This window comes from Dama dama, chromosome 11 (assembly GCF_033118175.1).
Source record: "Dama dama isolate Ldn47 chromosome 11, ASM3311817v1, whole genome shotgun sequence".
In the NCBI taxonomy this organism is placed as follows: Eukaryota; Metazoa; Chordata; class Mammalia; order Artiodactyla; family Cervidae; genus Dama; species Dama dama.
Window position 1 is genome coordinate 95225097 of NC_083691.1, and position 65811 is coordinate 95290907.

Consider the following 65811-nt stretch of genomic DNA (forward strand, 5'->3'; position numbering starts at 1 on the left):
AGCTCCTGTGCCGCAACTACTGAGCCCACGCTCTTCAGCTGCTGCAGCCTGCACGCCTAGAGCCTGTGGTCTTCAACAGGGGAAGCCACTGCAATGGGACGTTCGGGAACTGCAGGTAGAGCGCAGCCCCCACTCGCCACAACGGGAGAAAGCCCAGGTGCAGCAGTGAAGACCCAGCACAGGCAAAATTAAAATAATTATTTTTTTAAGTCTTAAAGGAAAAAAAAAATAAGCATCTCCAAAGAACCATAGTTCTGTGTCTGAAATTCTTCACCACTCTTTTTTTCGAGCTTCCCCAGTGGCTCAGATGGTAAAGAATCCACCTGCAATGCAGGAGACCTGGGTTCGATGCCTGGGTCTGGAAGATTCCTTGGAGAAGGAAATGGCAACCCACTCAAGTATTCTTGCCTTGGAAATCCCATGGACAGAGAAGCCTGGTGGGCTACAGTCCATAGGGTCACAACCCATCAGACACAGTTGAGCGACTAACACTTTCACTTTTTAAAGAATATTCATTTATTTGGCTGCACGGAGTCTTAGTTGCAGCATGGTTGGGATCTAGTTCCTCCACCAGGGATGCCTCTGTATCGGGAGCATGGAGCCTTAGCCACTGGACCACCAGGGAAGTGCCTTTATCACTCTCCTTTTAACATGACTGTATGGAAGATGTATGCAGATGAGCTCCTGTTTAGAAAAGGTTAGTCAGTTGGTTGAAACTGAGAATGCACTCTTCCTGAGCTCCAGCGTTGTAAACAATGGCTTCCACCCCGGGGTGGCTCACGAAAGCCTCCTCGTCAGAGCTGGGATCATGCACTTCTCTACCTCTCTACACAGAATGCTCTAAACCTCAGGGCTTCAAGACCAGTCATTCACACACCACCAGGGCTTAATGCCAGCGATCCAGCACTTTCAAACTTCGAATCCTGGGTCTGTAGGATAAAAAAGGTCATTTATATGAATGGATGTCAAGAGTTTGTTGTTTATGATGTCTGAGGATAATGGCATTAAAAATAATCAGTAAAGTTTCAGACATATGAAATTAGCAACAGTAATAAGACACCTGTACGACTATAACAATGAATGGGGGACAGATTGAAAATCAAATTCTCTGCAGAAGACAGAAACCCTCAGGTGTGTGTGCTCAGTCGTGTCTGACTCTTGGCAACTCCATGGGCTGTAGCCCACCAGGCTCCTCTGTCCGTGAGATTTCCCAGGCAAGAACACTGGAGGGGGTTGCCACGCCCTCCTCCAGCCATGGGAGCAGCATCGAGCTTCTCTCCCACAAATACTAGTGAAAACATGTAACCTGGATTGGACTTGAACCCACAATCTTTAACTGAGAGCACATACCCAATATCTCAGGACTTAATGAAGCTCAGGGTCTTGATGTCTCATCACAGAAAGAACTCAGTGAGAGACAAAGTCAAAGGTAAGAAGCAGATTTATTTAGAGAGAAACACACTCCACAGACAGTGTGGACCAGCTCGGAAGGTGAGAGCAGCCCCAGGGTGTGGGGTTCTCAGTTTTCATAGGGGCAGTTATCTCATAGGCTTGTGAGTGGGACAAGTATTCTAACTGCTTTTGGGAAAGGATGGGGATTTCCGGGAACTGGGCCACCGCCCATTTTATGAACTTTATATAGTTGGCTTTGGAACTTTCCTGGTGGCTCGATGGTAAAGAATCGGCCTGCAATGTTGGGAGACCTGGGTTTGATCCCTGGGTAGAGAAGATCCCTTGGGGAAGGGAATGGCAATCCACTCCAGTATTCTTGCCTGGAGAATCCCTTGGACAGAGGAGCCTGGTGGGGTACAGTCCATGGGGTTGCAAGGAGTCGGACACAACTGAGTGACTAACACTAACTGACCGACCTGGAACTGTCATGGCATCTGTGGGTGTGTCATTTAGCTTGCAGATGTGTTACAATGAGCTAAACTGAGGCTCAGGGTCTAGTGGAAGTCGACTTGTCTGCCATATTGGACATATTTGGTTCTAATCAATTTGTGTCATGTCCTTGGGCTGTGTCACCCTTTTAAAGGTTATGCCCTGTCCGTTTCACTAGCAGTTTTACCGGTTTTTTCCACTAGGGGTAGCTTTCTATCACGAGTGACCTGAGAGGTTATCACCCTTTGATCATTCACAGGGCGGGGACTGGATTTCTCCTTTCTGATTAACAGCTGCACAGAGTGGTGTCTCCTAACCAAGTCACATTCCAAAATATCTTTATTTCTCTAACCCTAAAACCACAGGTCACTGCTACCCAGTGTACGTATCAGCCAAATCTTTTGGAAGTTGCTTGTCTTTCTTGACCATTCTGTGAATACACTGTATGATAATGAAGGTGAGGCTTTACCCTGCTCCTCTAATGCTCAGCACTCCACCACATACTTCCAAATCTTGTCTGGAGGCTTCTCAGGCTGGGGGAAAACGGTTTCTTTTCAACAAACAAGCTTCCAAGATCCCATGATGCACAAAACCCTTCAGTTTGAAAAGAGAAGAGGAGAGGAAAGCCAAATAAAATGGGCTCAGGCTGGAAATCCTTGAAGCTGGGGGATTCTTTGAAATCATTTACAGATGCTGGATGTACCCTTAACAGGTCACTTCATCCCATTTAGCACTTTTTATCTTTGAGTTCCAAAGCTCTTAAGCAAATGGAGAAGGTAGGAAAGCTAACATTTCTGATGATACAGTTTATCAGACTGACAACCAAACTGAAGTTCCCCTGTGGTGCAAGTAAGACATGGTTCCAAAAAGAAATAATGCAAAAGAAAGGAAAAAGGGGATCATAGAGATCACACCTTCACATTTAATTTCAGAGAAGAAGACCTGAAGTTGATGTCTGTTTAGATCAGTTGTGCCCCAGTTGGAACATGGGTGCCCAAACCTACAGTGCAGTAACATGAGCTTTGCTTTAAATAGCTGCCAGTAGCCATGTGGTGGCTGGCAGCAGGCTAGGATTGCGAGGAGACCAATCTAGTTCAAAGTCAAGTCACATAACAAGGGGGCAAGTAAGGCTGATGTGCAGGAGAGCCATTTTTCATTAGCATTCTGTTTTCCTTTATGTATATATATGTATATAAAAGGGCGCTAATTCAATTTGTATATATATGTGTGTGTGTGTATATATATATATATATATTTTTTTTTTTCTACTTTGGTTAGCCAACCAGATATGGAAATCCACCCCAGGAACTTCTGAGATAACTTCTCTTCTTTGGCAGTCCTATTTTCTGTGTTGCTGTTGTTTAGTCACTAAGCTGTGTCCGAATCTTTTGCAACCCCATAGATAGTAGCCCACCAGGCTCTTCTGTCCATGGAATTCTCCAGGTAAGAGTACTGGAGTGGGTTGCCACTTTCTACTCCAGGGGACCTTCCTGATCCAGGGATCAAACCTGTATCTCTTGTGTCTCCTGCATTGGCAGGCTGATTCTTAACCAGCTGAGCCACCGGGGAAGCCCCGCCATGAGCAATGGCCTCTAAAGATAAGGCAAGAAAGACACTTCTGCAAGGCGGCCTCTGCTTTCTCATCCTGGGCTTTCTAGTTTGCACTCAGGGCAGCATAAGCCACTCCAGTGGCTTCAGACTCCTACAGCCTCACACAGATTTTAGGTCACCATGTCATTGAGCGTGCCCTGGGACCCTTGACCTCTGAACCAGCCCTCTGCAGCAGAGGGGCTGGTCAGGGGAGGATTTCAAAGTAGCTCACTTCGTGCTTCTTCATTCATGCAACAGATCCAACATGCAACCCTAATCACTCACAGAAATCTTTCTGTTTTCATTCAGATATGTCCAAAATATTTTCCTTCCATTATTAGGGAGAAGCCAAGAGGTGTCATAGAAAGAGCACGCAGTTCAAACACCTAGAGAATCATCTCCAATCCTTCCTCACAGAGTGGCCTTGGCTGACTTCCACACCTTCTCAATTTCAGTCCCTCAGCTCCGCAAGGGAGTGACACCACCAAATGGCGTAGGAATGGGTAGTGGCACCCAGGAAGTGCTCAAGAATCGGAGTCAGCCTGTTGTTAATCTTGTCTGGACTTTCATCCGATGGAAGTCTAGAAAGTATTCTTTATTAATACTATTTGCAACTGTCCACAATTATTTAACTCAATAACCTAGGGTATGTGCTCAGTCGCCCAGCTGTGTCCAACTCTCTGCAACTCCATGGACTGTAGCCCACCAGGTTCCTCTGTCCACGGGACTTTCCCTGCAAGAATACTGGAGTGAGTCATTTCCTCCTCCAGGGGATCTTCCTGACCCAGGGATCAAACCCACCTCTTGCATCTCCTACACTGGCAGGCGGATGACCCTCTAAGTCATCTAATGTCCCCAGGTGGCCTATTGGTAAAGAACCCACTTGCAAATGGAGGAGGCAGAAGAGAGGTGGGTGGGTTTGATCCCTGGGTGGGGAATATACCCTGGAGGAGGGCATGGCAACTCAATCCAGTATTCTTGCCTGGAGAATCCCTTGGACAGAGGAGCCTGGCAGGCTACAGTCCATGGGGTCACAAAGAGTTGGACATGACTGAGTGACTGAGAACTTTAAGTTACCTACTAGAACTATTTATGTACTGCTTGACTCTAGTGGTGGAATTATGGATGAAATTTCTTTCTTTCTACTCATTTATACTTTCTGAATGGTTTAATGAATATGTATAACTTTTGCAAAGAAAAACAATTTGGAGAAGTAAACAAATTTTAATGTCTTTTTTTTCTGTCTTATTGTGTCTGTGAATAGGAAATAACAGACCTTAGAAATCGTATTTTTCTGGAGGTTGGGTAGGTGGTAAAATGGTAGGCTTTAGGGTTCACCATTTTATGACTTAAGACAACAATATTATGAAGCAACTGCATTAATTAGAAATGTCATGCTATCATGTGGACAGGTAAAAGTATTAGAACTCATAAACTGTACTGATAATGCTATCGATCAATCAATCAAAAACTAAGTATCTATAAGCATATGATGTGGCCCCTATTCACAGCAGCCTTGAGATGGTCTGCCAATTGTGCTAGTAGTCAGGTCAAGTGGAGAGAAAGTAGTAAAAAAAAGAAAAAATCCACAAAAACAAACTTATAAACGTAACACACACACACACACCCAAGTTGATAATCAATAATTACCAAGCATTGACACCTCTTCCATCATATAAATATACTCTTATAAGTGGATTTAATCTTCAAATTCAGTAAATACATTTCACAGATTAGTCATAAAAGCAGTCAGTGTCCACTAACAGTACACTTAACCGTATTAGCTAACAGCATACCTTCAACCCCAAATTAAACATCTTCATTCAGCATCTTTGTAGGGTTTTTCCAGCAGTTTCCTATGTTCCCTGTCGCAGAACTGAACTAAACTGCTTGGGCAAAGAGGAGAAGGAGAGAACACAGTCTCCACCAGAGTCCAAGGTCACACCTCACTTTCCTCTTACCTCACTCTTTCTACAAGTGTCACCAAAAAGCTATCTTACTTACTGAACTGAAATTTCAAGATGCAAAGTCAATCCTCTTAAAAAGATTTGTAACACTTTGAAAGATTTGGAAATAAATTAATACACTAAATAGAGAAATAAAACAAAGCATACTATCCCAAATCAGATGTAAGACTGTTACAAGAATATATCTCAGTTATTTTTAAGTGTATTTTACTTGCTGACATGATAAGTACAACTCACCTTTCCTCCATGGATTGTTGCTGAAATAGATCAGGCAATATGCTTGAATTAATGTGATCAATGCATTACAACTATTACTTCCAAAGTGTGGATCTGTGTAAAAGTGTCACGTACATCAGATATTCAGCCAGTTACCTTAAGATAAATATATGGTAGTCACACAAATATTAGAAAGTAAGACTAACCATCTGAAAACTACAAATATTCAAACCTTTACTAAAAAAAAAAAAAACAACAAAACAGCTTGCACATGAAATTCGAATGACGTATAATACACTAGAAAAAGGCTCCATTCCAAAGTTCTACCAAAAGGAATTGTTTTTACAGATGCCATGAGTTAATCAAATACATCTAGCATCATCTGGAAAATTTAATAGCATGCCACAGCTTAATATCACAGTCAACACGCATAACAGAACCCATAATTATTTTTGTAATAATCAGGCCAAAAGCAAAGAAATAAATGAAGCAATATAAAAAATGAAACAGAAGAACACAAAGGAAAGTACCAGGAAAACGTTTATGACAAAATTGAAACCGTCTGAGAAACCAGTTAAGGCCCTGAAGTCTTTTCTTTCTTTTTCTTTTTTAACAGGAAAGTCCGGTTGGTAGATAACCCCTAAAACGCCCCGTGATCTGCACACACCTCAGACCTTCATTTTTTTTCCCCAGAGCACCCTCCCAGTAAACCAGGTTTAAAGGAAAAGCCCAAGGTGCGCACAGAAGAGACAATCTTGGGACTGGGGATGAGGCACCTGGGGACCAGCGCCTCTGCCCCCAACAGGCTCGGCTTCTAAGCGGCCACCCTTTCATCCGCCTCCGGCTCAAGCCCTTGGTGTCCGCAGCCACTGCGGAGAGAAACGCTGTGTCTGGAACACGTCAGTCCGCACACCACGCAGGGCGGCCTTCACTAGGCGAGTCCTCTGTCAGGGGGTTTCCAGAATGCAGATTGGACCTAGGCTTCTCAGATGGATGTGATTTGCATCAAAACTAGTGCCAAACAAACATCTTTGATATGCAAAATGTCTACTCTAGTGAATATAATCATTCCTACATGCCCCCCGCCCCGCCCCCGCCCAGCCAAGTTTTCCTCCAAGAGGTTAAAGCAAATAGCAGATCTGTAAATGCTAATGTATTTGCTGTAAAGCTGAAGACAGGGAAGGTCAACAGTGAAGGGCATCAAATGATGAGAAGAGCTACAACCCATAAGATCTTGGGGAAAGTTAAAATTTCATAGTCTTTAATAAAGCAAGACTATTATCACCCTCATCTGGAAGCATTTTGGACATTTATAGTGAGTGCATATTAAAAACACATGTCATCAGTAAATCTTCACATGCTGGACAGATTAGCAATATAATTTTTAGCTGGAAATTTTAAAATATCAAATAGAATTATGTACAAAGCACAGGCGCTTAGTTTTTACATACTTTCAACCATATTCCATATACAATTAAGCCACTTTCAGTTCACAAAAATCCAATCTGCATTATCTGTGATTTGGTATAGAGATTTGCTTCTTTTAAATATAGCTTAAGATTTATATAAGCATGCACAATTAAGTGAATAACTTAACATAACCAAACTTAATTTTGCTTAAGAAAGCAGAATTAAATACAGGTTGGTTTTGTGGGGGCCCATTCTAACTGATGAGTTTGTGTGGCTCCTGCTAAGGGAGCAACTTTGATCTATTTTTAAGTGGTGAATAATCTGCTCACAGAAGCTGGTACCTGTGTATGTGGATATTTACGTACAGAGAGAAGTAATTACTCTCCCAATAATTTTTCTTAAGAGCAGCAGAAGTGAATGTGAAGGAGACTTAAATCAAATCATGATTTGCCCCTGGTGATGGTATTTTGCACTTTCAGGCCTTTGTTACCTGCAAACTCCAACAAGTATGGTGAAAGGGATGAGGCCCATGTTACCTGCAAACTAGGTTCCTGAGGGCACTTAGACAGGACTGAAGCACGTGGAGAGATTCTAAGACCCTCCTATGAGAGAAAATCACAATGGCTAATTCAAATAGCAAGTAACAAGTTACATCACCTCACTCTATGCCAGGATCATGGAGACAAAATGGAAAAGAAAAAAAAAAAAAAAAAAAGCTCTGTTTTAAAATCATTCAAGGAGACACTGAAGGCAGCAGTCTGACTAGTGATGTATCTGAATGTGCCGTCCAACAAGCAGAAACAGTAATCCAGCCAGCAGGGAGAAAAAAATCCCCGCCGGGGCCAGGAAAAAGGACCAGCCGTACAGCACAGAGGGGCTGAAGTCTGAGCAGTATCTCATTTTCACGTGTCTGTAGCTTTCCATGTCAGCCACCGCCTGGACCCAGATGACATACAGCATCATCACCAGGGAAAACAGGACGCCTGAGGGGACAGAACAAGACACCTTTAGCCTTTTGAAGATGTCTGCCCGAGAGTGCTAGCAGACCAGTCACATACCTGATGATAACGCTGTCCGAATCCAATTCTAGCTAAATCGCCTACTTTGTGTCAGACCTGCTATTGCATGCTTCCTAGGTACATCACTTATCTTCAACGTTCAGGGCATTGAGGGCAAGAGCTGCAGAAGGAGGAGGACAGTGGCTGACCTGTACTGACTGAGCGCTTGCTGTGTGCCAGGGGCTATATCAGGTGCTTGTGAACCTAAGAGTCAAAGATCCCTTGTGCTATTGTGAAAGTCGTGTCCGACTCTGGGACCCCGTGGACTGGAGCCCGCCAGGCAAGAATCCCTCTGTCCATGGGATTCTCCAGGCAAGAAAACTGGAGTGGGTTGCCATTCCCTTCTCCAGGGAATCTTCCAGGGATTGAACCCAGGTCTCCTGAAATGCTGGCAGATTCTTTACCGTCTGAGCCACCAGGGAAGCCCTGCCTAGCAGAATTTACTTTCCAACATTTATCCATCTTTATTGTATGTCTCGTTTGTGATGAGCATTGTTATATGTTATTTATTTCAACATGTACAACATACTCATGAAACAGGTACTCTGAACCCCCAGTTTCAAGTTTATGCAAACTCAGCTGGTAGCTTTCCTAGCTGATTTTTAGTTCAAAGTCTTTAGACTATTGGTATAACAATATAACAGTTATAACTACAGCTAACTGGTGCTGTAGTTAAATGTGACAGTGAAAACAGAAGCCAAGTAAGTACCAGAAAAAAACAGAGATGGGAGCACTGAACTAATATAAAAGAACATACGTGACTCTTTGACAAACTTTCTGTGGATTCGCGATCAAGAGCCTTATTAAATAAAAGAGAGGAAGAAAGAAAGAAAGGAGGGAGGGAGGGAAACTACTAAACAGAAGGCCACATAATTTACCAACCATTTCAATATAAAACTGCAATCCACCTACTCAAAAATACTGTTGGGATTACAAGGGCAGAGAAGTAGCATAGTGTTGGACTCTTGACTTTATCAAATAATGTGGCAGTTGAGCTTTATGAATGCGGAAATCTGAGACTACTACTAAGCACATGCTTTTCCACCTGGCTGTGACCGTGAGAGCAGAAGGAGGTGGTACCGCTGCACTTAGCTACAGTCTGGAGAGTCTGCTAAGTTGCTTTACCATTGAATGAGTGACAGGCCCCCATATATGAATTTGTCCCAAAGCAAAATATACTTCCAGTAGTCATGTATGGATATTGAGAGCTGGGCCATAAAGAAGGCTGTGTGCTAAGAATTGATGCTTTCGAATCATGGTGCTGGAAAAGACCCTCGAGAGTCCCTTGGACTGCAACGAGATCAAATCAGTCCATCCTAAAGGAAATCAGTCCTGAATATTCACTGGAAGGGCTGATGCTGAAGCTGAAGCTCCAATCCTTTGCCCACATGATGTGAAGAGCCGGCTCACTGTAAAAGACCCTCATGCTGGGAAAGATTAAGGGCAAGAGGAGAAGCGGGTGGCAGAGGATGAGATGGTTGGATGGCATCACTGACTCAAAGGACATGAGTTTGAGCAAGCTCTGGGAGACGGTGAAGGACAGGGAATCATGACATGCTGCAGCTCATGGGACTGCAAAGAGTCAGACACAACTTAGCGACTGAACAACATCAAAAATATAACTGAGGTCACTTGTTATTTGTCCAGAAGTTTAATCCAAACTTGTTAAGGATCTACTGTACTCTTTGAATGAATGAACTGAAGCATTGGGTATAAAAGCTCCACAATCTAATTGCTAGTCTGTCTGGAAGATAGGCACCACCCTGGATTAGGAGCAGAGGCTGAAAAACATGGAGAGAAGAGAGCATTTAACGTGGGTTACAAGCCTAGCCATCCATCGCTCTTGTGGAGTTAACCATGTTCCTAAAGCATTTAGGTGTCCTCGCCCTCCTGGGTCATCAATTTCATAAAGAATCTTGAGAAGAAGGGACCACACGTTATGTCAAAGTATGTCATCAGAGTCGAAACTTTACCCTGATTATGATACAAGCTACAGAGTTGTGAAGAGTCAACACAATGGCTTCACTAACAAGAACCATCCTTCACTCTGCCTTCTGAATGTGAGTGTACATGTCGCAGCGCAGAACAGAGCCGTCTAATCACTGCACGACAACTGGATCACAAAGAAACAGTGAAGCCGGACCCAGCCAGCAAGCTTCTCGCAGAACCATGCCTCAGATTGTGACAACAATATGGTGAGGCCATGTGCTGTCTAGCAACTCTGAGCATCTCAATGCATTTTTTTCAGCAAATACACTGACAATGTGCTCTGCTAATGTAAAGGTTTGGCTTGGTCATCTGCATACCCTTTGCAAACACATTGCAAACATTTTTTATTATTTGTTAATATATATACATTTTTTAATCTTCCTTGCATCATGTGAATCTTTTTTGCTTTCAGGTATTTTTATTTTTAAAAATTTCCTTGGTGAAAAACTAATTGCTTTATACATCTTTTCTTCAAGAATTGTAAAACTCTTACTGAATTTAGACTATATTTTTTAAAGCATTGTAGGGGCCTCCCAGGTGGCTCAGTGGTAAAGAACCCACCTGCCAGTGCAGGGGACATGGGTTCAATCCTGGTCCAGGCAGTTTCCACATGCTGCGGAGGAACACAGCCTGTGCGCCACAGCTATTGAGCCTGTGCTTCAGAGCCTGGGAGCTGCAACTACTGAAGCCCGTGTGCCCTAGAGCCCGTGCTCTGCAACCAGAAAAGACACTAGCAATGAGAAGCTCTCGCACGTTACTAGAGAGTAGCTCCCACTTGCCGCAACTAGAGAAAAAGTCCAGGCAGCAGTGAAGACCCAGCACAGCCAAGAATAATAAATAAACAAATAAATAAAATTATTAAAATGTATTGTAGAACATCATGCAGATGATCCACAATAAGGAAGAACTAAGTTACATTTAATTATTGCTGTTCTTTGAAGAGCAATTACATCCTGAAAGCAACAAATAATAGTGGTTTCTATCAATACAGTCTTGTTCACTGGTTGGAGACATAGCCCATTTACTTCATAACAGATCAGCTTATGATTATACCCCTGGGGTAAAACAGTGCTTTCCTACTCTTCATAACCCATTACATCGCCAGTGTCTTATGTGTGTGTGTGTGTGTGTGTGTGTGTGTGTGTGCAGACAAACAGAAGGAAAATGAACTAACAAACATGGGGAAACTATCAATATTTACACCAAAGGCCAACAGATTAGCTAATATGGCAGCAAAAATTTATGATGGGGGCTGCATGAAGTAAGTAGCCAAAAGAAGAGTCAGGAGACTATGCTTACAGTGGGACTGATCATACACATATATATATTGAGGCAAACTGGAGTCAAGTTCTTCACTCCTGAAAAGGGAGTCACAGATTTGAAAAGGGGGAAAGCTAGAATGAACTCTATGGTGCTTTTTTAGAATTGAATGTGTTGGTGTGAGTTTATGGTTTTAGATAGGTGGATAAATGAATGAATACGAAGGCAAATGTGTGCACACACCTTTGTGCGTGTATGTACCTAAATACACTTCCTGGCTGTTCCCTGTGAAAGTCTGGGAGCAACCCCACCCCAGTTCCATGGAGCACACCAGGCATCCAGATCTTGGCTTCTAAACACGAGATTCAGGGCATCTCTGAGAAACAGTTGAGTCCAGGCTGGGACAGAAAGTACAAGACGAATCTCGAACATCATGTTATACCAAAAAAAGTACAAGTGTGCTCAGAGAATAGTGTGGACATTCAGAAAACACATCTTGGGGCTTCTCCTAGCCAGTTCTAAGAACATTTGACTATTAAACAAATAATGATAGAAGCCCTTTACATCTCATCAAACAAAAGAGGGATCCAAGAACCCACAGAGATATAAATAAGCAAGTGGATAAATAAGTAGGGAGAAGGGAATGCCTTTCATTCAGAATGCTGACTTACAAATACAGAAGGAAGAGCTGAATCAGAAATCACTGCTAGGCGATCATTTAAGTCAGAATTAATTCAGGCAAGAAACAAAAATGGATACTAAAACTAGTGGATGAAATTTAGATGGGAAATAAATATTTACACCAGCTCAGAGTCTCTTCCCACAAAACACGTATTAGTCGTAAAGAAAAAACAGCAACTTTACACTGAAGAAACCTGGCAAATCCCACTTTACTCAAGGGATCAAGGCTGGTAAAACCAGGGACAGGACAGACTGACGTTACTTACCACCTCAAGAGATTTCAGTGAGAACACAACGCAGCGGCTGTGATACTGCAGTGGAAAGGGAAGAACCCAAACCCAGTACTGAGGAAGCGTCAGACAAACCAACTCAGGAATGTCCCAGAAAACCACAGGCCTGTACTCTTCGAAAGAGCCCAGCTCATGAAGGTCAAAGCAGGATTTATTCTGGTTTGATGGATACTCAACTGAAACATCTAAACACAGAGCATGTTCCAGGACTTGATTCTTTTGCTTTCTTTAATAGACATTGTTTGGAAAATTAGCAAAATGTGAAGGGAGTCTCTGAGTGAAGGGGCTTACCATTTCTCTGTACGTTTGAAAATATATCAAAACAAGAAACAAAATGAATGAGCAAAAAAAAAAAAAAATGTGGTGTAAGTGTGTGGCTACCTGTGCTGGAAAGTGAATGTGGTGGGGTGGGGTGGGAGGAGAGGATGTGTGTTCACACCCAGAGAGATGCATCTCCTACCAGTGGGATATTGTGATTGCTGATGAACAGCAATATTATTGATGACTGGATCAACAATGTATGGATGTGAGAGGTGGACCATAAAGAAGACTGAGCGATGATGAATTGATGCTTTCAAACTGGTGCTGGAGAAGATTCTTGAGAGTCCCTTGGACTGAAAGGAGAGAAAACCAGTCAATCCTAAATGAAATCAACCCAGAATACTCATCGGAAGGACTGATGCAGAAGCTGAAGCTCCGATACTCTGGCCACCTGATGCAAAGAGCCAACACTTGGGAAGGACCCTGATGCTGGAAACGATTGAGGGCAGGAGAAGAAGGGGGCAACAGAGAATGAGAGAGTTGGATGGCATCACCTACTCAATGGACATGAGTTTTAGTAAACTCCGAGACATAGTGAAAAGACAGGGAAGCCTGGCGTGTGGCAGTCCATAGGGTCACAAAGAGCCAGACACGATTTAGTGATTGAACAGCAACAATTATTGATATGGTCCACCCACCAAGTGAAGAGTCTCCTGTGGGTCAGCACTAATACTATGGAAAAATCTTAACTACAAAAAGAAATTCATAAAAACATAAGTAATAGCTGTCTTGAGAGACAAGTGAATTATATTTCAAACCCACTTGCCACAGTGATTTTAGCAGGAATAGAAAGTATTGCCAATATTCAGGTAATAATTTTTTTAAATGAAGTTATATTTAAATTAGGTCATACATTTTGAAAGCACAATTTATCTCCAATTGAATTTTATAATTTCTATTTTTTGAAGTCTAACAAAAATTCATAAAATAGCTTACTGGAGGCATAATCAAAATATGCTCCCAAAGCCCATGAAGCTTTGTGATCATAATAAAACAAATAAATGGACAAATAATTATGGCATATCAACAACAAGGTGGGTTTCTTATTGGCTGTGTGCTGAGGAGTCATTCAGGCTTATGACTATGCATAGTTTCTATCACAAATGTCACAAATTCAACCTGGAGAGCATTTTTTTGTACAAAGGCCATTTTTCTGGTCTCATGTCTTTATTTAGTCAATGAAATCTATGTATTAAGTATTAGCGATCAGATTTTTCAAATACTTACTCCTTTTGTAGATTGGCATGATAATCTCCGACACTAAACATCCTTTATATTCAATACTCTGTTTTCTCTCTCTCTTTTTTTTTTTTTTTTTTTTTAACTTTTTGGCCATTCCCCTTGGTATGCAGGATCTTAGTTCTCCAACTAGGGATTGAACCCACATCTCCTGCATTGGAAGCAGAGTCTTAACCACTAGACCACCAGGGAAGTCTCAATACTCTGTACTCTCTTATGAAACAATTATCGATGATAGATAGAGAATGCTTGTGCAGGCGTATCCATATCTACTCACAAGTAGTGAGGGGTTTGATCTGAGAAGCAGTTTCATCTAAGCCCAAGGAAGGGTCTACTGCAATAACTGAGTTTCGGGAAGTACTCGGTGGTTGAAGGGCACAGGGCTGCAGTCCGTCCACCCTGGTTCAGGTTCATCGTTTAGAAAGTTTAAACTTTCCTAGCTGAGTAACACTGAGCATGTTTCTAACGCCTCTGTGTCTCCGATTCATCACTGGTAAAACAGAGATGATGCAAGTGCACACCAAAGAGAGCAATAAGGGAAATGAACAGAGGAAAGCACTCCAGGAGCAAGATGCCCCAGACAGGACGAGCACATAGCCAACACTGAGCTTTGGCATGCGCTCTTGCTGTGGCTAGAAATATCATCCTCTGAAACCTTCTGAAGCATCAGAGCTTCTCACGTGACGGGACTGTTTCAGGACGGGCCAAGAGGCACGAGAAGCAGGTTGCCGTGGATTCTCCTTTCTGAGACTTCACGGGTCTGCCCGTGCCTTGCTGGAATCGTCCGCCAGGTGGTGCCCGTCAGCTCACAGCCCCCATCTAGGGGTCATTTCAGAAAGAGCATCAGGTGAATCCAGACTGGAGCTTATTCGTATTAAGGACGTTTTCTGTTTCCACTGTCCAGTCAAGCAAGCCTCCCTCCCCTCCACTGCAGCCCCTTAGTCATAGGAAGCAGAGATTCTTCCTAGGAAAATCCAGCCCGTGTCGATCTGATCATTCAGATAAATCTATACCTCATGTGCTTCTCTTCTACATAAGAAAGTGTATGTGAAGGGGAAAAAAGGCCTCAGAAAACACATAACATAATCTAGTGAAGAAAGCAATATGCCTTGTCCACTCACTACTAGTTATTTTTCCAGCAAGTGACAGTTTGGGGCAAGGGTGTGGAATGAAACAGAATATTCGCAAACAAATTAAACCCCTCACAGTAGGGAGTAAACAATAGATGTTAATGATACACGTACTTTGGAAAAGGAAAATGAAGCAGATGGAAACACATTCTGCCCGTCCACCTTGGCAAAATTCACTCCAAACCAGAGATCCTATTTGTAGGCCAGAAAGTCTTGTCACCTGACATGTTTAAGACTCCTCAGTGTGGAGGTTAATTATTCAATGCATTCATTTGTCAGGCCTGTTACTCTAGTTCTCAGCTCAGATACATTTTTTAAAAGGGGGTGGGAAGCATTTATTTATCCATGTTTTAAATTGAAGCTTTTTTCAAAAAAGTTCCACCAAAGCTATTACTGAGCGGGCCTCTCACATCCTCGATTCACCTGGGCAGGAGTCAACCACAGTCCAGATGGTCCTCAGCAAGGATGGTGCAACCAGCCAAGGCTGGGGTGGTGGGGGCGGGGATGACTCCTCTCTCCCCCTCACACCCTCCTCCCCTCTATAGTCATCATCTGGCTCAGAGGTTAAACTGACTGTGATGCATCCTTTTTGAATTCCTCCTCTAGGGACTTGTCTCTTTGCTTTACTGTCACATACAGGCAGACCTTGTTTCACTGCCCTTCACTTTATTGTTCATCTCAGATATTGCATTTTTTAGTAAAGTGAACGTCTGTGGCAACCCTGCACTGTCTGTGGCACCCTGCAAGTCTGTCAGCGCCATTTTTCCACACACTATTTGCTCACTTTGCATTTCTGCATCACTTCATGGCCATCCTCACACTATTTCAACCGTTTTCACTATTGTTACACTTGTCAGGGTGATCTGGCATTGCTGATCTCTGCTGTTCCTCTTACAAGAAGACTATGACCTGGTCAAGTCTCAGATGATGTTTAGCAATTTGCGGCAGTAAAGTATATTTTAATTAAGGTCAGTACATTTTTTTAGACATAATGGTATTGCACACTAATGGATTATAGCAGAGAAGGGTCTGGAAGCAAACCCTCATCTCTTCGAGGTGCACCTGTGTCTACCACGTTGACTCCCATTCAAAACCAAGACAGGGCAAGTCTGATTCTAACAGTCTATGCCACATATCTCAGCTGAGAAGCCATGTGGAGAAAAAAGAAACTTTCAAAGAAGCATCTGAGAAAAAAAAGTAGTATGACTTTAAAGTACTTTTGTAAATAATAACTATTCTAAGCTCTTCCCTATTTAATACCTGCCAAGGTTGACTTACTCTGGTACTTGATATTTATGGGGAAAAAAAAAGTCAGATTGAGGATATTAAAATTCCACATGAGAATAGTATCAGAATCCAACACGATGATTTTCCTAGACAAATCCCCAAATGTGACAACTGAAGATGCAAGGCAAGTGTACAAAAACAGGTACTCTTAGAAACATAAGAGTCATCTGTACACCTGAGACTCTGGACTAAGCACAAGGAAAAGCTGAGCAGCCATTCTGCATTTCCGGAAAATCCAAGACACTAATTCTCCTTCAACAGTACATCCGTCTGACATACCAGCAATGGCTAGTTATTATTCATCACTAATTTCCTCCACCGCCCACCTCCAACAGACCAGAGCCCTGAATAAAATGCTCAAGTCCTGTACTTTGGTATATATTTGGTTCCATACTGAGAAGCTATGCTTTTGATTTTCTCTGAAAGTCCACTTCTTGCCTGCTAAGAAGACAGAAGCTTTAGCAAAGCCACCCGGCAAGCCCTTGCAGGCCCTCCAGGCCAGTTTCCCTCACAGGGAGGTCCCCTCAGTTCCCCTGGGGGGGGGGTCCCCTCAGCTCCCCTGGGGTCAGCAGCTATTTATAGTCTGAGCCTCTCACTACAGGGACTGGAGAGGGCAGGGGCGCTCAGAGAGGTGTGTGCGCCTGTAAGTGGAGGACGCTGCCTCCAGGCCATCAGCAGTTCTTCCCTGATCCCTCCTGCTCTTGATCTGTTTCCTCCATACTCTGCTCTGCTCTGACCATTTGGCTTTATCTGGAGGAAGATGTGAGAAGCTGGGCATGACCCCCGAGCCTCCTGTGAGCCATATGTTTGGTCTCAGCCAAAGGAGAGTGAATATCCAACATACGTCCCTGGGATTCTAAGAACTACTTTTTCCGGCCTTAGGGTAAAAAACGTCTCCTGCAGTATGCATCCATCACATCTGTGTTTTCTCTAGAAATGAGTGTGGTTTACCATGAACTACTACAAATTCCACTGATCTTTTAAATGAATTAAGAAAACACACCACAAATCCGATGTGCTTCTGAGTCAGTTTTACCGTCTTGAAGAAGAATGTCATGTTCCCTTCACATCCACTTACCCCCCCAACCCATGTTTTTAGGGGCTCCCATCCCGACCCTCTTATAAAGCACTGTCCTCCAGACTAGAAGGACATGCTCGGGGTGTCTCACCCCACTCACTCCACTCACGTCCCTCGTGAGCCACGGCAGCGTGTGAAACAGCTGTGTGGACAAGGAAAGGATGTGCCCTGCGGTCACTGAATGGGGCAGGAGTCAGGTCACAGCTTGGCCTCCATCACCTTCCAAAGGACTCACTGCACTGCCAAGGCGTTCCTTTGGCTAGCATACCCCGGGGCTGGAGTGCGGGCTTCGATGTTCCTCTGACCACAAGACGAGTGAGCAGTCTCACAACGTGAGATGCTAACAAGGCATTTAGCCAAGATTCAGAAGTTTCCGAGCCCTCTCGACCCAGCTGAGACTCTGTGGAGCTCTACACCCAGCAGAAAAAAATATAATCCCAAGTTGTCATTCAAGAAAAGTTGATTTCAATTATGGAAGAGAAATCTCTCTACCCTGTTGTTCAGTCGCTGAGTCGTGTCCGACTCTTTGTGAGCCCCTGGACTGCAACACAACAGGCTTCCCTGTCCTTCACCATCTCCCAGAGTTTGCTCAAACTCGTGTCCATTGAGTCGATGATGCCGTCCAACCATTTCATCCTCTGCTGCCCTCTTCTCCTCCTGCCCTCAGTCTTTCCCAGCATCGGGGTCTTATCTAAATGAGGCAGCTCTTCACATCGGGTGGCCAAGGTATTGGAGCTTGAGCTTCAGCTTCAGCATCAGTCCTTCTAATGAATATTCAGGATTGATTTCCTTTAGGATTGACTGATTTGATCTCGTTGCTTTCTAAGGGACTCTCAAGAGTCTTCTCCAGCACCACAATTAAAAACAATCAATTCTTTGGCGCTCAGCCTTCTTTATACCCTGATAAGCTGATAAAATACCATTTTTAGCTGTGATGGATTATCACACAATGTCAGTGTCCCAGAACATGCCAAACCCTGTCCTCATTATTTCTGGTACACTCAGGGATCTTACTCATCCACAGCAATTCCTGCATTGACGTCGCTTTGCCGGGCGTGAGGAACATTCAGCCACACAATGATTTTCTCCACATAATTCAAATGTTTTTTAATGCCACGCCTTCTGACATCTTTCCTATCATATCGGGTATCACAGGGTGCGGAGAAGCCCTGAGTCAGCCCTCCATAGCTGAGTCCCATGGAGTTCACATTGGAAGAAACTCAGCCACTCTTCAGGCCTTGGAGTGGTGTGGCAGAGACTCACTTAAACATACTTGGGGGCTGCCACGTCCTGACGATCACCTCGCACTTGGTCCGGAACTGAACTTCCGTGGGGAACACACGGCCCGGCTGGAGGAGGCATCTGGCCCAGAACGGGAAGTGGCAACACAGGGCCTTCAAATTCTGCCCAAGCCGCTGACAGAGCGTGAGGAAGACAGCGGACCCCACGCCCGCTCACACTGACAGCTGTGACGTCAGCACGCCACGGCCGTGCGTGCGTGGGATGTGCCCGAGCGGCCTGCGTGCTGACGCCGGAGTCCTGTGTGCACACACCAGCGAGGCCAGTTGGAATGTGGTTCCGCCCTCTCAAGGCCGTCCAAATAAAGAGAGAGTGTCTTGTTTGTGGTGTGCATAAAGTAGCTACGGCAACTGCGGGCCCGGGCGACACCTGTTCCCGACTGCCAGGCCCAGCATGGAGAGTTGGCATGGGGAGACAGCGAGGTCTGGGGTGACCAGCACGCCCTGAAAATGAGAGGTTGTGGAATACTTGCCCCCTGGAATGCGAACTCTTCGTTTTGAAAACGTGACCTCTAACTACGGAAAGCTCGATAAATTCGATCTAGTTTAACTCAGTAAATGACTACATGCACGGTTCCATGTTAAATACAGTACAGAAAAATCCTGGCTGCCCCCAAAACCTAGGGATCAGAGCATATTTTCCTAATGTCCCTATAGGATAGTCTGTAAGTTTCCATTTCCAATTGGAGAGTATTAATTGCCTATTAAGAAATCTGGGGGTGGAAATAGTAGACAACTGAAAGATTTGTAAAATTTGTCTCTCAATAATACTCAGGCTTACGGATGATTTATTAAAGCCCCATAATTGCTTTAAAAGATGTGTCTCATGGTGGAAATTGCTACTAGACAGTAAGTTTCAGGAATTCCTGAGACCATCACTTTTACTGTCCAAACTGATAAAAAAAAAAAAGTTATTTTTTTTTATTTTTTATTTTTTTTTCCAGCTTTTTCATTTATTCCCCTTTTAACAAAGTAGAAGAAATAATACAGGATTAAAACTGCAAAAGTAGTTAATTGGTAGAACACACACACAAAAAATCTGGATAGGAAGACAAACTTATATACAATGAGGAAACACATGTAAATTATGGTAGTTTGTAGACGAAACATTTTTTTTTTAAAAGTCAAACATGCTACACAGTGCCACTGTTTACAGCAATATTGAAGGGGAGAAAATAACACTAATTTAGGGACTGATATACCACAAGGTCCAGGTTTCACAGCATCAGTGCAATATTCACAAAACTATATTACAACTAGTTAATCAGTTTTAAGAATTGTTCCCAAATATATCACATTTCCATTCCTCAGAGGTCCATTCCTACAGATTTCAACTACTCCATCTATGGGGACCAAAAGCAGCCAGTGATAGTAATTTAAAAACTCTCATACAATGGAATACTTCCTTGTGTTCTTAGGAAATAAACAGCCATACACAAACAGTAAATAATTGGTCTGTGAAGGAAATTAAAAGTCAGATTTGAAGTCTTCTTATAACTGTCTAGTTGAGTGGCTTTCAGGACTGTACCGCTGGAACACATTGACTCCTCCCTTTCCCATGAAGTCCTGAGCCAAGAGGACCTCAGCCCCATACCCAATGCAGCCAGAGACCCACTGAAGAAGGAAAACCCACTGAATGGGTTTGAATCAGATGCTTCACCTTTCTTCAGAGTCCTCAGCCAAACTAATTCTTCAGATACACAATTTTCTCAAACAAATTATAAAATGGAAAAAAAAATGACCAACATTTTTTTCAAGAGCACTGCATACACACAAACACACAATCCTCTAATAAGACAAAACCCAGGACCACAGTATCTCTGAGTTTAAAACAATCATGTTGCCCATAATGTAAGTACTGGACTACTGCTAGTACATATTTCCTTTATGGAGAAAGGTTTAAAAAGATGGAAAAGCAAAGAAGAAGAAAGAAAGGTTTTAGTAGAAAGAAAGGTTTTACATTTTAGTAGAGGGAGATTATTTCTGGGAAGATCATGGGAAAGTATACACCATAACTAGACCTTTGAATGAAGTGAGAGTAGAGTGTGATATGGGTGAGAAAATATATTTGGTGAAGAAGATGCTCAGTTTTAAGGCACATAAGGGATTCCAGTTCAGTTCAGTCGCTCAGTCGGGTCTGACTCTTTGCGATCCCATGGACTGCAGCGCGCCAGGCTTCCCTGTACACCACCGACTCCCTGAGCCTGCTCAAACCCATGTCCATTGAGTCAATGATGCCATCCAACCATCTCATCCTCTGTCGACCCCTTCTCTTCCTGCCTTCAGTCTTTCCCAGCATCAGGGTCTTTTCCATTGAGTCAGTTCTTCGCATCAGATGGCCAAAGTATTGGAGTTTCAGCTTCAACATCAGTCCTTCCAATGAATATTCAGGACTGATTTCCTTTAGGATGGACTGGTTGGATCTTCTTGCAGTCCAAGGGACTCTCAAGAGTCTTCTCCAGTCAAAAAGCATCAATTCTTCAGTGCTCAGCTTTCTTTATAGTCCAACTTTCACATCCATACATGACTACTGGAAAAACCATAGCTTTGAATAGACAGACCTTTGTCGGCAAAGAAATGTCTCCACTTTTTAATATGCTGTCTAGGTTGGTCATAGCCTTTCTTCCTTTCTTCTAATCTTTTAATATCATGGCTGAAGTCACCATCTGCAGTGATTTTGGAGCCCAAGAAAATAAAGTCTCTTACTGTTTCCATTGTGTCCCCATCTATTTCCCATGAAGTAATGGGAGCAGATGCCATGATCTTGGTTTTTTGAATGTTGAGTTTTAAGCCAACTTTTTCACTCTCCTCTTTCACTTTCATCAAGAGGCTCTTTAGTTCTTCTTCACTTTCAGCCATAAGGGTGGTGTCATGTGCATATATGAGGTTATTGATATTTCTCCCAGCAATCTTGATTCCAGCTTGTGCTTCATCCACCCCAGCATTTCACATAACGTACTCTGCATATAAATTAAATAAGCAGGGTGACAATATACAGCCTTGACGTACTTCTTTCCCAATTTGCAACCAGTCTATTGTTCCATGTCTGGTTCTATCTGCTTCTTCTTGACCTGCATACAGATTTCTCAGAAGGCAGGTAAAGTGGTCTGGTATTCCCATCTCTTGAAGAATTTTCCACAGTTTGTTGTGATCCACACAGTCAAAGGCTTTGGTGTAATCAATAAAGCAGAAGTAGATGTTTTTCTGGAGTTCTCTTGCTTTTTCGATGATTCAATGGATGTTCGCAATTTGATCTCTGGTTCTTCTGCCTTTTCTAAATCCAGCTTGAACATCTGGAAGTTCATGGTTCACGCACTGTAGAAGTCTGGCTTGGAGAACTTTGAGCATTTCTTTACTAGTGTGTGAGATGAGTGCAATTGTGCAGTAGTTTGAACATTCTTTGGCATTGCCCTTCTTTGGGATTGCAATGAAAACTGACCTTTTCCAGTCCTGTAGCCACTGCTAAGTTTTCCAAATTTGCTGGCATATTGAGTGCATCACTTTCACAGCATTAGCTTTTAGGATTTGAATAAGGGATTTGGTCTAATGGAATTATGAAGTGTAGATAGATTATCAGTCATGAGATCTAAGTCAAAGAAGCCAAACACAGTGTGATTCCACAGACATGAAATGTCTAGAAGAGGAAACTCACAGGGACAGATAATGGACTGGTGGTTTCCAGAGCTAGAGGGGACAGAAGGGGAGGGGAGGATGAGGTTTCTTTGTAATACAATAAGAAAAAAAAAATATTCTGGAATCAGATAATGCTGATCTTCGTCCAGCTCTGGAAATGTACTCAAAACAATGCATGACACATTTCAAAATGGTACATTTTGTGGTATGTGAACTATATTTCAAATATTTAAAGTTATTTTTAAATTCATGAGCTCAGATGGGTAAATCTGGGTCCTTGATAATGACTCCCTGAAGACTCAGTAAAGAGAACAGTTGAAATAAGAAATGAAAAGAAAGACAGAATAGGTTAGATAGGGCCCCTGTCCCCAGGGTGGGCTTTGGTTTCATTTGCTGTTGTTGTTTTGTGGGGTTTTTAAGCTCTTTGAGCAGAAATTACTCTTCTTATTCCCTCTGCAAAATTAAGGATAATTTTTATACAAAAATAGTGCTTAAAGAAGCCATTTTGTTAACTGACCATTGGTTAAGTGATTCTGGGCAGCAACATGAGATATCTTTGCAGCAACTACAAAGGCCACTGAGCCGCCCAGCCTGTCCCATCCTTCATGGTCACTACAGTCTCAGGTGAGGCACCTGGACCTTCTCATGTGACCCTGCAACATAGCAAAGGCAGGTCCAGTTGGGTCTTGTTAGTGCTCAGTCGTGTCTGACCCTGACCCTGTGGACTGTAGTCCACCAGGCTCCTCTGTCCATGGGATTTCCCAGGCAAGAATGCTGGAGTGGGTTGCCATTTCCTCCTCCACAGTTGGGTCTTAGGCTGAAGTTTGTCTAAATTCCTAGAATTCTTATGTTTACAAAAAGATATTGTGCTTATGTTTTCAGGTTAGTGCTCTGAATTTTAATTCCTGATGAAGAGAAAAAGTCTTAAAATTCACAAAACTCACCTATTCAGTTATTTTTCTATTTGTACTATGATCATTTCAGTGGGACTTAGAAGGACTAGTTGGAAAGCTGACTAAAATAAATGCAGGTTTTACAGAGAAGGTGCTTAGATAACGCATATGAACCACAATTATGAAAATGGAATGATGATGTTATAGAAAAAATTGATTTTCACCTGAGATAAATAAATCATGAGGGTTTGTAATATCGTAATGGGCTATCTTCTTAGGCAAACACAAGAGGCTTCACATACATCCAGATGTTATAGACAGACGTGTCGTGACTCCTGTTTTACGGGTGGAAATTTAACAGGACAAGGGGGATTAAAAGGCTCTTACGGCAGAGCTTTCCTGTCTATTGTCTTCACTCACAGAACGTGGAAACAATGAGCAAATGGAAAACACAAAGTCCCTGGAAAAGTGTGTGCCACCTAGGCAGCACTCAGGAAATACTGTGTGTGCATATTAACATATTACTAACTCCTAGAAGTCTCACCTCTGAAACCAGAACTGGAAAATACAAAGACGTATTCCACAGCTAGAAATCACAGCCTTCACACTGGACGTACCTGCGGCGATGTAGGCGCCTCCCCCGGCTTTGTAGAGAAGGTGGCTGGTGAAGGGTGCTGCGCAGATGATCAGAAAGCTTGCAGTCACCACGGCGACCACCCCCAGCAGCATCAGGACCGCCCAGAAGCCACGGTAAACTGCAGGTCCCAGGAGAAAAGGAAAAGAGTAAGGCACACTTAGACTGTGAACACAGCAGGCTGGCGCACGGTAAGTTTCTCTCTTCTCCACGCTTCTAATTTCAGCCCCAGCACGCTGGGCAGCCTCCCAGGCTGTGGTCCGGAGTTATCTTTGAAACGAAGCCTCACCAGATGACTTTGGATTCAATGATGCCGAACTTCTACTAACACAAGCTTGGTATTTACACCACGCACAAGCTTAATATATTCCGGGAGCTCTTTTTCTGACCAGCTTATCCATTTAGAAATGGGAGCACTCACAGTTCTAGAAACACTCCTCTTGAGCAAGTTCCCAGATGGGTCACACACAGGAGTTTATACCAAATGGACAAAGACATAAAAAGGCATTCACATCCACAAAAACTGCCTCTTACTTCCTGCCAAGAAGATGCTTGTACCGCAGTGATCCCTGAGAAGCTGCTAACAGTTCCCCCAGTTTCCTAACAAAAAAGTGGGCTTCTATTTAGATTGTGACTCTATTGGAAAATAGTCTTAAGGTAATAAAAGTGACAAGCAAAGCCAAACAAGAAAAGGTTTGTATAGACTGAGATTTAAAATAAGATATTTTTAAGACTTACTACTTTCTATGAATACTTGTTCTTAGATTTAAAATGAAAAGTTATAGTGGTCTCTTAGTCAAGGGTCAGTAAGTCTGAATTAATGGATGCAGCTGGTGATAAATAAATAGTGGATTTGGTGACATATAGTAATCGAATAAAAAGGAATTCTAATGATCATTTTTGAGTGGGATAATTACTGATCCACTAAACAAATTCATCATTTTCCAAAGGCTAAAACACAAAAACAAATTCCTACATGTGTAAATGATGAAAAGTGTAGCACAACATACTGGGGAAATTACAATTTTTATGAAAATACAGAAACTTCATAAGAAAGTAAAGAATGATTTTTCTCGACAAGCCCACCTGGCCAATATATAGATATAGATATAGATATAGATATAGATAGATAAATCAACTGGAATCTTTAAGAGGAAAGAGGATGGGAAGATGGAATATTGAGGAGAGGAGCCACTGCAGTTAAACAGGAAAAGGAAGTTTGCATTTTGGTGTGAGTAACTGGGTTTTGAAGGCAAGAACACAAGGGCAGACTTTCACCTCACACGCCGATGTGCCTCGTGGGGCACGGCTGCTGGGCTGACAGTGTGAGGAGGCATTCTGTGGTTGGATTCCAGCTCCTCGGGGCACAGGGCAGGAAAGTACTGATCGACTTGACTGTGGGTAGTAAGAGGGAAGGCTTTGAGACACACCTTTGCCTTCCCTGTCCGACCAGAGTTACTAGATAACAGAGGAGCCTCACTGTTTACACTTGCATGCACCTCATTTACTGCACCATCATGAGGTGGTTCTGTGGCAAGCGGGGTGTAAATGTCAATAAGAGGTGGTCCGGGGAAAGTGGAGCACGACAAATTATAAAGCATAGTACCGTAGAGAAACACAGCTTTTGGAATCAGAGTGCCCTGAGTATTCACCACTTATAGTTACTTAAACTTAGGTGTTTGTCACCTCACATCCTGCCCAGTGAGCTCAGGAAGTTAGTGACCCATAGGACACGTTCTGTACACACAAAAAAAACAATAATTTGTGGACCTAGCTTGACCATGCAGAGACAAGAATACTCGCCTGCTCAACCTGGAGGAGGAATTGATGATGGAAGCATGACATCTATTCGAGAAAAGCAAAGAAGCTCTTCTCCCCCGCCCCACTTCTCCTTTGATTATGAAACTGTAGCCCAGTAAGTTCCAGGGTACTGCATTTCTAACTTGTCTGCTTATAAACCTCACAACTAACCTATTCTAAGAAATCACTTCTTATCTGTCACTTTGCCTCTTGCTGATTTCTTTTCTGCTCTGAGACTGAGAGCTCTGGGTACCGGAGCTCTTTGGAGCCCCTAAAGTGACTCCTAACAATACCAGGGGGACTGCAAGAGAGAGAAGATGGGTCACACCGGTGGGGTGACCGCTGACCCTGAGGCCTGCTGCTTCCAGCCCTGGTTTACTCTATCACAACCACTCGACTTTGGAGTCTCAGTCCCTGAGAAAATGCAGGAGCAACAGACTGGTGCTTCATGGAGGGGGTCCTGGCTGCCTGGAGAGTTGTGACCATACAGACAGAGCTTCCAAGTGAACTTCCTTACGGCAGTCACCACAGCCTTTATGTCTGCCCGTGCTTCAGTGTTCCAAAGTGCGCAACTCTCAGCCTGTTTCAGAATTTCTTGGAACTTCCTGTTTCTTAGCTAATTATATTACCTAGTTTGCATATGTGGCACACTTTGATTCCAGAATGGAAATGTTCGGTGGTAATGAAGAATCGTCTCGGAATTGGGTAGTTCCTCCACTGTCTGAAGTAAAACTGAGGCAATCAGAATTTTCAACATGAAGTGAATTACGTTGCATGTGTTTTGAGATATTACTAACTGTGTGACTCTGATAGAACACAGTTTTCTAAACCAGAAAGCACTGTCCTTCAAATAAGTTTATAGGAAGGATTGAAAACATACATGACAAGTAGTTACATGCAGTAAAGAATCAAAAATATTTGTTACTACTATTATTTTTACATGCTTTATAATAAAATGCTCTTGTCAACAATGTAGTTAATATTTAAAAGATACCTATTAATCTCATGTATCTAGGATAGGGCAAGCTTTTAGTTCTAGTACATAGACGCTAAAAAGTTTAAAGAATGTTCTTGTTTGGTTAGTGATTTATATACTGTTTAAGACTTCTAGATCTTGAATGTATCTCTGAGAATACTCAATCTGTTTGCTTGTTCTTAATATGAGCCCATAAAAACTGCAAGTTCTGTCTCTGAAAGCTTTGAACTGTGCCAAGTGAAAACATCTCTAAAAATCCATTTCTACCCCATTAAATACAATTCAAAGCTCAACTTAAATGATATTGAATTTCTATTAATTCCTTAGAACATGAAGCAAGATATACAATATGCATAGATTTACATGTAATCTACATCATCACAATTTGGATTAATTAAAGGAAAGCTTCATCTGAATCAATCTGTGAAAGGCCAGAATTAACTATTGTTTTCAAAGAAATGAAGTTCTGTTAATTCTAAATAAATTGGTGAACTAATCTAACAAAGTGGTCCTTGGTTGGGTGTTGTAATGAGGAGGAGGATGAAAAATTAACAACAGACATTGTCAAATAACTAACAACAGACATTAGAGAAATGGTTCTCCTGAAGTACTCATTATATTTTCCTAAATCGATCAAACTTTCACCCTTACAGTATTACTTTCACGGGCTTCCCTGGTGGTTCAGATGTAAAGAATCCACCTGCAAGTGCAGGAGACCCAGGTTCAACCCCTGGGTCGGAAAGATCCCTTGGAGAAGGGAATGGCAATCCACTCCAGTATTCTTGCCTGGAAAATCCCAAGGACAGAGGAACCTGGCCAGCTACAGTCCATCGGGCCGCAAAGAGTCGGACACGACTGAGCAGCTTAACACACACACACATCATTCCTGTAGATGGACAGAGAATGAACCGGCAGGAGAAAGCACAGACCAAGGAAAACAAGTGAAGCAGTCATTACAGCCTCCAGGCTGGGGCTGGGCTGGATGGGGAGAGGGGAGAGGGGCAGAGATAACTTAGTGATTTTGTTGTTAGGGGTGGTAAGAAACCAGCAGGAAAAAGGCTGTGTTCATGGCTGTCGTCTGTACACCCAAACAGGCTGTTCTGTTAAGGTATCAAGACACCTCGACAGGATTTTGTAATATTTTAATTTACACAACAAACCCTCTTTCATACAGAGCGCAGAGAGGGGAAAGTCAATCCAAATGATCACGATTCCAAATCTATAGTGTTTTGATTAATTATTCTGTTGTGTCTATAAAAATGTAAATATTGTCTTTGCAGTTTCAAGATAAACTTCAGTGGTGTTCATTTTTCAAAGCTTGCGATCTTGCCTCAGACACCTCACGAAGCTAGTTCAGAGAGCCAGTCCTGTGTTTCGACACATCCTGGAGCACAGACAGCATGAAGTGCTATAAACCGTTCCAAAATGAAGCCAAAACAAAGCCCTGCCACCCCCTCCCCTGTCCTCGTCGGCAAACGAGGGCCTGCGGCATATGCTGCCGTAGCTTCGGGCAAGCCGCTTCTGCTGCTCAGGCCAGCAAGCCGGCCCTGCATTTCCACACACCACTTGCCTTGGCGACGTCGGGCGGGTCTAAAAATACAGTGATGCCGGCACCGGAGCGGAAAGACAGGCTGCCCGGCGCGGCCGCATGAGCTCCACCGCGGAGGACGTGCCAAGTCACGTGCTCTGCCCAGGCCGTGGGTTTTCAGGACAAAGAGAACACTAAGAGGCCCGACAAAGTTTATTTACTTCCCTCTTGTAAACCTGGCTGCGAAGGAATGGCTGAGAGGCAGAAAGTGCCTGCCCCGCAGGCGGCGGCGGTGACCTTGGGAAAGGCCCCGACGCCATCGGAGGAGCGTGGCTTCTCCCACGGGGAGAGATGGGGCACACCCAGGGCCTTAGTCATTGTCTGGGCTGCCCTTCTGGCATCCTCAAGGTCGTGGTAGGGAGAAAGCCAAGGGTCTCAGAAGCCAGGTGAAGGACCTCAGAACAGGCCACCCCCACACATGCCAGCTTGGTACCAGGGTCACTGTGAGCTGGGGTCAAATGGGAACCAACGCACACAGAATCAACGCACACTTGCAGGAGTTTTCCTTGTCTGACGGAGGAAGGAGAAACTTCGGAGAAATGAGGACCTCCAGAGGAGGGGTTTTATGGCCATGAAAAAGATAGCAAGTCAGCACAGCGATGGGTCTTCAGACAAACCTACCAAAACAACCCATCTCTTCCGTTAGTTTCTCTCACATATTTCTCCTGGTCACTTTCCCCCAATTTACAACCCAGGCTCAATTTTCTTTTTCCTTTGTCTTGTCGCATCTCCATGTTCATCACTCTGCTAAAGGGTACATAAGTTCCCAGGCCTATTGGCTTCTTCAGGTCTCGCCTTTCTATGAAGGCCTCCGTATGCACACAGAAGCGTCAAGCTTTCCTCTGTCAATCTGTCTTTTCTGTCTCTCTAATGGATAATACCGGCAGCCATCCTACCACGCCCTTAAGAAGACTGAATGAGCTAATGCGGGTCAGCGTGGAGTGGGGCCTGGCCTCACATGCTGTCCGAGTTCCCGAAGCCTGCCCATGACTGGGCAGCACTCTGCACTGTCCTTCTTTACATTGCCACAATCACGTCTGGCCAGTGCCCTCCTGCAGGGCAAAGACTCAGTCTGGCCCATCTTTCCTACTCTAGGAAAAGCTTTATACCTGACATGCAGTGGATGCTCAACAAAATACGAATAAGTGGATAATTGCTAACGTATCACTCAGTCCCCACTGAAATCTCAATATATACAGTCAAGGTTGGTGAGATATTTAATGACCATGGGAAAGAACGAAGCACACCCATTCACAATGGAAACGAATTGATGGTCTTGGCCTCTGGTCACGATGACTGGAGGGGACCATTATCACTGAAATCACTACTAGGGAGAAACGGGCACAGGAAGAGAAGAGCTGAGCAGTCAAGTGGGGAGATGTGAACACCTAGATGCTAGGAGCACCAAGGGCTGCTCAGCTCTTCATACTTTTTAAACATTAAATATGAACCTGTTTACCCAAAGCTTTGGGCAGACAACTGAAAATAAGTATGGCAAATCCTTGCTTACTTGACGGTGAATATTTTCTTGTAAGTTTCTTAGGACCTCTGAGCCCATATCTTTCAGATGATTTGCCTCCAAAAAATTTGTAATACCCAAGACACACATTTCTCTGAGGAATTTTATGGTCATTTGTCACAACTGTACATCCAGGAATCTTTCTCTAAGGGAGCTGACTCAAAAGTAGTTTCTCTACTTCTTTGTCAGAAAAGTTAGTTTAGGAATTGCACAGCAGTAAAATGATTTGATATTTCTCCTCTATTTTTATCATAAAACACCAAAAAAAGAAGCAATTAACAACTGAATTGAATTCCACTTTTTCCTTTACCCATGCTCAAACAGGGACTGAGAAATCTACTGTGTACCAGGCACCGTGCTAGATAAGCACATACTGGTGATGTGCCATGAAAAATGCCCAACATGTGCTACCAAGCAGTCACTGGGAGTGAAAGCCACAGTCAGATGACTGCAGCTGTGCCAAATGCAAGGGCAGGATCCCGTGGTACGCCGCCCAGGAACAGAGGAAGGGCACGTGACCCAGTCTTGGCATACGACAGAAGGTTCCTTGGAGGAAGTGCTTCTTAAACGGGAGAGCAGGAACACAGGAAATGGAGGCAGAGAGCAGAAAGCATGAACAAAAATCAAGGAAGAAAGTGGTGTGTGCAAGGAGCTCAGTGTGAGAGCACAGAGAAGGAAAGCTTTGGTGCCGGGGAAGTGGTGAGAGAGAGAGCAGGCAGGAGGGAGGTCACAGGGGTCCTTGGAGAACACAGTTGCTCACCAGGAGAACACTTTGGCCCACATTACATGAAACTTTCCCTACAAACAATACAAAAAAATCATTGATAAACTTAAATGAAAACAGGCATTTTAACCCCATAGAGCTTTAATCTATCGATAATCACACCACTGGCAAAAGGTTAGGAGTCTGGTTTTGTGGGGGTGGGGGGTTGTTCAGGGAGAAGGAGAAACAAAGGCAGTAAAACACATACTCCCTTCTCTTTATTTTATAAATTTACATTTTCTTGATTTTTTTTAAAGGGCAAAATACTTAGAGATAAAGGCACCCCAAAAGATCTAACAATACTTCATGGAAACTAGCCCGTCTTACGAGTAAAATGTAATGGCAAGAGACCTTATCAAGGACTTGTAATAACAAAAGGGAGTTAAAAAGTTTCTAGGAAGAGAAGAAAGGAATAGAGTTGAGAGTGCCCATTGGCTGCTGCGGTGCGAGGGCCCTGCAGGCAAGCAGGGGCGGGTCCCAGGCAGCGAACACCTGGAAAGAGTAGCTGGCCAGCTTGGGACCCAGACCTGCATGGTTTGGGATGTGAACCCCAAGGCAGGAGTGCTAGGTCACGGGTGTGAAATGACTGTCTCCTGGGGACAGACAAGACAGCTTGTGTCCCTGGCAGGGCAATCCTGCCTTATTCACTCCAAAACAAACTCTCACAATTTGCTTATTCACCAACAGACTGAGAGTCACATTTGCTCCACTGGTCTTTGCTGTTCAATATCAGCATTCACCAAGGACCTAGACCCCTCTCCCCATCTCTCACTGACTAGGCCTCTGCTAGGGCTCAACCTGAAGGAACGGGGCAGAAATGCCTATCTGCACCCCAAGTCCTCACCGACTTGTCTTCTATTTGCTGCGTGCTCTTGAGAAGTGCTCACTGTCCAGCCGCCCTGGTTTTCTGTTTGTTTCCTGATAAAAAGGTAGACTAGCAGTCTCAGAAGTCACTTCCAACTTCCCTGGTTAGAGTTTCAACAAGTGAATAGTCAGTATTTCCCTTTGATAATGAACTGCATAGACTGAACTTCCAGCTCTCCGCTAGAGAAGACCAGCTTTCTAAAACTGCACATTTTAGGCAGAAAACCATTGAAAACATCAAACACAGCATTCCCATAGCTACTTTGTACATGGCATAGTGGGGGATCTGGTTTTATTTATTTATTTGCAGTGATAAGATACATCTTTGGAAGACTTCCCTCTGGAGTTACTCAACACAGCAAGTTATTAGAGCAAATGCCTGTCATATTGTGTCGCAACAGCTGTTGCTTTGGGAACAAGTTAACACTTTGCTTTCCATAAGATGTGTCACTTCCCTTAACAATACTACATCAGTGCTCTATCACGGCCACATGCGGTATTGAAGCAGTGAATCTGAGCCCTAGAAAAAGCACTTTATAAAAATCAGTCATGTTTTAAAATAACTACATTTAAAAATCACTTGAATTTTATTTCTACACTCCCAAACTTGTTTGTAAAGAGCAATAAAGAGTAAAAAAGAAAAGAAAAAAACTCATATTGAGTCACCATACCAAAACTAAATATAACAGAATTCACCAATTCTCCCCCAAATAACAAATATATTTTGTTTTAAACTATACATTGCTTGTTAGAAAAATAAGGCATAATTTCCCTTACAATGTTATCAAGAAAGCGACTGTGGAAATGGAGGCAGCTCGCTGCAGAGCTGGACTCTGAGTTGAGAAACCCAAATGCTCTCGGTTTCCTTGGCTTTGAAAAGGCAGCAAATGAATCCTTCCTGACAGCATGGTCTCAAGACCCAGGGAGGCAGTATTTGTAAAATAAAGTAGGCGGGTTCGCCCAACGACTGCACGTAATAGGAGCTTGTCACAGGAAATAGAATAAGTCATTTTGTTGTGATAATAAAGATTTTTATAAAGTAAATAATGTTTTTCTTCTTATATATTTGCCTGTAGATATTAGTAGGTTTTAATACTCAGAAACAAGAAATTTGGGTATCAGTGAACAACTTTGAAGAAATGATGATGGTGCCTTTGAGCAATTAACAGCTGCAATAATTGATAAACTCGCTGGATCTAATTAATCCCTCATGCCAGCACTGAAATTTATCAAGCAAGACTTACATGTATCATTCATATACTCTCATTTAAAGGTACAAGAAAAGAGAGATTACACAAAATGTGATGTATGTGTTAAAGGGGATATAGGGGTAGTGAGCCTGAGAAGTAAATCTAGATTGCAAAGCACGAGGCCAGGTTGTTGTGGACAGCCTGCTCAATTCAAGGGTCAGACCCCTGTCCATGCCTCACTCTCCTTCCAGGCAGCACTTGGCCAAGGGTATCACTCCTTTCTCTTAGAAAGTGCTCCCTCTCTGGTTTGCAGAACACCACACTTGCCTGGCTTTCTTCCCTCTCCCCTCGCTGCCCATCCCCAGTCTCCTCTGTGGCTCTCTCCTCTTCCTGACTTCTGAACAACAGATCATCTTAGGGCTCCAACCTCTGACCAACCTCCTTTCTCTCTATCTCACTCTCCAAATGGTCTTATTTTTCTCCATGGTTTAAGTACACCCCCCAAGCAATGTCTCCCAAATGCACACTTTCCGCCCAAAGGGCTACTTTAACTCTAAACTCTGGGACCCCAAAGCCTACATAATATCTCCACTAGGTGTCCTGAACTCAACATGTCTGAAAACTACACAAGCTTCCTCTTAGTAATCTATCTCAGCCTTCCCCATCACTAAAAATAACAGCTTCATCCCTCCAGTTGCTAAGAAAGTGTCCTCATTCACTCTGCTCTTTCCCTCACACCTCACACCAGGCCATCAGTGAATCCGGTCAGCTGTGCCTTCGGAATGTAACTAGATAAAGTAAACTTCTGCTTCCAGGAAGATGAAGCACACATACGTTCCCCTATTGCTTCTTTTAGTCACCACGAAAATCCCTGGTGATCATCTATGAAACAAATAGAAGAGGCAGAAAGATGGGAGAAGAAGAAGGCCGACCGGGAAACCTGGAGTCCAAGGAATGATGTGATGGTGAGTTCAGGTTTTCTTTTTGTTCGTTCATCTAATACTTAGAGCACAGGGAGCCAATAACTGGGAAACAGCAAGGGACACAGCAGCAGGCCAGCCCCCTGCTGCGGTCATGTCAAAGAAGGGAGGAAGGTGAGGCTTTTATCACCACCAGGTAGTAACATTCACTGCATATGGAAAAGCAAGCAACCCAGAAATGCTAACAATCACAGTGAAAAAAATTTCCAACAAAAACAGTTTGGTTTGATCCCTGGGTTGGGAAGATCCCCTGGAGAAGGAAATGGCAACCCACTCCAGTATTCTTGCCATGGGAAATCCCATGGACAGAGGAGCCTGGTGGGATACAGTCCATGGGGTCGCAAAGAGTGGGACATAACTGAGCAACTAAACCACCACCACCACCAAAGAACCAGGTAAGGGTCTGCCTATCAAAGCAAGAAACTTTTAGAAAATAACCACTTGACACAAGTCTAACACTATGGAGGACTTCCCTGATGGTTCAGTGGTTAAAAATCTTCCTGCCAATGCATGGGACACGGGTTCAATCCCTGGTCCAGGAAGATTCCACATGGCACCCGTTTACCACAACTACTGAGTCTGCACTCCAGAACCTACAAGCCACATGTGCTGACCTCATGTGCTGCAACTACTAAAGCCCACGCACCCTAGAGCCTGTGCTCTGCAACAAGAGAAGCCACGACAATGGGAAGCCTGCACACCACAACTAGAGAATAGCTGTCCACTTGAGGCAACTAGAGAAAGCCCAAGTGCAGCAATGAAGACCCAGTGCAGTCAAAAATAAAATAATTTTTTAAAAAAAAACACAGAATAAAATGTTGGCCCCAACTCCACTCTGATCAGTGGAGACCAAGAGGGGAGCCTAGTTTTTGACTTCCGACAGGCTGTAGTAAGGTGCCCTCCCTGCTCCACTCACACAAAAGGATGTAGAAGACAAAGCTGAATGTGGGGTCAAGACGTTGATCTCCGTAGAGTAGCAGGGCCACCGTTCACAGTGAGAGTGGAGACCACGTGGGGACCTGGACTTCCACCCCTGCAACATGGGAATTAGACATCCCTCCCCCTGGGGCGATAGCAGAGGAGGCCGAGTGGAGAGTTAGGACTTTCACCACCAACCATAGTAGTGAGACCACCTTTGCAAACCTATCGTGTAAGAGGAAATCATAGTTAAAGTTGTAATGATTCAGTCCTTCCCCTCCTGGTCAGGATGGCATCAGCAGAAGCATAGTGGGAAGCCAGAACTCTCACTATGGCCCAGAAGTACCAAGGAGGGCTCCTCCTTATGTCAACACAGTCTAAGTGGGGAACCTGGAATTCCATCCCACCTGATTTTATTGAGGCGATGCGCCCCCCCCCCCCCCCGCCACTGCTGCAGGAGCAGGGTAAAAAAGCCAAAAAAAAACAGGCGATCTCGAGTTTACTAACATAATATATCCAAATCCCTGGCTTCATTTTTTTTTCATTGTTCCTTTTTATTTTTTAAATTGCGAAAATATGATAACACATTTACAGGAGATTTGGAAAATACAGAACAAAGTTACATATAGTTTCACCATATATTACAATTGTTTTAAGTTGATAAATTAAGATGTTTAGTTGGAGTTTCAATATCAAACTCTCAGAAGTTAACAATGAATGGATAGAGAAGTAGAAGAATATAGTATACCTGAAGAGCATTATGAACCAATTTGACATAATTAAGATTTATACGATTTTCACACAACAGTAGGATACAAATTTTATTCAAGTTCCCGTAGACTTTAAACTAGGAGACACTGGAATATATCCAGAGACATGAGACCAAGTGCAGCAGACATTTAATTTCCAAATACATGGGATTTTTTAAAAAGTATCTTTGATGTTAATCTCTCATTTAAATGCTTTCTTCTCTGCAACCACCCTCTGTGTTTTTCCATTCTTCTAACTTTATTGAGGTTTTCAATGGCTAAGTCAAAGATCTGGTTTCATTTTTAAATGAGGGCATACCAAGAACCAGAAAAATCTCAACTTCAATGGAAAAGATCACTCAGTAGATGGCAATGAAGATAGAGATGTTAAAATTATCTAAGAAGGGCTTTGAGAGAGTCATGATAAAAATGTCTCAAAGGGTAAACATGTACACATGTACATGCTTGACCCAAATTGAAGAGAAAATAAAAGTTACTGGCAAATAAATAAAAGATATAAAAAGAACCAAAAGGAAAATTTAGAAATGAAAAATATAGTAGCCCAAAATAAAAATGCAGTGGATAATCTAGACAGTCAAATGGTGCAGAGAAGAGATATACTCTAAAAAAACTTCAGATAATTCAAATGGAATGAAAGTTTTAAAAATCCAAGTAACCCTTAGAAAGGCAGGATAAAGAAAAGAGAAATGAAAAACAGAGAGAACAAACAGAAAACAAAAATTAAAATGGCAGGGTGAAGATCAATAATAACATTAAGTACAAATAGTATGAAAAAAAGTAAAAGTGTTAGTTGCTCAGTCATTCTAATTCTTGCAACCCCATGGACTAGCCCGCCAGGCTCCTCTGTTCATAGAATTCTCCAGGCAAGGATATTGGAGTGGGTTGCCATTCCCTTCTCTAGTGGATCTTCCCGATCCAGGGATCGAACCTGGGTCTCCTAAGTTGCAGGCAGATCCTTTACCATCTGAGCCACCAAGGAAGCCCATACACTAAAAGTGTAGACTTTGCCTTAATGTGTATGTACCTAACAACAGAGTATTAAACTATGCGAGGCAAAAACTGATAGAGCTTAGAAGAGGATAAGAAGGATACACTGTTACATTGGGAGACTTCAACACCTCTCTATCAGAATGGACAGATCCATCTGGCAGGAAATCAGAAAGGACACAGCCAGACTCAACAAGGTCATCAATCAACTGGATACACAGTTGAAACCCTGGAACAACATGGGTTGGAACTGCATGGGTCCTCTAATATGTGGAATTTTTCAATAAATATGCAGTTGTCCCTCCTAAGCCATCAGGTCCACATCCGTGGATTCAATCCAGATGGGTTTACTGTTAAGTTCTACCAAATATTTAAAGAAGAAATTATACCAGTTCTCTCTCTACAATATCCCAGAGGGAAAGAAGCAGATGTCATACTTTCTAACTCATTCTATGAGGCCAATGTTATCCTAATATCAAAACCAGACATTTATAGGGAAAGGAAACTATACTCAATATCTCTCATGAACATAGATGCAGAAATCATCAACAAAATATTAGCTAACTGAATCCAACAATGCATAATTATACATGATGATCAGGTAGGCTTTATCCCAGGTATTCAAGGCACCTTCAACATACAGAAATCAGTTAATATAACCTATCACGTCACCACATCAACAAGGCTAAAAAAGAAAAATCACATGATCGTATCAGTAGATGAGAACAAACATTTGACAAAATCCAACACCAATCCATGATAAAAACTCTCAGTAAACTAGGAATGAAAGGGAAATTCCTCAAGTTGATAATGCATATTTAGGAAGCCCTATAAGCACACACAGACAGCTAATATCATTCTTAATGGTGAGAAGCTGGAAAGTTTTCCACTAACATCGGAAATAAGACAAGGATGTCTCCTCTCACCACTCATTTCAACTGCTCTGGAAATCCTAATTATGCTATTAGATAAGAAAAGGAAACAAGGAAACAAAAGGTATACATATGGAGAAGGAAGAAATAAAGCTGTTTTTGTAGATGATATGATTGTCTATAAAGAAAATCTGAAAGAATCCATTAAAAAAAAAAAAAAAACCCCACTGCTGGAGTGATTAGAATAAGGTTTCAGGATACAAGGTTAATATACAAAAAATTTTTTTTTCATTACAACAATAAACAAGTGGAACTTGAAATTAAAAACTTATAGTTTACATTAGAGCCCTCCAAAATAAATATTTAGGTTTAAATCTAACAAAATATATATAAGATTTATATGAGGAAAACTATAAATCTGATGAACAAAAGAAAAGAATTAAATAAATGGAAAGATGTTCCAGGTCTAGAGTAGTAAGATAACATTATCAGGCTGTCAGTTCTTTTTAACTTGATGTAGACATTCAATACTGCTCCAATCAAAATTCCAGCAGGTTATTTTGTAGATATAGACAATTGATTCTAAAATATATTTGGAGAAGCAAAAGACCTAGAATAATACAATACTGAAGAAGAAAATTACCGTGGGAGGACTGACTACCCGGCTTCAGGATTTTCCATGAAGCCAGAGTAATCAAGAGAGTGTGGTACTGGCTAAAGAGTAGACGGATGTAGATCAGTGACACAGAACAGAGAGCCTAGAAATGGACCCACAAAAGGATAATCAACTGACATCTGACAAAGGAGCAAAGATAATAAAACGGAGCAAAGAAAACGCTGCTGAAACAAGTGGACATCAAATGCAGAAAAAAAGGAATCTAGAATCAGACTTTACACTCTTCACAAAAATTAACTAAAAATGGATCGTAGACCTAAAAGTAAAACATAAAACTATACAATCTTTAAAAGATATTACAGGGAAAACCTTGTGTATGGTGATGACTTTTTAGATGTCCTTGGGTATAGTGGTGACTTTTTAGATACACCAAAGAAACAAGCCATAAAAGAAATAACTGATAAGCTGGACTTCATTAAAATTAAAAGCATCTGCTCTGTAAAAGACAATGGCAAGAGAATGAAAAGACAAGCTACAGCTTGGAATAAAATATTTGCACAAGACAACTGATGAAACACTGATCTGAAGTACACAATGGACTGTTAAAACTCAACAATAAGAAAACAAACACCTTAGAAAAATGGCTCAAAGACCTTAATAGACACCTCAGATAACAGAATTCATATCTCCTCCACCTCTGCACCCCCAGGCCCCTTAGTCTCCAGGTTCTTTCCCCATCTTATGTTTCTCTGGACACCTGTCATCTTCCAACATACTGTAAAACTGGTTCCCTTTATGTCACTTTCCCTGCCTCCCCTCACTAGGATGGCAACCCCATGAGGGCAGGGATTTCCAGCTCTTTTGTTCACTGTTGTTTCCCGGAACCTAGGACAGTGAATACACACAGTGTTTGCTGAGTCCATTTTAATCAGCATTGTCACATAGAGTAGCCAATCTTGGCCAGTACATGTGGCAATATTAACTCTCATGTACTAGGATGATGGGGATCATGACATTAATAATGAGCTTTATTTATGAAGTCCTTATTCTTGACCAGAAACTGTACCAAATGCTTGATGTGGTCACACACACACACACACACACACACACACACACACACACACACATATTTACGAAGTCCTTATTCTTGACCAGAAACTGTACCAAATGCTTGATGTGGTCACACACACACACACACACACACACACACACACACATATTTACGAAGTCCTTATTCTTGACCAGAAACTGTACCAAATGCTTGATGTGGTCACACACACACACACACACACACACACACATATTTACGAAGTCCTTATTCTTGACCAGAAACTGTACCAAATGCTTGATGTGGTCACACACACACACACACACACACACACACACACACACACACACACATATTTACGAAGTCCTTATTCTTGACCAGAAACTGTACCAAATGCTTGATGTGGTCACACACACACACACACACACACACACACACACACATATTTACGAAGTCCTTATTCTTGACCAGAAACTGTACCAAATGCTTGATGTGGTCACACACACACACACACACACACACACATATTTACGAAGTCCTTATTCTTGACCAGAAACTGTACCAAATGCTTGATGTGGTCACACACACACACACACACACACACACACATATTTACGAAGTCCTTATTCTTGACCAGAAACTGTACCAAATGCTTGATGTGGTCACACACACACACACACATGCACTCAGAGAGCACAGCATTCCACTAGGGAGAAGCTAGGATGAACTGACATGCCTTGGAGATGACTTCTTTGGGGTGTTGTAAGTTGGGATAGCATATTAAGAATGAATGACATTTATTGAATACCAAAGACAGGGCAACCACTATGCTAAGCATTTGTACTATTCTCTCTTTCTATTTTAACCCCTGTATGAGGTTGATACTAAGCTCATCTTCCTTCCACAGACAAGTGAGGTGAATCTGGGGGAGACCAGAGACAGGAAGTCACGGCTCCAGGTAGTGAACGTAGACATGCTGACCGCAAGCCCAGCTTGTAACGCCCACAGAACCTGTACCAAGAGCCAGTCCCTGCGCCGAGCACTCTGAACAGCATTCATCTAGTTCACAAAAGAGGGGTCAGGAAACAGTGACCGTTTAGCTGGTGGCAGCTCCATTCAACTCAGAGCTGTCAACTCAAAACAGACATCACCTTTTCTGTGCAGGCTCCCTGTCACAGTAGTTAATACTGAGGTCCCGGAAGTCTCGCGAGAAGAGGCGGTCGCTATAGCGGAGCCTTCTGGCTGTGTGTGTGTTTGAGGAGGATCCGGCGCCGAAGCTGCAGACGGTTTGCTGAGCCCGTTAGTGTCCCTTCGGAGACTCAACGCCGGCGTCATGTCCCGGTACCTGCGCCCCCCCAACACGTCTCTCTTCGTGAGAAACGCAGCCGACGATACCAGGTCTGAAGATTTACGTCGGGAATTTGGTCGTTATGGTCCTATAGTTGATGTGTATGTTCCACTTGATTTCTACACTCGCCGTCCAAGAGGATTTGCATATGTTCAATTTGAGGATGTTCGTGATGCCGAAGATGCTTTACATAATTTGGACAGAAAGTGGATTTGTGGACGCCAAATTGAAATACAGTTTGCACAGGGGGATCGAAAGACTCCAAATCAGATGAAAGCCAGGGAAGGGAGGAATGTGTATAGTTCTTCACGCTATGATGATTATGACAGATACAGACGTTCTAGAAGCCGAAGTTATGACAGAAGAAGATCAAGAAGTCGGTCCTTCGATTACAACTATAGAAGATCTTATAGTCCTAGAAACAGTAGACCGACTGGAAGACCACGGCGTAGCAGAAGCCATTCCGACAATGATAGATTCAAACACCGAAATCGATCTTTTTCAAGATCTAAATCCAATTCAAGATCACGGTCCAAGTCCCAGCCCAAGAAAGAAATGAAGGCTAAATCACGTTCTAGGTCTGCATCTCACACCAAAACTAGAGGCACCTCTAAAACAGATTCCAAAACACATTATAAGTCTGGCTCAAGATATGAAAAGGAATCAAGGGAAAAAGAAGCACCTAGATCCAAATCTCAGTCAAGATCACAGTCTAGGTCTAGGTCAAAATCTAGGTCAAGGTCTGGACTAGTCCTAAGTCCAGTGGTCACTGATAGTATAAACCATGATATTTTTAGGCATGTATCATTCATTTACTCATAGTTTGGTTTACTTAAATTATCAGGAATACAATGTTGCAATGATGCTTATAAAACACTTGTCAGTTTTCCCTGTACCAGGCAATGGTTATAATTAAAATGATATGCTGTTGAGAAGCCACTCTTAAGAGTCCAGTTTGTTTAATGTTATGGGCAGCTACCAATTCGTGGTGTCTCTGTATATTTTTGTAAAGATTCTCATTTTTTATGCTTGAAGTATTGGTGAAAAGATGTTGGTTGACCATAATTTGCAACATTGTCTTATTAAAAATAAACTTTCATATCCATATTTGGTAGAACTGTTAACCTAGAAATGTAGCTTGCTAATAAGATAGAATGATAAAAAAGTGAAGTTGTAGCCACAGTACAACACTGACCGACCAGACACATTTAGGTTCAGGGTGGACCTTTTTGTCTTGTCAAGATGTCTAGGCCCGTGATGATAATTTATGGCACAGTGTGGAATAGTTCTTTTGTTAACCCCCACTGTCTTGGGAAATGACAACTGGGTTAAGTAGCATTTTCAGGCAGATTGTTTGATTGAAACAAGGAGCCTTCACTTTCCTGGTTTCCATGAAGATTTGGAACCATACAAACGTCGGAAAAACTCACCTTAAAATTTGGGCAGGTTGATGATGGCAGAAATAATTTTAAGGGGAAAAGAATGCTCTTACGTAGTTACTCTAAACTTTAAGGAGCGTTGTTGACCATAATGCATAGTTTTCTTACTGCTATTAAAAGCAAGTAAAGTGCTTCAAAGGAGGTTTTGTTTGTGAGTGCATAGTATAAAAGGACTGAATTTTGATGCTTAAAGCCCTTGGTGTGTGCATTTGTATCAAAATGTGCCCATCTCTTTATGAAGGAAGCTTGTTCTTCACACCTCAGTTTATTTAACGTGAGGCAAGTTAAAAAGCAACACTCCCATTTCTAAGTGATTCTCTGGTGCCATGAGATTTAAAATAACTTTGGAAAAAATTAATTTCAAGAAAGTCACATCTCTTGAGTTTTTGATTGATTATCAGTGTAGTACCTGATAAAAATAAGAAAATAATACCCTACTCTTTATAAAAATGTTTAACATCTCTCTGTGAGATCATGTGGGGGCAATAAAAAGTGACTTGATATGTCCAGTCTCATTTCAGAGTAAAAGCTAGCATCTTTAAAATTTTAGATTGCTTGCTTACAGGCATAAGTAAGAAATGTTGTGGGGAAACTATCCCTTTTAGAGGATTTTTTTCAGTTTTGGTTTTAGAGATCTAGGCCTTGCCTGTAAAGAACAAAAGGTGGTTTTTAAATACTGTTTGTGGAATGTGTTTAAAGGATTGATTCTAGAACCTTTGTATATTTGATAGTATTTCTAACTTTCATTTCTTTACTGTTTGCAGTTAATGTTCATGTTCTGCTATGCAATCATTTATATGCACGTTTCTTTAATTTTTTTAGATTTTCCTGGATGTATAGTTTAAACAAAAAGTCTATTTAAAACTGTAGCAGTAGTTTGCAGTTCTAGCAAAGAGGAAAGTTGTGGGGTTAAACTTTGTATTTTCTTTCTTATAGAAGCTTCTAAAAAGGTATTTTTATATGTTCTTTTTAACAAATATTGTGTACAACCTTTAAAACATCAATGTTTGGATCAAAACAAGACCCTGCTTATTTTCTTCTTGCTGTAAATTAAGCAAACATGCTATAATAAAAACAAAATGAAGGAAAAAAAAAAATACTGAGGTCCCCTCCACACACACTCTTTCTCCTTGTATTTCTCTCCAAGTATGTGACTGGTTTATTTTTTGCCTCTACTGCAATGAAAGCCTCAGGAGGGCAAGAATTTAGGGCTGGCTCTAGAGCATCCAGAACAGTGCCCAACATACAGCAAACACTCAATAAATTTTTTTTTCATCAAATCTAGTTAATACTGTTTTCTCAAAAAAGGTCTGAAGCCTGAGGCAGAAGCGATGCTAGTTAAAGATAAAATCGAGGCCAAGATGGTCTTCTTGCTCCTTTCTGGTTTAAATAGCCAGTGTAAAAGAAGACAGAGGAAACTAAGCGTTATTTGGGGTCCAGACTTGGAGTTGGGCACAGAGTGTGGGTAATACAGGTATAATTCTGAAGAGGAGCTTGGGCCCTGGGTCAGAAGTCTTGGGGATGAATGTCTAGAGTGTCCCAGTAGTTCTCAATGAGGTGGTTCTGTGCCCATCCAGATACCCCAGGATATTTGGCAATGGTTGGAGATATTTTTGATGGTCACACCAAGAGGTATCACTGACATCTAGTGGGTACAGACCAGAGATGCTGCTAAATGTCCTACAACGCATAGGACCATCCTCCCACCATAGTCATCTGGCCCCAGTGTCCACATGCCAAGGCTGAGAAACCCTGGTCTACGGCGCCAGGAGGTGTCCTTTCATTAAAGGGGGTTTCTACTTGTGTGTGTAGCTGACAGCGTCACAAATATTACCGGCACCCTTTGTCCAGGTTGCATGTAGCCTGTCCTCTGGGAAGGGAAGCCAAGGTACACTGTTGTAAATGACCAAACAGTCTTGTTTACAGGGGCTTCCCATGTGGCGCAGTGGTAAAGAATCCACCTGTCGATGCAGGAGATGCAGATTCTATCCCTGGGTTTGATCCCTGGGTCGGGAAGATCCCCTGGAGTAGGGCATGGCAACGCACTCCAGGATTCTTGCCTGGAGAATCCCATGGACAGAGGAGCCTGGCGGGCTACAGTCCATGGAGTCACAGAGAGTCAGACATGACTGAGCAACTAAGAACAGAAGGTATTTCCAAATAACTAGGTACTTGACATTTGTGACCAGAAAAGAAAAAAAAAGAAAGAGTGAACTGTATTTTCTATTAAACTTTGCAGAGCATGCTTTTTTTTTCCCTCTACACAACTTAAACAGATCAGAAGTATTTAAAACTATCTGGCAAATTTACAACCATGTCCAGAATCATCATATACAAACAAAAGAACTGGCAAATAAGACATGCTACACTAGCATACTGGAATTGCAAGTAGAACATGGTGGGGGGTGAGCTGGGGAGGGGGGGTACATTCCAATGAGATCAGTGTCCTGTGACATGTTGATCGGTCTCCTCAATTGTTGAAGCATTTATATTAACCCTAGACTCAAATCTTAATTCAGTCATTCACTGCTTCAAGCTGTCCAGTACAAGGGCATGCATTTTTATGGTTTAGTTTGCCCTGAAGAGTAAAGTGTGGAGCTGTTTTGTGGGGACCTGCAGCTTTCTAAAAGGCTGTGCTCTTTGAGTTGCCTTCCCAAGGCCCAGGGTTGGCTAATGGCAAAGGTCTCCACTTCCTCGCTGCCCACTCCCTGGACACCCGGTGTGAGGTTTCACGTTCTGTCCTTCTGCTGCCCTGCCCCTTGAGGAGGATCACTGCCTTCTGACCTCTCTCCGGAGGAGAGGAGGAGAAGCCTGGGGCAGGGCTTGGCTCCCAGGAGGATCCGATGTCAGAATGTGCAGGAAAATGATGGAGAAAAAGCAATGCCAGGGAGAGAGAGCTGGGCCCCCGGCTCAGCCCCAGGGGATGGCCCGTGCCCAGCAACAGGACATAGAGCAGAAGGGCTGTGGTCGCAGGCGCTGCTGGCTTGGCTAGATTCCGCAGGAGCTGGCTTCACGGGCCTCCCCTTGGTGGCGAGGGAGCTACCAGGGCTCAGCAGAACCTCTGCATCATCGGGGTGTTACCAAGCCCTCTTGCCCCTTCTCATCCTCGTCCACTCCTCGCCTGCACTGAGGACAGCCTCGTTCTGCCCAAGACTGGCGCCTGTGCAGACCCCTCTGACAGCACACCAGCCAGCCATCGCCTTGATTCTCCCTGCTTCTCGCTCTTTCTCCTTCCTGGACTGTCTTTGCTTCTTTCCTTCTCCTAAGTATAACTGACATTTTACCACCTTCTTTACTATGACCTCTCTTAAAGATCATAATGTATCAAAAACCATCTCTGCAATTCTTGGTAAATGTTATGCTAATTAAAGTCTTTTAAATCAGTTGGTAGTCCTGCACATCAAGCTACTTGCTGAATTGTTTCAAACTGGTATTCCACTATCAACCCAAATTTAATGTGTCTAAATCCAAACTAAATCCCCAGTCTTCACTTCAAAACAGGCCCTCTCCTCCTGATTCTCATATTTCTGTCTTCCTACCACATTTTCTTAGTTACACGATACAGTACTGGTTGGCAAGCAGTTTGGTACCTTGGGAAAATAATAAAAATGCAATTTTATTCCTACCTTTTGATTCACATTTATGTAAATATAATCCAAAGAACTTATACAAATTACAACAAATGTTACACACATAAAATTATCTTTAATGTGGAGGTGGCAACTAACATTTAAAATCTGAGAGACTATTAGGCACAAACATGGAGAAATATTAGCTAACTTAAAAATTAAAAAGTGAGATATACGTTTATATTTATAATGATCAAAACAATGTACAATATGCATGTAAAAAGGACTGGAAAGAAATACACTAAAATAATATTTATTGTCTGGAGGAAAGTGACCATATTAGCTTGACTGTATGTTATTTAGTAGTTATATCTACTCCTGTGGGCAAAAATCCCTTAGAAGAAATGGAGCAGCCATCATAGTCAACAAAGAGCCCGAAATACAGTACTTGGATGCAATCTCAAAAATGACAGAATGACCTCTGTTCGTTTCCAAGGCAAACCATCATTCAATATCACAGTAATTCAAGTCTATGCCCTGACCAGTAATGCTGAAGAAGCTGAAGTTGAATGGTTCTATGAAGACCTACAAGACTTTTTAGAACTAACACCCCCCAAAAATGTCCTTTTCATTATAGGGGACTGGAATGCAAAAGTAGGAATTCAAGAAATACCTGGAGTAACAGGAAAATTTGGCCTTGGAGTACAAAATGAAGCAGGGCAAAGGCTAATAGAGTTTTGCCAAGAGAACACACTGGTCATAGCAAACACCCTCTTCCAACAACACAAGAGAAGACTCTACACATGGACATCACCAGATGGTCAACACTGAAATCAGATTGATTATACTCTTTGCAGCCAAAGATGGAGAAGTTCTATACATTCAGCAAAAACAAGACTGGGAGCTGACTGTGGCTCAGATAATGAACTCCTTATTGCCAAATTCAGACTTAAATTGAAGAAAGTAGGGAAAACCATTAGACCATTCAGGTATGACCTAAATCAAATCCCTTATGATTATACAGTGGAAGTGAGAAATAGATTCAAGGGATTAGATCTGACAGACAGAGTGCCTGATGAACTATGGACAGAGGTTCATGACACTGTACAGGAGACAGGGATCAAGACCATCCCCAAGAGAAAGAAATGCAAAAAGGCAAAATGGTTGTCTGAGGAGGCCTTACAAATAGCTGTGAAAGAAAGAGAAGCAAAAGGCAAAGGAGAAAAGGAAAGACATACCCATTTGAATGCAGAGTTCCAAAGAAGAGCAAGGAGAGATAAGAAAGCCTTCCTCAGTGATCAGTGCAAGGAAATAGAGGAAAACAATAGAATGGGAAAGACTAGAGATCTCTTCAAGAAAATTAGAGATACCGAGGGAACATTTCATGTAAACATGGGCACAATAAAGAGCAGAAATGGTATGAACCTAACAGAAGCAGAAGATACTAAGAAGAGGTGGCAAGAATACACAGAAGAACTATACAAAAAAGGCCTTCATAACCCAGATAATCAAGATGGTGTGATCAGTTACCTAGAGCCAGACATCTTGGAATGCAAAGTCAAATGGGCCTTAGGAAGCATCACTATGAACAAAGCTAGAGGAGGTGATGGAATTCCAGCTAAGCTATGTCAAATCCTAAAAGATGATGCTGTGAAAGTTCTGCACTCAATATGCCAGCAAATTTGGAAAACTCAGCAGTGGCCACAGGACTGGAAAACGTCAGTTTTCATTCCAAAAATCCCAAAGAAACGGAATGCCAAAGAATGCTCAAACTACCACACAATTGCATTCATCTCACACACTAGCAAAGTAATTCTCAAAATTCTCCAAGCTAGGTTTCAACAGAACGTGAACCATGAACTTCCAGATGTTCAAACTGGATTTAGAAAAGGCACAGGAGCCAGAGATCAATTGCCAACATCCGCTGAATCATCAAAAAAGCAAGAGAGTTCCAGAAAAACATCTTCGGTTCAGTTTGGTTTGGTCCAGTCGCTCAGTCATGTCCGACTCTTTGCGACCCCATGAATCGCAGCATGCCAGGCCTCCCTTTCCATCACCAACTCCTGGAGTTTACTCAAACCCATGTCCATTGAGTCGGTGATGCCATCCAGCCATCTCATCCTCTGTTGTCCCCTTCTCCTCCTGCTCCCAATCCCCCCCAGCAATGAGTCAACTCTTCACATGAGGTGGCCAAAGTATTGGAGTTTCAGGTTCAGCATCAGTCCTTCCAATGAACACCCAGGACTGATCTCCTTTAGGATGGACTGGTTGGATCTCCTTGAAAAACATCTACTTCTGCTTTATTGACTACGCCAAAGCCTTTGACTGTATGGATCACAACAAACTATGGAAAATTCTTCAAGAGATAGGAATAACAGACCACTTGACTTGCCTCCTGAAAAATCTGTATGCAGGTCAAGAAGCAACAGAACTGGACATGGAAAAACAGACTGGATCCAAATTGGGAAAGGAATACATCAAGGCTGTATATTGTCACCCTGCTTATTTAATTTACATGCAGAGTACATTAGAAATGCTGGACTGGATGAAGCACAAGCTGGAATCAAGATTGCTGGGAGAAATGTCAATAACCTCAGATATGCAGATGACACCACCCTTATGGCAGAACGTGAAGAGGAACTAAAAAGCCTCTTAATGAAAGTGAAAGAGGAGAGTGAAAAAGTTGGCTTAAAACTTAACACTCATAAAACTAAGATCATGGCATCTGGTCCCATCACTTCATGAAAATAGATGAGGAAACAGTGGAAACAGGGACAGATTTTATTTTCTTGGGCTCCAAAATCACTGCAGATGGTGACTACAGCCATGAAATTAAAAGATGCTTGCTCCTTGGAAGAAAAGTTATGACCAACCTAAACAGCATATTAAAAATCAGAGACATTACTTTGCTGATAAAGGTCCATCTAGTCAAAGCTATGGTTTTCCCAGTAGTCATGTATGGATGTGAGAGTTGGACTATAAAGAAAGCTAAGTGCTGAAGAATTGATGTTTTTGGACTGTGGTGTTGGAGAAGACTCTTGAGAGTCCCTTGGACTGCAAGGAGATCCAACCAGTCCATCCTAAAGACAATCAGTCCTGAATATTCACTGGAAGGACTGATGCTGAAACTGAAACTCTTTGAAATACTTTGGCCACCTGATGGGAAGAACTGACTCATTGGAAAAGACCCTGATGCTGGGAAAGATTGAAGGTGGGAGGAGAAGGGGATGACAGAGATGGTTGGATGGCATCACCAACTCAATGGGCATGAGTTTGAGTAAACTCTGGGAGTTGGTGATGGACAGGGAGGCCTGGGGTGCTGCAGTCCATGGGGTCACAAAGAGTCGGACACGACTGAGGGAATGAACTGAACTGATGTTATATAAACTGAATTACATCTTATTCAGAAAGCAGTTTCTTTATCAGCCTAGATACCCCTAGATTTCTTCTGTTTGGCTACCAAATTTACATGTTAACTCTTTAATATCATTTATGCCCATCATTCCCTCTTGACCTTTGTTGCCCCATCCCTTGTCCTGCCCTGATAATGTCCAGGGAGGACCAAGATGCTGGTCCATGAGGAGGATCCTGTAGGTTGGTCCATCAACCCTCTGAACTCTTCTCCCCCTCCCCCTCTCCTTTTCCTTTCCTCCCCTGCCACAGAGCCTGGAAAGCAAGCAACTCCAAGCCCCAGCCCAGCAAGGCCATGTGACATGGTTCCGACAAGGGAAGCATTGGCAGAAATCTACTGGAGAATTCCAGGAACACGCCTGCTCTCCTGAAGATGGGAGAACATGACAGAAGCTGTCCACCTGCCAAGGATGTGGAAGAAAAGGAGGAAAGGCCAGGGTCCCTGACAGCATCATGATAGCAGCTGCTTCTGAACTTCTTATTGTGGGACAAAAATAACCCTTATTCTTCAGTTGCTATTTGTTTTTGGCTACTTCCAGCTTGATGAACTGCTGACTAACACCTTGCCTAGTCGCCTTCTTGCTTCTAGTCTTACATCACTCACATCACCCCACCTTTTTTCCTAAGACTGAAGAATGAGCAGACCAGAAAAGAATAGTAAATAAATATTGACAATAAAGGTAAAAGAGAGCTGACACATGAAAACAATGTTGTAGACCTAAAAAAGTTACCAGAAGTATGAAAAAACAATTTTAAGAGTAAACGAGGCCCACTGAGTAAAGGTTTAAAAATTCCTACATGCATCAGGAGTTATTCAAGGCATCAGTGTCAGTACCACAGTCCAGTCCAGTTAGTGCAGACTCTCAAGAAATAGTAGTTCTACAAAAACATTCAGTCAAGAGTGGAAACAACAGTGAGTCAAACAGAAGACGTTACAGTTGTGGAGCCTAGAGTTAAATCGGGAAGGGATATATGAACAAAATAATTCTGCAGGAAATATTTAAAATCTGTGCTGTAAATTATCAAATGAAAGCATGGGTTTTATAAAGGACAGCCTGGTCTAGCCCCCATGTTAGAGGGGGAAGGGGCAGCAAGGAAGTCTTCCTTAGGAACTGAAGTCTGAACTGCGCGGTGGGTGATCCTGCTTCATCAAGGAAACGGGGAGGAGGGTGTGGGACGAGGAAGGAGCACCTGGGGAGAAGGATGGACACCCTTGGGCCCTGCAGGGAGAGCACAAATGGTGATTCTGAGCAGCTGAAAGAAGGCCATGTGGCTGGCCTGTGTCCACGTGCTTGTTCCAACTGATCAGGAAAAAAACAGAAATTATGTTCAATATATTCTACTTCATAAGAAAGCCGTTTCCACTTGGAAGTAATAAAGTTAAAACAGTTTATCGCTGAAAATACAAACTGCAATTTGGCATTGTCATTTCATACAAACACTGAAGGATCTTCTAAGTATCCGGCACTATGCTAAGTGCTGGTGACACAAATATGAGTAGGTCACAGTCTGTGCCTTTGGGGAACTGCGATAAACAATGAAGAAATCGAGTAAATGAACAGTCGCAGTTAGGTACAAGGAGCACCTTGGTGGGTGTGGTTAAAGGCCAAGGGGACGCCTACAGAAATGACTGATTCACTCAAGGGTTGAGTTACCTTGAAAATTAATCTACGTTCAGTACATCATCACCCGATGTTAGCAAATTAATGGACTATGACTAAACTTAAGCATGAAACAAACCAGAAAATCTGAATTCTGACAGCTATCGAGAGGTAATGAAATTGTTTAATGGACTTCGAAGTACACAGTCCTACTTCAGAAAACAATTCTGAGAATTAGATCAGCCCCTCTAAGCTTGGGCAACCATCCAAATAACAAGATTTGAACATAACTGGATTTTAGAATGTACGTTTGAGATTAAAACAAAAATAAAGGAAACAGTGAATTAGACCAGACTGTACATACAAGTCAGGATCAAACAGAAAGGTAAAAAAAAGCCAACATAAGTTTATTTTGTTTTTTTATTGAGATCCAACTAAAAGACTTGACTTTAAAAGATTTAATAGTAAGAACTAAAATCAGCCTTTTCATTCACTGTACTTGATAAGGTCATCAATAAACAAAACCCAGAGGCTTGGACCTTAGGTCAGTTCTGCCAGTGATCAACTGTGTGAAGACAGAAATCACATGGTTTCTCTGAGTCTCAGCCCCCTCATTGTGAAATAAAATAATTTCATCAGTAATGTCCAATAATTCTAAAATAGTCTTTCCAGAAAACTATCCACCACTGTATCATTTTCACTGAAATCAGTATTAGCTAACTGTAATTGTAAAAATTCTGGAGAAGGCAGACATTTTGCCAATAATTTGCCTGGCCACAATACATCAGATTTCACACACAATACTTTGAATTTGCAAATGTACTGTTGTTCAGTTTCTAAGTCATGTCCAACTCTTGGCAACCCCGTGGACGGTAGCCCACAGGGCTCCTCTGTCCATGGGGTTTCCCAGGGAAGAATACAGGAGCACCATTTCCTTCTCCAGGGGATCTTCCCAACCCAGGTATCAAACCTGTGACTCCTGCATTGGCAGGTGGATTCTTTACCATCTGAGCCATCAGGAAATCCCAGCAAATGTATAATGCCTGATAATTATGAAGCTATGAAATTGACAAGTAGTTCTGGAGTCTAGTGAAATCTCGTGGCTTTATCAACTAGGAAACACACACTTTCAACCAGATTGAATCTTTTCGATGAAGTCTGTATCTTTCTCTTGGATAAAAGAAACAATAAAATAATCACCCAAATATAACGTCAGGTATCACTGTACCAGTAGTAGGAAGATAAATGGAACTTGCATATACTATTTCTATGTTGTAGGACATACCTCTTCTCACCTCAGTCATTTTCCCTTACTGTTTTTGCTTAAAGTGAAATAAGGAATTGCAATATGTATGCCAAAGAGGACTGTGACAACTTAAAAAAAATGGAACATGGTTTTGTCACTTGATCCAAAAAGTGACATAGTAATTATATGTAACGCAGCATAATAATTCTAAACGTAATTGCAGTGCAATTTCACTGACATGCACTCACTATCCTTCCCCATCATTATTATGCACAGATAACGTTACCTTGTTTTGCAAGTTCACCACCATCTCCTTAGGGCTTCCCAGGTGGCGCTAATGGTAAACAATCCACCTGTCAATGCAGAAGACTAAGAGACATGGGTTCGATCCCTGGGTTAGGAAGATCCCCTGGAGGAGGAAATGGCAACCCACTGCAGTATTCTTGCCTGGGAAATCCCATGGACAGAGGAGCCTGGCAGGCTACAGTCCGTGGGCTTGCAAAGAGTCCGACACAACTGAAGCAACTTAGCACACACGCACTATCTCCTCGAGGTGCAAATTTTTCAAATATGTAGATTCCCTTTTAAGTACACGGAGCCAACCGCACCTATCTTATCACAGGACCTCAACATACTAGTATCAGCAACAGCAATATGCATATTTATGCAAATACCTAATATCCTAGAAAGAATGACAAGGCAGGGATATCGTTTTCATAACTTTTTGTAATGTAACTTTTTATAACACAAAGTAGTTTATCTGCCTTTTTCCCAAGCCATGTCCTCTGTGGTCAGTGAGAAAGTCCACATCATAAATGATGTAAGAGGTTTGGCAAGTGTGACTGAGGTGACTGTTTTAAAAAACAGCTGCTTTTTAAAACAATTATGAAATGATGGGGGAACTTTACTTATCTATTTTTGGTTGCACTGGAACCCAAGCAGATTTTTACAGGAAAGAGCATCTGCACCACACTTATTATCAAGACCAGCAGCCCCAGTCCCTCTGAGCTCTGGCAAGTCTGGTGGACAAGCACGGCCTCACCCCTTTGCCTACCCAGATCCACACTTGCTCCATAACACGTCATGTTAATAATGTGATCTAAACAGATGCTATACCCTTTGACAAACTCAAAACAAAATTAAAATGTATGGAAATTCATATTTTATATAAAGATGAAAAAAAATGGATGACGGATGTAAAAGTTCATTGAGTTCTGTGATTGTTAATTTTAGTGTCAGCTTAGTTAGACGATGGTGCCTGGCTGCTTGATCAAACAGTAGCCTTAAAACTGCTCTAAAGGCATTTTGATGTGTCAGTGTTTACAATCAGCAGACTATCAGTAAGGTAGATTATCTCACAGTATGAGGGGATGGGCCTCATTGAAGGACTTAAAAAACAAAAAAGGGTTTTCTGAAAAAGAAAGAACCCTCCCCTAGACTGCACCATCACCATAGAAATTCTACCCAAGTCTCCAGCACTCAGAGTCAAGACCTCAACATCAGCTGTTATCTGAATCTCCAGCTGCAGCCTTGCCCCCCAGATTTCAAACCTAACAGCCTTTCAAACAACAGCATGAGCCAATTCCTTAAAACCTCCCCCTTAATCAATCAATCAATCAATTAACCTCAGTCTCTCTCTCTGTACACGTACACACACACACACACACACACACACACACACACAAATCCTATTGATTCTCTGGAGAATCCTAACTAATACACATTTATCCAGAATATTAAATGTTAAGTATTCTCTTTGAAAAACATATTTTTGTTTTTGGCCCTGTTAATGACACCACTAAATTCTGTACCAACCCTTAGTTTTAAGCTTAGGATAAACACTCTCTTATGAAAAACTTCATGAAACCAGCTGAGAATAAAGTTGACATACTGAGCTCATGTACTTTTAAAAATTAGATTTATGTGCTAAATATTGTGTACTTTGTACAGAAACTAAGTTTACATACTTTCTATAGAAAAAGTAGTATGAAAACATGAAAGAAGCTGGGCAATCATGATTCCAAGTTAACTGCATAGGACTGTCCTTCTGCGGAATATCATACACAACAAAGTTCATCATTTTGTAGAAATACAGTAACATAATAGCAGCACTAGTGGTCAAGAACCTGCCTGCAAATGCAGGAGACATAAGAGATGTGGGTTTGATCCCTGGGTCAGTAAGAGCCCCTGGAGGAGGGCATGGCAACCCACTCCAGTATTCTTGCCTGGAGAATCCCATGGACAGAGGAGCCTGGTGGGCCACAGTCTATAGGGTCACAGAGTCGGACATGACTGAAATGACTTAGCACGCAATCATATTCTTATGCATGACAATGGCAAAAATGTTTTAAAATCAGGGTGTATATTACAATGTTTTCCATTGTAAGACTAGTTCTACATCAGTTAAACTCTTATGGAGCAGTTCTTCCTGATGTGTATGTATCAGTCGTGTCCGACTCTTTGCGACCCCATGGACTGTAGCCTGCAGGCAAGAATACTGAAGTGGATTGCCATGCCCTTCTCCAGGGGATCTCCCCAACCCAGGGATTGAACCTGGGACTCCCGCATTGCAGGCATATTCTTTACCATTTGAGTTACCCGGGAAGCCCATCTTACTGAAGAATACCATTATTTTCATATCAGAAAACAAACACACTTATAAAAAATTATCATGATAAGGAACAAGCAAATGGGCTTTGATTTTGGACCAAAGTTGTATTTTATTAAGGTTATAAATGGTATTTTAAAAGTGACATCTTGGGAATTCCCTGCCAGTCCGGTGGAGAATACTTCACCTTTCAAAGCAGCAGGTATGGGTTCAATCCCTGGTCGGGGAACTAAGATCCCAACATGCCCCATGGCCAAACAAACATACAACAGAAGCAATACTGTAACAAATTCAACTGCTATCAAAACCACATTGAAATTATAAATTATTTTTTGATTGCCCACAAAGCTGCTGTGTGGGGGAGTGTTTCAGAAAGACCACCCTTCTGGAGGCGCCCTGAGGACCCACTACTTACTCACTGCAGAGTCATAGGAGGTGGAGTTGTGCTCGCCTCTCAGGAAGGGGTATGGCGACAGGTAAGCGTGGGTGCAGTTCTTCCATGGGGGCTGATTGGCTGCAAAGGAAGGCAAGACAGAGGTATTTGTTACTGAGAGCCTACATGAAGACTTGTTCCCAGTAGAAGAGAAATACAGGCTGTGGGTGGTACACAAACAAAATAAAACTACAGATCAACAAACTCAGAGAATTATTGAATAGGGAGGAACTTCCTTAAAAGTCTCATATGGAATAGCACAGGAGACCTGGAAAGTGGATTCATCTCAAACATCTAGCTCATGACCTAATCCAGTGGAGAGAATGCCCTTAATATCACCTACAATTGAAATCACCAGATCTCATTCATTTTCACAACAGTATTCTCCAGTTCCTAACATAATGCCCAGCACAGAAAAAAAAAAAAAAGTTGTTGTTTAAAAATCTAATAAATTTAAATCTAACTATGATTGGTTCTAACTAATGCAAAATTTTTTCTATATTCCACTTTCAGGGAAAAGATGTCAATGATAGACCATACAAGTTAATGATTATAGTTTATTTTTAGCATTTGAAGAAACCACAAGAAAGAACTTTAATGTTGTTTGAAATCTTGATGATTTCATCATATACCCTTTAAGGAGTAAAATATTTTTTCCTTCTCTAAGTCTTGGCTAACTCTTCCTCTTGCAAAGTCTGACTTACTTCACTTCACCAAACCGTAGATAATTTTCATCAGCAGATCGCATGCTTATTCTCCTCCCCCAAATGACAATCATAAACTCTATGAAATATTTCTCTCAAAATGCCATTTCATCATGACTTTGTTCCTTTTAATATATGCCAACTTACTATTGGCCTGTCTTCTGTGATCTCAAATTTTTATGATATACTCCATAATCTTGACTTGTTTAAATGCCATACTTTGATTTATCACAGGAGTAGTTTTGATAAGAAGACTAATAATTTCAACCCACAGTAAGTCAGAAGGTAATAAACAGTTCTTTCATTGTTGGATGCAATAAGATAAAGGCTAGCTATTTTCAGTGAATTGATTTTCAAAGATTAACAACAATATAGAAAATACAGTTGAAAGAATGCAACTGTATTTTTTAAGGAGCTATTCTATTTCAAAAAAGAACTTTAAAGTTTCTGTAAGAGAGTGGAAACATCAAAAGCAAATCATTTCTTGATATTGCCCCCAAACTTGGTTTAAGCCTTAATAGAGCAAGCTTTCATCTGTCACTGCTCATAATTGTTTCATTATAAAAAAAGATTTTTTAAAATTTTGAAGCTGTTACTATAAAATAATACATCTCTAATTCTGAATTTCTAAATTTGTGATTTCAAGGATTTATAGCCCCCAAAATAAAAAAAATTTATTTGCAACATAGCGATAATAGACACTCCAAAAACATACTATAGATAATATTTGTTTTGTTTGTTAAGGATGATGTATTTTAAATGTGGGCTAAGAAATAGTGGATTGTCCAATTCTGCCATAAATACTGACTGCAATTTTATATTAGAAAATAAAATAATTATTTCTATAGCCAATTCTGTTTACTGAAAAGGAATCAGTAACCTTGGAAAGGAACCTTTGAAAGATACCCCATTGAGATTCCACAGCTAAGAATCCAATACTGTTTTGTAAGTGACGTACACCAAAATAAGAAACTACTCTTTTTTATTGACAAGCCAGGTATTGGGGTTGGGGCGGGGGAAATAAAGCTGAATTGTACTTACTGTACCAGAACTGCCAGATATTGGAATCATTCTCTCCCACAATCCCATTAAACCAACATCTCCAGAAGAATCCCTCATGGTGGAAAGTGACGTTTTCTATCTGTACAGAACACAAATGAAGTAACTGGTATCAATACAAGGAACACAATCTGAATAATTACATCTGGGAAATTTTTTAAGCAACATATTGTTTCCCAAATAATAGTGATCATTAGCTTTCTACATATCTCTTCTGAGAAGAAATAGACATTCCACTGCTATTTGTGGATTCTCAGAAGATATGTAAGGCTATCCTCGTTACCACCAAGTACGACAATATTTTGAAGAAGAAACGCACATTTTGTTCACCTGAACACTTTCCCACTTCAGTCGCGAGAAGCCAGTAATCTGATCCAAAAGCCACCAGAAAGAGTAAAACCCCCAGAGCACCAAAGAGAGCCCCAAAGAAGATGGCAATATTTAGTCTCATTTTCAATTCACTGGTTTCTGTTGAAATAAAATAAGAAAATAAATGAGAGTGGACACCCAGATCCTCAATTGAAAAAAAAAAAAAAAAGAATAAAGACTTCTGAGCAGGCAGGATCTTCTTAAGCAGCGTCTCTTAGTTGGTGTTTCAGTGGAGTCCCACTCACACGGGCGGTGGATTCTTGCTGCCTTTGCGCTCCCCTGGAGGGCCTCCAGCCCAGCAGCTGAGAATGGCAGGCTATTTTAGGACACTGACTGAGGAGTTGCCTCTCCCCCCAGGGGATCAAAAAATAGCTGACCTTCCCCTGATGGTGGAGGGGGTAGTATCAGGAACTGGCCAGAATCATCCTTATTGCTGTGGGGCAATCCGGAGAAGTGGAAAGATGACGGAATGGTGTGAGGTCCCTGCCAGCACTGGCCCAAAGTCTTAAGTGTCTGAACAGGCTCCTCTTGATCCAGAACGGCCATGACAACTCTGCAGACACTGAGGACCCTCTACAAGGGTAGATACGTCACAGGTGTAAAGAACCACAAAGACCTCTCTTGGATATAACTGGAGAAAAGGCGTAAGTAGTTCAATCAGTCAAGAATCCACCTGCAGTGCGGGACACTGGCTGCAGCACAGGAGACCTGGGTTCGACACCTGGGTCTGGAAGATCTGGAGAAGGGCATGGCAACCCATTCCAGTATTCTTGCCTGGAGAATTCCATGGTCAGAGGAGCCTGGTGAGGTCCTCTGAGGATTGCAATTAATTTCTTTTGGGATATTTTTGGAATAGAAAATAGTGGGTCAACTGACCTAACATAACACCAAGTACAGTTCAGGTTCACAACCTAGAAATTCATAAATATATTTAAAAGATCAAGAATATGGTAACATAAACTCTTAAAGCAGAACAAAGTACTTTTATGTAGCACATGCTATGACATAAATTGCAGTTCCCAGATCCTGTACAAGTTATTCCAAATGATCATCCCCAAAGTAGACTCATGAAAAAAGTCTCAAAAATATATTATTTTCTAGATTAAAATGAGAAAATACAGCCCACATTTTTTGTTTCTTTCATTTAAATATTCAACCTCCTTAAAATAGGGAGTCCTACTTGACCCCCCTACAAGTCACCGAATAGCAATTAATCTACACATTCTTCATGTCTAGTATCTCTAGCTCACTTCTTTGTTTTCACTCCATGTCTAAATATGCCAGAGAGAATTTTTTAAGTATTTGCACAATATTTGAAAACTTTCACTGTCTCTAATGATTACTGTCTTTTGTATTCAGTTGTAACAGTGGTCTCTGCATCTTCTGAAGAGGCATCTGACCTCTATCAGCTTCCTTCACCACTTTTGTTTGACATGGGATGGGTCCTTAGAAACGAAATCGTGTGTGTGTGTCTGCATGTGTGTGTGTTCGTGTGCATGTTCAGTCACTCAGTTGTGTCTGACTCTTTGCGATCCCATGGGCTGTAGCCCACCAGGCTCCTTTGTCCATGGAATTTTTCAGGCATGAATATTGGAACGGGTAGCCGTTTCCTCCTCTAGTCATCTTCCTGGCCCAGGGATCAAACCTGCGTCTCCTGCGTCTCCTACACTGGCAGGTGGGTTCTTTACCACTGAGCCACCTGGGAAGCCCCCGATAGGCAGAATAATGGGTTCCCAAAGATGTTCACACCCTAATCCTAAGCATAACCACATAATCAATGAATACTTTACCTTACATAGCAATGACCTAGATTATACAGGGTTGGCCCAATCTACACACATGAACCCTTAAAAGAAAAGTAGAGAATCCTTCCTGACAGTGGTCAGAGAAAGAAATGTGACTCCAGAAAGAGTCAAAGACTTGCCAGTTTAAAAATGGAGGAGAGAGGCTACAAGCCAAGGAATGTGGGCAGCTTGTAGAGCATGGAAGAGGGGAAAAAAAAAAAAAAAAACAGATTCTCCCCAAGAGCCTTCAGGAAGGAGTGCTGCCTATCAACAGCTTGACTTTGAGGATTTCTGACCTCTGCAACTGCAGAAGAGTAAATTCATATTGTTTTAAGCCACTAACTTTGTATTGTTACATTTTTTCGGCAGCAGTAGGAAACTATTAAAGATGCTGTTCTATAGTTAATGCAATTATAAGATCAAATCAAGAGGTTTTTCTTGAGGGATGGGTGGAAAGAATGCATCTTCAAGAAGTGCTTATTGGGAGCTTGTGACTGTCCAGGCATTTTATTAGATACACAGGCCCTGACCATGAGGAGTTCATGAGCTAGTGGGGAAAAAATGATTCATTGGAATAAGGCGCATAGTGGTTGTAGTAATAAGCTTCTTGTCACCCCAAATAATTCTCCCTGCTCACCCACACACCCCCTCCCAAGATAACAGTAGTTGTGATCATGCAGTTTTATTGTAGGTAACAATGTTGTTACTCGGAGAGGAAGAGGAACCTTTATAGGAAAAGTTTAATTCATTGTATTTATATCGTAATGGCTTATGATAAAAAACCTATGCATTAATACCAAATCTTTAGCATATGCATTCACAAACACACACATATATACAAGCAACTAGATTTTTTAAATAAGTAGAAAAGAGTGTAGGATTTTGTTATTGCTACAATTCATCTCAATTTTCATCTCTGTCACACACAAAATATCACCTTTCTGGAAGAGGTTCATCAACTATTTTTTTCACCATTTTTGGTTTATCCAAAAGTGAATAAGCATCATTATAAAAATGTGTATACACACTCACACACACACACACACGTGTGTGTGTATGTATATCAAAGCAGCTAATTAACCAGTCTAATTGTTTTCAACCATTCATTCATGGGCAACTATTTGAGAAAAATACTAGAGACTAGTTCTGATTTCATAAAACTTTAGTTCTGATTTCATAAAACTTAACTCCTTTAGCTCAGTTATCATTAACCTCAATGTTTATCATAGTGCTTGACATATATGGAGCACTAAAATAAAATAAAAATCTACTTGTATTATGACTCTTGGCTGTGATGTTAAGTACACAGCCTGATTTATTTAACTGGTGATCCATCAGGAAGAAATATTGCTCATCTTGCCTGTTCTTTGTGAAACCTGTAGAGAAGGATTTTAGCAGAGTCTGTGCTTCCTCTGCAGATAATCACAAACCATCTTTTAAAAAATCCACTGTCGATTCTTCTTTAGAAATAAAATAGAATTTACCATCCAGGGGTCAAAAAGTTTCTTTTTAAGAAAATTAGACCATTTGCCTTTCCTTTGAAACACCTAATTTACCACCATTCCTAAAATATTCCCAGCGATCATTCAGTTATCTCTTCCTTGACGTCTGTCAGCAGCTTAAAATGTTGTCTAAGCTCCAGCATAATTGTTAAACAGCTGCTGTGTTCCTGTGATGTGTTCACAAATTCAGACATTGGATCTTCTCTCTTTCCATCTCTTTTCTAGCGAAAGACCGGGAGATGCAGGGAGACAGACAGACCTTAGCATCAACCTCAACTCACAATGGCTTCCCTTATAGCTCAGTCAGTAAAGACTTTGCCTGCAGTGCAGGAGACCCGGGTTTGATTCCTGGGTTGGGAAGATCCCCTGGAGAAGGAAATGGCAACCCACTCCAGTAATCTTGCCTGGAGAATCCCATGGGCAGAGGAGCCTGGCAGGCTACAGTCCATGGGGATGCAAGAGTTGGACACAACTTAGCGACTAACCCCAACTCACAGTAACCCTGTAGTAGGACAACTCCATCACTACTGTATGTGCCCATGCCTGTGGTGAATACTGAGTCTATTTCATGTGGATACGATGATCACAGTGAACCTGCCAAGGCACAAGCATGGTGTCTCAGGTTCAATCCCTTGGGAGACCTTGATTGTCAGAAATGTAAACGGAGGTGAATAATAGTAACTAATGTTAATGAGCATCTGCTCTGTGGCAGATACCATCCTAAGCATATTAGATGCCTTGAGTACAAATAAGCCTTCAGTTGGTAGAATATGAAATAATCTGTTTCTTGGGCAGGAAGTTCAGCATCTAAAGTCCTTCTGGGTGGGAGTTAAAGATCCTCCTGGTGGCATACAGAAGGCCAGAGGTAAGTATGGGGAGCTCTGCATGGGGTCCTCCTGACTTCCTGGAAATAATATCCCACTTAGAGTCTGCTGTCTTTGAGAGAAATTATGGCAAAAACTATTTTTAAATTAATTTCTCAATCTAAAACAGTTTTTAAATCCATCTTTTAAAATCTTGAGGATACAAAGATCATGAGCATTCCAAGGTAGTGTGGTAAACTCCTCCCTTGTTCTTTACAAATTAAATAAAACCTGACAACCAAAGGATAGATGACCATAAACAATGGAAGACTTTGCCTGTTTTGATTCAGTGTCTTTTTATTAACTGTGTTTTTTTTTTTTTTTAACCAGTAAACACTACAACTTAACAGAAATCCCAAGTCATGTTTAATTTGTGAGTGATAAGGAGCAAAACATTTTTTCTAAGGTCATAATTTCCAATCTTGATATTGCAATAGTCTTAATTATTTCAACATATCTACTGAAGCTAGCTAAACATTCTACAAAAAAAAATTAATTCTGGTTTACTTTATTCTTAAAAAAAAAATACAGGGATGACAATGCTCAACATCCAAAAGTGCTGAACAAATGTGTAAATAAATAAAGAAATCAAACTTTCAGAAACAGAAGTGGTTTTGTGGAGATATGAGGGTAAATTCTTTTTGTCTTGGAATACTATGTTATAGATCCACAATCTTTGTCTGCCATTCCAACATTAAAAATTTCTGAAAACCAAAAGCTTTCAGCAAACCAAACCTGATTGGCATGAGGATGCAAATAAACTACAGTATGAATTCTTATACATTTGATTGCACAAGCACAAACGCGTTTGATTACAGTGCTCACCAGGTTCCATGGGGGTGTGGTGGTGAGGGTGTTAGGTAATGTACAGTACACACATATTGCTATTTTTTCAAAATCCCCCAAATTCTGAGTTCTAAACACACCTGGCCCTAAAGGTTATGTATAAAGGTTTGTGGTCCCAAGTCCTAGACACAGACAATAGACTGAGTGATAACCCTAAAATCAATTGTTTCCCTTTGATCACTATTTAAACAGATTTTCACTGCCCATGAACCATCACCACAGGTCTCTGTGACCCTAATGACCTCTTTAAGTCTCTTTTGTGTTGTGGTTCTTGGGTCTTGTATGTCATGCTCCCTGCTTCCTCCCCCATCCAACAATGTGACAATAGGACCACAGCCTGTAATTTCACGAGATTATCTTTACAAGCCTTCTCATCCCACACATAGTATAGGAACAACAAATAAACTTTGGGGGGGGGGGGGGATGATAGAAGTTCTGTCTTTGTTTACAGCTACATCCCTAACCCTAGCACAATGCCCTATGTAGGTTCTCAGTAGGTAGCTCAGCTGGTAAAGAATCTGCCTGCAATGCAGCAGACCCTGGTTCGATTCCTGGGTCAGGAAGATTCGTTGGAGAAGGGATAGGCTACCCACTCCAGTATTCTTGGGCTTCCCTGGTAGCTCAGCTGGTCAAGAATCCGACTGCAGTGTGGGATACTTGGGTTCAATCCCGGGGTTGGGAAGATCCCCTGAAGAAGGGAATGGCTACCCACTCCAGTATTCTGGCCTGGAGAATTCCATGGACTGTATAGTCTATGGGATCACAAAGAGTCGGACAGGACTGAGCGACTTTCACTTTCACAGTAAAAACTTGGCTGACCAAATAGCCATCTGAGTTGAATTAAATTGGGTTGAACAGTGCCATCTGCTGGCCGCAGGTAAAGTTTGCATTCCACCATACACTAAAGTCTATTGGGAGTTTTATCACACAAATACTGCAGTGCAAGGATTTGCTGTTTTCAGAGTTTGATGCTGACCAGCCTTAACTAAGATGGTGCCATCCAAGTACTAAGGCTCTGATAAATAGCTTACATTGAATGTAAGTGAATCAGGATCCATCCACAGGCTCATTCACTCATTCATGTGGGCAGTTTACACTCCACTGAATTGAGAGCTACTTACACAAGGAACTCACACAAAGGGATTATATTACACAACTATCTTCCACTTTGAAAAAGGGTCTGACGCCCAGCTCCAAGTTCAGTTCCCCAAAGAACTCCATTAGTGTGCTGATTAACTCTTGAAAGCGGAAAAAAACTTGGAACTTATTTTTTTAAACCTGCTTTCGATTAAAATCAACACACACACACACACACACACATATCACTTCAGAAACAAAACTGGGGACCAAAGGGGAAATTTTTTGATATATGAAAGTAGAAATGAAAAAAATGTAACTTATAGGAATGTGTGTATTATATAACAAATATAAATTTAATGATGGCAATTTTGATTTTAACTTACTCATCCCTTTGTTTCCTTGTATTTCTTTCTGAAGGAATACATTATACTCCCTATACCAGAAATCTTGCGAATGAGAAGATTCCCCTCTCTGGTCCCTAGGCTATGAAAGCGCTTTGCGTGAATCTTGCATACATGATTTGAGTCTTAACTTAGAGAAAGACATATTTATCTATCCTTGCCTCTGGGGTATGTTGCCTTCCCATTAAAAACCTTTGTCACTGGGTCATTCTTTACCTATCAAGATGAAGATGGACTTTTAAAATTTCCATTCCAAAGACTTTTCCAAGAAGAGACTTACAGAAGGCTCAGATGACTCCAGGGTCTGTGAGCCACTTCAAGTCGAGCAGCAGAGGAACGACAATCCAATTCAGGAATGAGTGGGACGGCGGGGAGACACATTCCTGTTACCTTTGTGTCCCCAGCCCTCTGTTGGGGAAACAGCTGGTGTTGCATTGATGTGAACACAGTCAGAACTGCCGCAGGTACTTCAGCCTTCTCTTCATGTTCTGCTCAGTCAAGTCCCTGTTTAAGTCCTGTTTAATTTGACCATACATGTGCTAAGGGATACAGCTGGCTTCCCATGCGGCCCAGTGGTAAAAGTATCTATCTGTCTGTCAGTGCAGAAGACAGGGGTTCGATCCTTGGGTCAGGAAGATCCCCTGGAAGAGGAAACAACAGCCCACTCCAGTATTCTTGCCTGGAGAATCCCATGGACAGAGGAGCCTGGCGGGCGACAGTCCACGGGGTCGCCATGGACTGAGTTAGACATGGCTGAGCAACTGGCATGCACGCAAAAGGGATACAGTTAGAACCTACCAGGATACTCAAATAGCACAAAAGCTAAATAACAACGACAACAGCAACAAAATAGTAACACCTCGGGCACACACAGAGCACTCACTTTGTCCTGGGCACTATTCTAGGAGCCTGGGGCTTATTGATCCACTAACCTCCATGGACTTAGGATCTGTGGAAGAGGTAATTAAGGTTAAACGAGATCATAAGGAAGGGGCCCTAACGTCATCCCAGAACAGGGAAACAAAGTCAGGAGTGAGATGCTCTGGGCACATCTCAGCTCAGTATCAGTTGACAAATAAATAACACAATGTGACAAAATCAGTAAGACTTCCATTTCCATCTTGAAATTTAGAAAGCTGGAAAGAGCATTCAGCCACCTTTCCTGCAAGTAAAACATGAGGCAAACCGGCCCGCACCTTAAACAGAAGGCAGCACGCGGGCAGTGCTCCCCACCTTCGGCGCCACGGGCGTCGGACACTGGATGATTCTGTTGTGGGAGCCGGGTGCCGCCCTGTGAGTCGCGGGACATTCAGCAGCACCCGTAGTCTCTACTCACTGGATGTCAGTAGCACAGCCCGAATCCCGGCATGCCCCAGGCAGCGCCAAATATCCCTAGGAGGCAGAGTCACCCTCAGGTGAGAAGCACCGCGCTAGAGAAAGGAGGTCCCATGGCGCGATGGGGGTCACCATGGCAACGAGAAACCACCCCCACACTACTCTGGACCCGAGTAACACACACCCTCACACTGAACGGCTGGCCGAAGGAAAAGTGTGTGTGTGTGTGTGTGTGTGTGTGTAGTAGTAATAGCATAACTTCACTACCTGCTGTCCCATACAGCATGCCAAACTTTCAACAAAATATCACGGGACGTGTAAAAAGCAAGAAAAACCAGCTTGAGCTCTATTTCCAGAATGGTAGCTTGGGCAGCTCCACAGATCCATTCCCCAATGAAACAAGTGTAACTCATGAAATCTATTTCAAACATCTGAACATTTAAAGTCTAAGGAAATTGTCCTAAAGGCAAATAGAACATTAGTCAAAATAAAGACTACTTAGATTTTTATAAGAACACCAAGTGTCCTTGACATTTTAGCCATGACCCACTCTCTCCTTATTTCACAAAATACACAAAAAATAATAATTCACAACAGACTACTGGCCTAAATGTAAGAACTAAAACCACATAACTCTTAGAAGTAAACGTGGGTATAAATATTCATGACCATGAATTAGGCAATGGTTTCTTATATAACCCAGGAAAAGCACAAGCAATACAAAAATTAGATAAATGGGACAACAATGAAATGAACTTTTGTTCATCAGTGGAAACTACCAAGTAAGTGAAAAGATAATCTGCAGGGTGGGAGAAATATTTGCAAATTATATATCTGATAAAGGACTTGTATCTAGAATATACAAAGAACTGTAACAACTCAATAATAAAAAGATAAACAGTTTAGAAATGGGCAAAGTGTCTGAACAGACATTTCTTCAGAGAAGACATGCAAATAACCCAAAAGCACATGAAAAGATGACCACCAAATGCTACACAAAATCCTACACTCTTCCCATCAAGAAAATGTAAATCCACCATCATTGGAAAGTAAATGTTGAAGAGGATGTGGAAAAATTAGAGCCCTCATATACTCACAGGGACGGGGGAGCCTGGTGGGCTGCCGTCTATGGGGTCGCACAGGGTCGGACATGACTGACGCAACTTAGCAGCAGCAGCAGCAGCAGCATACACCGCCAGTGGGAATATAAAATGGTGCAAGCACTCTAGAAGATAGTTTGACAGTTCATCTAATGTTTAAACATAGAATTACCAAATGATCCAGAAGCCCCACTTCGAAAAGAAAACATGTATTTATACAAAAACCTGTACACAAATGTCCATAGCAGAATGAGTCATAATATCCAAAAACTGGAAACAACTCAAATGTCCATCAAAACTACCAATTTGGTAGCATGCAAATTATATCTTTGTACAAAACTATAAACTATAAAACAGGGGGAATTCA

General features: G+C 42.0%; 2 protein-coding genes across 2 annotated transcripts; one reads left to right on the forward strand and one right to left on the reverse strand.

Annotated features, from left to right (window-relative positions):
* Nucleotides 1-6972: 6972 nt before the first annotated feature.
* TMEM182 (transmembrane protein 182) lies at nucleotides 6973-60341 on the reverse strand. The gene is made up of 5 exons (XM_061156127.1): nucleotides 60315-60341; nucleotides 56147-56246; nucleotides 54384-54482; nucleotides 23839-23976; nucleotides 6973-8047 (listed from the first exon to the last, which is right to left on the reverse strand). Exons 1-5 carry the CDS (start codon nucleotides 60339-60341, stop codon nucleotides 7827-7829), a joined length of 585 nt encoding a protein of 194 aa, XP_061012110.1. The 3' UTR covers nucleotides 6973-7826.
* Nucleotides 39968-41833, forward strand: LOC133065125 (serine/arginine-rich splicing factor 10-like). Its single transcript, XM_061155840.1, is given in 2 exon segments — nucleotides 39968-40833; nucleotides 40836-41833. Coding segments are annotated over 2 exon segments (786 nt in total). The 5' UTR covers nucleotides 39968-40079; the 3' UTR covers nucleotides 40868-41833.
* Nucleotides 60342-65811: the final 5470 nt, after the last annotated feature.

Excerpts from the sequence above, each read along its gene's own strand:
- TMEM182 (XM_061156127.1), bottom strand. The coding sequence starts at position 60,341 with ATGGAGTTGTCCTACTACAGGGTTACT. Across the intron at positions 54,483-56,146 it reads TATCTGGCAGTTCTGGTACA|CCAATCAGCCCCCATGGAAG; the intron begins GTAAGTACAATT and ends CTTCCTTTGCAG. Across the intron at positions 8,048-23,838 it reads AGGCGCCTACATCGCCGCAG|GCGTCCTGTTTTCCCTGGTG; the intron begins GTACGTCCAGTG and ends CTGTCCCCTCAG.